The 54,658-nt window shown below is 45.0% G+C and overlaps 1 protein-coding gene across 1 annotated transcript; it reads right to left on the reverse strand.

The window, feature by feature from the left end:
* Positions 1-16,407: 16,407 nt before the first annotated feature.
* GDF6 (growth differentiation factor 6) lies at positions 16,408-47,490 on the reverse strand. The gene is made up of 2 exons (XM_063299518.1): positions 47,046-47,490; positions 16,408-17,576 (listed from the first exon to the last, which is right to left on the reverse strand). Exons 1-2 carry the CDS (start codon positions 47,389-47,391, stop codon positions 16,636-16,638), a joined length of 1,287 nt encoding a protein of 428 aa, XP_063155588.1. The 5' UTR covers positions 47,392-47,490; the 3' UTR covers positions 16,408-16,635.
* Between the last annotated feature and the right edge of the window lie 7,168 nt (positions 47,491-54,658).

Below are 54,658 nucleotides of genomic sequence, written 5' to 3' on the forward strand. Positions count from 1 at the left end.
AGGAAAAACCTGCCTGAGCCCGAAAAAACTGCCACGATGTCAGTTCTGCCCGCTGAGCCCACGGGCATAGCTGTTCAGTCTGCCATGTCCCCACCGGAAGTCAAGGATTGGAGATGACTCTTGAGAATGCTGTGGTAGCCAAGAAAACAAACAAATGGGTCATAGAACAAATCAATCCAGAGTTCTCACTTGTCAGCCATTTGAGGTAGGCCAGGTCAAGAAACAGAAGGGATCCAGGAATGCTACTTTATTGGTGTAAGGCATAATATCAGTCTCGAAAGCCTCTCCAGGGTTCTCTGTCCCATCTTATACACTACCAAACAAAATCAAGAAAGGTTTATGTTTAGTTTATTTCTCCCACTTCCTTCAACCTCTGAACTGTGTAATATCTTCTCCAAGTCCCTCCTTAATGGCTCTTTCATACCTTGCCCAAGGTCAGCACTAAATTCCTTTATATCACTCAAGGTATGAATGATCAGGCTCAAATTATCCTATTTTGGATGCATTATGCAAAGACTCAGCTCCCTTGCGAAGTCCCTTGCAGAAGACCCAGCTCCCTTGGGAAGGGAAGGGAAGGGAAGGGAAGGGAAGGGAAGGGAAGGGAAGGGAAGGGAAGCTGACCAGTTCCAGAAGAGTAACTAAATTAATTATCTAGCTGGGCCAAGGAATAAAAAATGAAATCAAATCAGAACCAAACAATGGGAAGAACAGACTTTAACAGCCTCCATCTTAATTGCACAGCAGCTCCGGAGATGACGAATTGTTGTAAATTTTTTCACACCCTGCTTCAAAGTGCAACTCAGTGGCCTCTTCTAGTTAGCAGCATTCCTAGGAGTGATTCCATGCTGGGTGAGGGAACTGGTTCGAAGCATTTCTTTCCTCTTCATTTACTGGTCATTAATTTCCAGCCTTAGGGAAATATGCACAGTGATCAGCAAGATTCAGGTTTTATTTGTATCCTGCCATAACGTGAAACACATTTGCTCATTTAATGAAGTCCCAAACTGGTTTGTCTTTGACAGGAGCCACGGGAGTGACAGAGTAGTTCAGACCTCATTTGGAAGAGAAGAACAGATGCCAGGTGTTAAAATAAGCAAACAGAAAATGCAGAATATATGGGTATCAGCCACTGATTCCACCTACTCCAGCACAAGCCTACAGCAGACTAGCTGAATTGCTCTAGATAAACCAGTGCAACCTGCCTGTTCTTCAAAAACTTTCTTTGTATTAGTTTGCCTAATAAAAGTGCATTTAAAAAAAACCTAAGTCTATCAGAAAAATCAATCGCTGAATGCATGCAAGTATCACAATGAAGCAGTACATGGTATTGCTTGCACGTTTTTCCTGCTTGTGGCTCCTTTTTCCATAAGCTGGAATTGCTCTCTAAAGTCTGTTTCATGTAAAACCCCACCGGTTATTGTTGATTTAGTACATGCAGGTAGGATCTGTAATAAAAGGTTGCAGCATAATATAACTCTTTAAAGGTGTTAGACCATCCGTCACTTTGCTCTAGGACAGTTTTCTCAACCTTGGCAAATTTAAGATGTGTGGACTTCAACTCCCAGCAGTCCCCAGTCCTGGTTCCTGATTTAAGGGACCTGCTGGAGGTAACTTTCCCATGCCAGCCACCAACCTCCTAAGCTTGTAGAAGAGTGAGCACCCACTTCAGTATTCTACCATACATGAAAGTGGGGCATGATGGGGAATTTTAATGGCATTTCCTCCAGTTTCAGCACTGGTGGGCCCTACTGGATTGTTGGGTTCCAGCGTTCTCAGAGGCTGGTCAATGGCTGGTCAATGGCTGGTCAATACCCCTCTTTTTATAGTGCTATTGGGGCCAATTCTTGTCTGAAAATAGAAAAACATGAGAAAATAGAGCAGGGACTTTGGAGGGGGTCATCAGTAACCAGCATCTGTACAAAGGACTTGGCAGGCACATGGCCCTTTGTCACAGCTTTTTCTACTACAGTGAGATAGTAGTCACTTAGAGACCAAGTTGCTTATCCCAACTGTGGTCACTGAACAAGGACTACCTATAATTTCAATACCAGTTGTAGGTAATAACAGGAGAAAAGGGCTACCACCCTCCTATCCATGCTTTCGAGCTTCCCAAACACACCTCATTGTCCAAAAACTGTTGAACTAGAGACCCCTTTGGTCTGATTGAAAGGGTTCTTATTGTCTTATCAAAATGTGGCTTTTTGATGCAAATTGGTGCCTTCTTTATTGTGACAGCACATGACAAACTACTTCAGTAAGGGGGAAAAACATGGGCATGTCCAGGTGATCAGGATTTTAGGGAGATCTTTGTCTGTCTGTCTGTCTGTCTATCTATCTCAAAACTCAGTTCTTTGTGGACCTCTGTGAAGATAGCATCCAAGCGTAGAGCATTTCAGTTGGGATATGGTTCTCTTCAGTAGACTGCGAGGAAAGAGATATACAGGTAGTCCTCATTTAACAACCACAATTGGGACTGGCAATTCAGTTGTTAAGCAAAGTGGTCGCTAAATGAAACCACAACACTGCTTATGGTCTTACTTCAGCTTTCCTTTGCTTTACAACCTGCAAAGGTTGTAAATGTGAGGATTGGTCACAAAGTTACTTTTTCATCACCATCGTAACTCCGGTGGTCTCTGTATGAGGCAGTCACTAAACAAGGACTACCTGAATGTCATCCTACTGCTTTTGGGGAGACTCACACAGCAGAACCTCCCAATCCATTTTGCCTTAAGATTTTTCAATTGTTTCGAAGGATGATCCATTCAGAGGTGCTGTCTAATGTCCTAGGAATGGCATCAACCCAATCCCAAAAGGGATGGTGAAAAAACAAACATGGGAGGAATGATCAGAACTGAAAGGGAGGAAATTTCAACTGTTCTCTCTCTCTCTCTCTCTCTCTCTCTCTGTGCAAGCACTTTAGTCGTTCTTGGTCTTTTTCTTGTTTCATTGTTTGGATATCCAGAGCTCGCTCCAAGACATACAAGAACTAATATTTCAAAAGGAAAATGGATTGGGCTGTTATTGCAGATTTCTTTTAAAAGTATGCTGTCACACATTTGAAAGCTTGGCCAAGAAGAAAAGGATATTGCTGCTTCCTTTCTAATCATATCCCTCGCCTTCGTTTTTCTAACACATTTTTTCCCGGCACTCGTTCATTTTGATTTGTAGCAGTTGCTCTGAATACTTTAAAAAAAAAACCCACAAAGCATTTTGTTATTCTGGAACATTTCACTAAAATGGTATCATCCTGTTTTAAAAATGTTGCAGGGTTAAATAAACTTGACCCAAGGCATGAAAGCTTTTGTTCAGTCGTATCTCAACAAACGCATAGGTGTGTATGTGTGTTCAAAGATGTATATCCCATTCCTCACTAAAAGCCAAATGCAAAGGATTTTAAAAAATAATTAGGCCATTTGGCCTTGCCTCTTGCATACCTGAATAAAACTGAGGTTGAAACAGCAAGAAGAACAATTTTAATTGCCTTGAAGAAATGAGATTGCATTTGAGAGCTGGATGAAATTTTAAAACCATTGTGATAGTATCTGTGAAGAGGAATCCAAACTACGTGTGTTAAGATTATATTTAACCAGCTCCTATTTTCTGGCCCACAGCCCTGAGAAATCACTGTTCCCCACTCTTTTACTTTGCTTTTGTCATTTTAAAGAATTTGTTAACCCCTTGTTAGTGGGAATTAATATATTAAGTTGTGTTTGACTTCATAGAAATGCCTCAAATTGTAATATGAATCCATGACTGTAGGATTAATGATTAAAGGTGTTGGAATTTATGCCCACAGGGAATCCAAGCAAAATTTCTAGCCGACTTAGAATTGATACATGTGCATGCAGCATCATACAAAAACCAAGCTTGTCAGATACAGGAAGTCCTCACTTAATGACCATTTGTTTAGTGATGGTTCAGACTTACAATGGTGCTGAAAAAACTGACTTACAATCAATGCTCACACTTACAACCATCACAGCATCCCTGCAGTCATGTGATCACGATTTGGGTGCTTGGCAACCGGTTTGCATTTATGATCATCACAGCATCCTGTGGTCATGTGATTGCCATTTTTGACCTTCCCAGCCAGTGTCTGGCAAGCAAAATCAATGGGGAACCGTGTGATTTGCTTAACAACCATGTGGTTTGCTTAACGACTGGTGATTCGCTTAATGACCACCACAAAAAAGGTCATAAAATCAGGTCAGATTTACTTAATGACCACTTCACTTAGCAACTGAAATTCCGGTCTCAATTGTGGTCATTAAACGATGACTACCTGTATGGGCAACTTTTTGGTCCACAGGATCCTGTCTGACTATGATTACTGAAAATTGAAAACATCATTTCCCCATATTTTGAGACACAAATATAAATATAAATCAGCCTTCTTGAGACTTCAAATCCCAGAATTCTTAGCAATAGCCATGCTGGCTGGGGAATTCTGGGAGCTGACATCCATACATCTGCAGGGTGACCAGGTGGAGAAGGCTTGCTAGAATAGGCAAAACAAAACAAAACAAAACAAAACAACTCCACACCATCCACAACTCCCCTCCAAAAGCAAGAAAAATGGAAAACCAAAACCGGTCTACATGTTTAGGTCACCCCACCCACTTTGCATCATCTCAGTACAGCAATCAAGTACATACAAAAAAATATTAAATGCAGGTCTTAGTCAATACAAGACTGCTTACTCCTGCTCTAAATTTTTAGGGTAAGCAATGGAGGTCACTCTAAAGCAGCCTCCCCCCAAATGATGGTCTCTGGAATGCTCAACTTTACCTCCCAGGCTGCTGGATGGGAATTCTGGGAATTACAGTTCAGTAGAGGAGGACAGCTTCAGGTTGCAGAGGGTTGTTTTAAACATCGGGGCAATGTCCCAGTGTATCTCAACGATTCAGACAAGTAACCAGGGAAGGAAACCTCCAAGTGGTTACACAACAGCAGCGGCTGTGTTGCAAGGATCAAAAAGAAAAAAAGAAAGAAAGAAAGAAATCCCCCACACACCATCAATCCAACCCCCAAAAAACTATTAGCTGCTGGCAGAGAGCCAATAATCCATTAATGACAGCCTGGTATCTCTCCAGGAATGCAAAATGTTTAACTGAATAAACATTGAAGCAGGAAGCATTCGACTTCTGTCACCAGGCAAAAATGTCAGCGTGGTCCTGCCTCGAAAGAGCTCTGAAGCGGGCACACAAACTCTGTGAAGCTGATAAAAGAGTTATTTGGTACCAGGAGAAGCCAGAGAGAAGTGGTCTTGCTCTGCCTTACAGGGCATGATGTATGAGGTATGATACTTTTATTGGATCAAGTCCCTGGTGATACGTAAAAGAGAGCAGAAAGAAGGGTATCAGCAGGGAATTCGCCAGAGATAATGCTTCAAAATTAAATCACAAAATTCCTGTACACTTTCAGGAGGAGCAAAGGGAGGAAGCAGAAAGTGAAAACCTACGTGGAGTAGATTCCTTCTGTGTGGAAAACAATACAAAAGCACAATGAGATCAAACTCAGGGCTGTGTCGAGAATCTTTGGGTTGACTGCATAATGTAATATTTTAATTACAATCAGTTATCCAAATGATTATATCTGAATAAATGTTTTTGAAATCATAAAGGGTGACTTAAATCTTCCAATTAAAATGTACCCTTAATTATAGAGAGCATTTTCTGTCAGGGTAAGCCTACAGAGAAGTGCATCCTCACAATTAATACTCAGAAAGTTGGTAAAAATGTATTTAAGCAGGCATTTGGGGATTAAGGAAATGATAAGTAGATACTTAGGATGTATATGACACTATTATATATTACAGAGTTATGAAAATTAGAATGGAATTTATGACCATAGCACGTCATGTTATTTACTGTATTACACATCAAGTTCTGTTTTACTTCTTAGCCACTGCAGGTCACTTGAAGTGGCATAAAAGTACCTGTAGTAAATAAAATAAATAATAAATTTAGAACCTATCTATTAATCAAGGAACATGTGAATTAATTGATTAAAGGACCAATTAGAGGCTAAAGCTATAATATTTCCTTGGAAGAAAGTACACCATAGTTTTTGCTCAAATTTTGCACTTCCTATAGATTATACCTTCGTATAGATTATACCTTCTTATAGATTTTAAGAGGAAAATATTATTACACTAAAGATGTAAAAAGAATTTATCCTAAACCTTGTTATCAAATATTTATGAATACAGGACTCTGCCACCATCCCCCAGGTAAGTTATTTGAGTAGCACAGACTACTAGAGGCCTCTAACTGGATTCAGACCTTATATTAAACTACTATTTGCTGAACAGCTGGATGAATTCACACATCTGCTAAATGATAAGGTATAGTTTATAAATTATAATAGGTGGATTGAGACAACACACTAATACAAATACAAACAACCCTCAATTGTGGCCTAAACACAATCTATGAACAAAGACCAAGGTGTTATCAACTAGAAAGAACTCTACTTGTCAGCATCTGGTAATAATGGATTAAATCACTCCCTTAGATTTTAAGGCTTAGAGACAGAATCCAATATAATATTGGCCCTAATAGATCATTCAGTCAAACCCAAGGGAATCCTACCTAGAAAAGAAAAGAAACATTTTTATTAGTGCATCCAAATATTGAATTCAACGTATCAACCAAGAATCTTTCAGCAAAATTCATTAATTTGTTTGCATTTATATACTCAATTCTCTTTTAATTTCTTTAGTGTTCAGCAACTCAAGCAATTAATTCACTTGAGTACTTTTTAAAAAAATCATCTGTATTGGTATTCTATTTCATTTTTCAAATTTGGGGAGCATATTGAAGAAGATAGAAATGATTTTCTGAAAATACATTGAATTATCAATCACCAAGGCCAGACAAAGTGTTATCTTCTTCCTAGACTGAACTGTACTGTTTTAAAATTTCACAGAGCTAAAATGGCAGTGATTTTTCTTTTATCACTGGGCACAGGATTAAAAATTAATTTCCCATCTAATGGCTCTCTACTGGGAACAACATTTCTAAGTCATCTGTCTTCATGTGAGAGTTAGAAGAAAGGAATGGAAAGAGGGGTTTCTCTACTCCATGCTGGAGTCTTTTCAGTTTCGTACATTTCACGCAGCATGGCTCACACCCTTTCAAGTCTATTTTGGCTAATGTAAGGACTAGAAACTTGTTTTAAAAAATCAAATCAAAAAGTCAACACTCCTGTTTAAGATGGTACCTGAAGCCTCCACCCCACCCTGCATCAAAGGAGATTTCCTGTTGTGCAAACAACGTTGATGGTGTTTATGTGAGGATGAAAGCTTTTCAAATATTCATTATGTTGCCTGGTTTCCACTGGACTACATGGCGTTCTGTCACACACACAGAGATATGCCGAAGATCATACAATGTGGAGCCACCTGTCTCTTCCCTCAGGTTACACACATATTTCTGAAACCCTTGCTTTCGACTGCCTTAAAAGGGAGAATCTCTTTGATTTGGAGAAAAGAGAGCAAGTGGACAATTATGTTATGCATGCTGTGTCAAGCTAGGTTAGATAATAGCTCTTCTGGTATGTTTGAAAAACTCCCAGTTCAATACACTGCCCCATGTCTTCGGCTGATCTTTAGAAATAACATTCTGCTATCCACTTCTTTAAAACCAATCTCACATACAACCACCCCGGTTTTCAAGAATTTCAGAAACAATTTCATTTCTGAATTTGGCCCAGCCATCTCAGATGTGTTTGGTTTGATTTGGTATGGTAGTGGGTACAGTTGCTTTTCTCCTGGAATATTTGAGGACCTTTCTGCAAATTTTCATCGAAGAAGGTATGATTCTCATTCTCATACTTACGGAGAAAGAAATATTCTTTATTTCTGAAAATAATTCAGCAGCACACGTTACTGAGACATTGCAATGTATAATAATTGTTGAGTAAATCAGGCCTTCTCTTTCTTGGAGTCTGGCCACTCAGGATGAATGCATTGATATGACTGGCAAATAAAGTGGTTGTCTACATCATTTCCCCACAGAGCCTGGCCAAGAGATTTGGCTGCTGAGAAGGAACAACCATGGCAGTCTACCTCCCTCCAGCCCATCCATCTCACTCCTACCACCCTGAATAACGTACATAATGTTCAAAGCTGAGCAAATAATTCTGGCATGATGAGACAGAAGATTCCAAAATGTTTCCCCCTGAAAGTAAACACACACCAGCAGTAATTATAATAATAGTAAATTAAATAACTATGACACCACTCTACCTAATGGTAGGGCCAGCCTCATTTCCCTGCTTTATACATACCGAATCCTATGCTCCTGAGTGGCTTTTATTTTAATAGAGCTGCACAGGATAATTTCATCCAGGTTCCTTCTATCTGAAGCACAACTGGGTGTGCCAAAAACTCTCCAGTGCAGCTCAGGTATTCCTCATAACATATGAAAAAGGAATAATCCTTAGATTCAGTGCAAGAATGATGCTGTCATCTTCTTAGAGAAGCCCATCCATAGGATCTGGATGTAACTAAGAATCTATCATCTCTATCTCATTAGAAATTTGTATAAGATGCAAATAGCAGGCTTGCTGGGCTTTGGATGGTCTGTTCTAGAATGGGACTACAGAAGAGTAAAGAGTTAAATCCTCTTCCCAGCTGCTGATTTAAATCCAAATTGTCTACCCAAATGGTGAATTTAGATCCAATAATTTCTAGTTTCTCATCCCATGCAGTATATTCCATTTCATTTGATCTTGGAAGGCATCTTAAATCCATTAAAAAAACTATACTATTGTTGGGAAGCTAGGATTCATAACGTTTCACCTACCTCTATTGTAACAACCAAACCATTTAGTTTCAGCCTTCAAGGTGCCAAGTAGAACATTATGAATACCACATGCATTTGTTATATCTTATGCATGTCAGTAGATACTGACTCACAGGCTCACATCTGAGCGTCCAGAATCAACAGCTGAATGTTTTCTAGGTGTGCCCCCAATATTACATTTGGTTTCAGGAGGGGTTTCAATGGAACATGTTCCTTAAATTTTAGAAATAATTTGACCCTCACGCCATCATCTTACTTTATCAGAATTTGTAACAGAGGGAACTGCTTTCCAAATCAAGAACAGTCATGCAATTTAGAAATGGGAGGACAAATAAAATCGCTTCTGAATCATTCTATAACCTCATCCTGTTTTATCATACAACAATCTAACTGCAAGGAGTGTGTCACTGTCTAAACAAAGGCCAATCTTTATCTTGAATGAAATATTTAAATAGTACCACCTCTTCTCCCACTTACGTGTCTTCTTGAAGTTCAGAGCTTGGCAACTTTTGCTTGGTAATCTAGTTCTGCATCACGAAATCAAGTGTATGCACGTGCATTCCAGATGAATTGCGGAAAATTGGATCAAATACAGGATAAGGACCTTGCTTCATTTTTGTCCTTTAAAACAATTTCTACTGTAACTCTTTTGGATGTACCAATACAAAGAAATGGGGGTAGTCTGCATACATTGACTCTAAAAGGCAAAACAAACTTTTCCGCAATTGTGGAATGAAGCTTCTTCCCATATCTTTATTACTACCAAAACTAGGAGTCACCAAGGGTTGTTTTTTTAAAGAAAAAACCCTACATCCAGGAAAAAAATAAGCAAAATAAGACTCTTCCCAAAATCACACTTGCATAATATATATAAGTAAAATACTGACTTTCCTGCTACTAAACACAGTTTAACTTAGCACAAAACTTAATTTATTGAACTGGATGCTTGCAACCACACATCCTATCTTGATTGCACCTTCTTGAACATCTCAGGAACATAAGCTAAATTCCTAGTTAGCACCCATGGTCTAATATCAGATTCAAAATAAATATGTGCTGATTCTTCTCACATAACAGTTTGAATGTGTTAACAACATAGACAACTACACATCTCCTCTCCCTGCAATAGATTCCTTGTGGGCCATGAGCCCATGACACAAGATGGCTGAGTTTACTACATAGTGGCAAAGAAAACTTCACCTCCCTCTCCACTTCCTGCCCTTGATTTCTTTGCAGAGATATTTTTTTACAGTAGTCACACAATCAGAGTTGGCACTATAGTGCAGTGTTCCTCAACCTTGGCAACTTGAAGATGTGTGGACGTCAACTCCTAGAATTCCCCAGCCAGCAGAATTCTGGGAGTTGAAGTGCGCACATCTTCAAGTTGCCACGGTTGAGGAACACTGCTATAGTGGACAGACTTGGGAAGACAGTTCTGTGGCTCCCACCCACAAGGGTGGCTATAGTAGGATGTGATGAACACCAAGACAGCAACGGAGGTGCCTTCCTTTCACACAGCCTCTCTAGGACATTTGTCTAAGCAGTGAGAAGTCATAGGGCATCTGCAGGGAAGATTGAAAAAAAATCAAGATGGCATCCAAACACGTGATTAGAGCACACAAAAAAGGTGTGGGGACACCCCAAGGGACAATTAACTTCCTGGGGAGTAGTTTGCATAATACAAGCAAAATTAGTTCAGCTTCAAACAAGCTAAAGTAACTCTTTAGATTTATTAAATGGGTCATTTCTGCAGAATATGCCCCTATGACCCTACTAAATATGTTGTACATAGTCTTTGGGTTGCAGGACAGGAAGACTCTATCAACCGCCCAGAGTCCCCTTTTTGGGAGAGATGGGCAGTGATAGAAATTAAAATAAAATAAAATAAACCTAGCATCAATTTGTTACAGGAATTGAACAAAATAATAACTCTGTCAGAGGTAAAGTTGGGGCAGAATGTGAGCAGACCAAGTACTGGAAAATGGTTTGGATTTCTAAAATTATAGATCTGAATCATCCCCAGGGGTGACAGGATAGAGATTTCAAAGGCCATTTAACCGCATGGACAAAACAGAGAAGAATCTCCCAATCAATACCCACATACTTTGGGCTTAAGGGTGTCAGAGTTCTCCAGCAAGGGCTGAAGGAGAGATTGTGGAAGGAATTAACATGGAGAGAGGGTGTTAGTGATAGATTAGGCATCAACATGGTAAAGAAGTGCCTAAATGGCAAATCCAGCAGAAGAGCAGACAAGGCTGAGTTGGTACAGAAATTGGCCAGATCGAAAAGTGTGGTGCTGGAAGGAGGAAAAGTTAATGATTTTGAATCCTGGAAAGTCTAGACTGGAAATCATTGACCAAAAGGGATTATCAGAACTCCTTAGGATTGGTAAATTAAGGGCAACAGCAACATTTCCTTGGAAATGAAATATATTACGGCAATTCTCTCAAAAATATCCAAACCCTTTGTATTATGTTTAGCAATCCACTTCATGTGGAACACAGGTAAGCAATATGTAGCCTTCAAGCCCTTCCCACAGACCTCAGAACTTTCTAAAACTGGTTTTCAGTGCTCGGTCAAGTCTTGCTCCCTCTTCTGGTAATGAGGAAGTACGAAAGCATACTGTATGGCAGTTTCGTTTTCCAGTGCTTGAGTATATCCCAAAATTTGGATGAACAACCTAAAAGGGAAAGTATATTGGTCTGCAGATCAGACAAAGAGGTGGCAATCTCATTTCAGAATCCTTGCATTCAGTATAAGCTTTTTAATTTTTTCTATAAAACATTCTATACAAATAGAGAAGTTAGTTTTGTTAGTGCAAAATTTGGAAGCAATTCCTCATTAGATCCTAGAAGTGTTAATTTTTACATTGGCATCTCTTTTTTGCCCAGCTAGGTGAATTGGTAAGCATTTCTTTAAAAAAAAAAAAAAAGACACAATCCAACAAAAGCAAAGCCTTGTAGGCATGTTTCTCTTTCCTGATTAAAATGTTTATTTCTTCCACAGGAATCAGCTGGCCTTTAAACTACTTAATTTTGAACGGATAGTAACCCATCTTTGGTGCTGGTTACTAAGACCCAGCACCCAAGCCTATGATTGTTTCGTGTTAGCATATGGCAGCCATCCCCAACTTGGGTGCAGTGTAAACAAATGGGTTTCAGCTTCCAGAAGGCGCTGCTGACATGGGCCTCCTACATCTGGAAAGTGCTCAGGGTGGGGAATGCTGGTATATGGGATCAACTTATTTAGCACTGAGCATGGATAGTTCCCTTTAGCTATCATCAATTTGACTTGGGTTGATTCATGCTGTGCTACATAAGCTGCTTTATATTATTCTATCAGGAGATTGATTCACCTAGTCTACCACTGTTTGCTTTAACTGAAGAAAGATCTTCCACAAAAAACTGATATTGGAACATTATACAATGGCCTGTCTCTGTTAAATGGTCTTTTTAATCTACGTGCATACAGTACACAGGATATTTAATGCATTTATATACTAGAAGCTTCATCCTTAAGAATATCTACCACAGAAATAATTTAAAAGGACAGGTTAATCCTATGACCTACTCCTACACAGATGCACAAAAACTTGGTTAAACCTTCTATTAATTTATCAGAATTTAAGTTTCAGGCACATTTCTAAACTGCCAAGAAAGCCAACATAGAAGTGCTTGATGCAATCAGCTCCTAGTATTTCTCATCCTGGATTCCCACATTTGCACCATACAGCTAATACTAAAATCAGCTCAATATCTCAAACAACTAATAGTGGGAAATATGCTTGTGAAGGCATTAAAATGCCTTCAGAAGGAAGTGTAGGCACAGAATGCATCGGTAGAGAAATGATGACAAGTATTTCATGGGCTGGCACAAATAAATGGAATACCTTTATTCTCCTCTGGTTCAAGAATATAAATACACATTACTCACTACCATTCTTTTCAACGGGATGTATTGGCAAAACATCTATTCTTGCTGCAAAAAAAGAACAATGCTCCAATTCTTATATTTCTATGAAATAACATCTTACCACTTTTAATTTCTTTTACATACTGGGCATATTAAAGATGTCTAAATGCCACTGATGTAAATAAGATTTACTTATACTATTTTCACAGGAGGTAGACATGTTCAGCTATCTTCAGGTTGTACCCCATCAATACATATGCAAGCTTTGCTGTGAATCGGCACGAACTGACCTCCAGGGATTCTCCACCTGGTTCAATAAACACACTTCTTCAAATGTCCACTCCGAGGATATTGTAATCTGTAGCCCACAAACTTCCTGTTTTGTACAATTCCCCAAACTCTCCAAGATTGTGTTGCTACAATTTGCTAGTTGCCAAATCAACATAGCTATATTACAGAAACTTCCCCCACAAATTACAAAAAGGGCCAAAATTTCTGTCCCCACCCAGCCAGAGATGTCACAAGCTGCAGGTGGAAGAGGGAATGGCCTTGAGGGACAGGAAGAAGAGACTTTACCAAGGCAATGATCAGATAGAAGGGGCCTGAGCCCTGGCCAAAAATGTGATGTGAGTAAATGTCTCAGACAAGCTCTTCCCTAGTTCACAGGAAAATAAAAGGAGAGAGAGGGAAGCACATTCAAACTTGCAAGCTTCTGTTATTGTAGTCTTGTCCTACGAATTCTGGGTTTTTTAAAACCTGGCATGCTTTGCCAATGAGCACTCAAGGCAGAAATCTCTTTTATAGCTTTATTCTGCAGAAGAAAGGGCACCCATGACTTTAATTCCATAGACACCCTTTCTTCTGTGGAATAAAGCTATAAAAGAGATGCCTGCCCTGTGTGTTCATTGGCAAAGCATGCCAGGTTTTAAAGAAGCCAGAGTTCCTGGGACAACAATTTTGGCAATCCAGATAGGACTGCCTAATGGCCTTGCCTGATTCTGTGGGGGTCTCTCCTTGCCTGATGAGTTTGGGGACAGCTGTGCACACCAGAGTTCCTGGGACAACAATAGCTTAATAATAAAAGTAGCACTAACCTATATGGCATTGGTTTCCTAGTCTGGTCTACCTTGAAGGACCAACACAAGCTCACTTTTCCATTACCAAGAAACTGAAAAATGGGGGTGGGTGGGGGGGAGATGCTGCCTCATTTCAAAGTTGCCCACCCTGTTCTGGCACAACCTTTATGTATAAGAGTTCCATGTTCCAGTACAAGACTATATAATCAAGGCATCTGTGTTTCAGATATGAGCACTTGTTCACATTCACAAAACATCACTGCCATGGACAACGAACCATGAAAACAGTATTGGACATCAATAATGTCTACAGCTTTTCTTTCCCATAATAGAATATTATGTACAAACCTAGATCTAGTAGATCTTTCTCTACATCTTTCTGAATATTGGCATCTCCCAAATAGATGAAAGCGGTCTAAACTTAAATATTAACCACCATTCTTAATTAAAGTAAATCCATAGATATTTTAAAAGTTTTATAAAATACAGAAGGCTGTGTTTTTGGGTGTCAGTTGTTTCAAACTTGCTGACAGCATTTTTAGAAATTATAGCCAACATTCTCGTAAAATAAATATATGTGACTGTTTAACTATAACAGAAAAACAACAACTTTTTATGCAAAAAGTTTAATAATACAGTCATAATTTTAATACCATCCAGTAAAAGTGTACTGTAAAAATGTTCTAGGTATTAATTGATCTCAGAGAACATTACACAGCAATCCCATCCATTCTGACCCAGAGATAAGCCCTAACTGCATTTAAGGGCACTTATTCCTGGGTAAGTATGTAAAAGGATTGTTGTGTTGTAAATATTTGAAATACAACCCAGCAACACGTCCTGCTCAAAGTGTCACTGAAATGAATGGGAAATCAAGAGCCTGATGGGTGAATCCTCCCAGGAAATCAAGCTCTCGCAACGTAGTGAGGTAGACAGTAGAAACAAAGAATTCTTCATTAGCACATAATTTTAAATCTTGCAAGAACATTTTAAAGCGAAAAAAAAATGGTAACATTACAGACATACAAATGCAACATTTGATTAATGCTTAAATCTGTACAGCTCAAATATATTTTAAAAAAATATTAGACACTTGAGTGCATATAATGCTCTGGGCATTAAGGGGAAAAGGGAAATGTACATTGCTCATCTCCATGTTTGTACTCTGCGGTCTGTTTTAAATAAATATTTACAGCTTCAATATGAACAACACTGTTTCCAAACCAAAGTGTGCACTTTCATTTAAATTATTGCTCCTGGTCAAGGCTTTCCTTTATTAGCATTTTATATTATTTATCTATTTATTTATACACTCATACTTCTTTCCTCCATTCTCCCACCCTTTTGGAGTCCTACGAAATCCTGAACCCACAAGAGAAGGAAATGCCTAACGAGTCTTGAGTCTCAGGAATATTTCCAAGTATGTTTCGTTCTGTGTAAAGCCTTATTGGGGAGCAAGGAAGGTCAGCATTTAACAATTCTCTCTCTCAGCGTCACATCTGCATTACTGTAACTATAGAACACCTCTATAGCTTGCCAAAGCACCTGTCTGTCTACCTGCCCTTCCTGGAACTTATGGGGACCTCTTGAAATTAAGGAGCTCTTTCACACCCACCTAAATCTACCTAGTCTGTCCCTACCCCTAGCTCTTTTCTCAGCTTCTAATTAATAGATTTAAAGATCAGCCACCTAACTAATAATTATGGACTGGAGTTGATTTTTTTTTAGGAGGAAGAAGTGTTCCAACCTACAGCAGGATGGAAATACCTGTAAGGGTAAACACACACACACACCCCAAAAAATTTCTGGATTCAAAGACTGTCAAACTAGTCTTCTGCACTTGCTTTTTCTAAGACCTTCTCTTAAAAGAGAGCCTAGAAGATATCTCCAGGATCATATTCTAAGAACAGGATCCTGCATTGGAAGTGAAACATTTTGCCTCATCTATTCCTTCGCCCCCTTCAAGTCGGAAATTAGAAGCCACCGCTTCAATGCAGCTTGTCCGCGTAGGCGAACGGCACTGGGGCAGGATGAAACGTAAAGGAAGTCAGTTTTAAAACCTGAGTGTAAAGCCCAGGTTCTGCCAGCGAGACGAGCGCACTAGGCCAGCGCCACCTACGAAAGTGACCAACGACTTGGGTTGGTCCTGCTTCTCGCAATTCCATTTCTGACCCCAAAACTTGGCCTGTCTTAAGAGACGCGGGGAACTTCCCTGATTCTCCTTTTTTATTTTCTTCCAAGAACTACAAGGGCATATACAAGAAGGAAAAGGGAAGTGAATTATCCCAGAAAAGCTTTCGTTTCAGGATTCAGAACCAAGGCTTAATTTCTGAAAATTGGGTCACTACTCGTTTGGGTAGCTCCAGCCGAGGAGAGACGTCTGCTGCGCCACGATCAGCCGCCCAGCCTTCATTCTCCCCACAGCAACCTTTGCCACTTGTTTTCTGCGCAAAAGCTCCCATTCTACGGACGGCTTTGCTTGAATACAGAAACACCGAGGCTGTTCCGAAAGTGGCGCTGGGCGCGCGCTCTCCCCACTCTTTAGAAGGAGGAACTTGAACCCCTAAAGCAGAGGATGCGCAGACGCGGTCCGGATCGCCCATTCTTCCCTTCCCTCGTGTACAGCGAGGGAGCGCACGCGGAGCGCTTTCAGAAGCGAGTTGCGCCGGGGCAGGCGCTCGCAAAGCTCTCCCGCGAAGCCTCGTAGTAGCTTGCGCCGCGGCCGCCCCCTCGCGCGACGTGCTTCCTTCTGCTTTCCCTCGCGGGTCCCCCGGGTGAACTCGCTCTCTGCCCTGTCAGTTTCCTGACGCTTCCAGGGGAGGCGGAGAGGCGCGCCGCTACCTGCACCCGCAGGACTCGACCACCATGTCTTCGTACTGTTTGTACACGACGTTGTTGCCCGCGTCCGTGTACAGGATGCTGATGGGCGTCAACTTGGCCGGCACGCAGCAACTGGGCGGCGTGGCGACTGGGTCCATGGAGTTCATGAGGGTCTGGATGATGGCGTGGTTCGTGGGCTCCAAGTGCGAGCGCAGCGGGAAGTCGCACACGCCCTCGCAGTGGTAGGCCTCGTACTCGAGCGGAGCGATGATCCAGTCGTCCCACCCCAGCTCCTTGAAGTTCACGTGCAGCGCCTTCTTGGTGCACCGCAGCCGCGCCTTCTTGCCGTGCCGCTTGCCGTGCCGGCTACTATACGCGGCGCGCTTCATCCGGCGGGCCTGGAAGCGCAGCTGGACGGCGCCCGGCGCTTCCCAGGGCAGCGCGGGCGCGTTGTGCGGCGGCGGCCGGGCTCCCAGCTCGTGGCGTAGCTCCGCAAAGAGGTTCTTCCGCCGCGACCTGGTGAAGACCACCAGCAGCGCCTTCTCCTGCTGCGCCCGGGCGCCTCGCCCCAGGCCTAGCGGGCGCAGGTCCAGCAGCTGCGGGTGGGGGTGCGTTCGAGTCCCCCCGACGGCCCGCAGCTCCAGGCAAAGCTGTTGCCGTTTCTTCCAGGGCCCGCGGTGGGGCTGTAAAGCTTGCCCCACATCAAATACCTCCCAGTCGCCACCGGGCCGGGCCGGCGCCGCCTCCTGCAAGTCCAGAGTCCTGGAGTCCAGTCGGCGGCCCGAAAGGCAGGGCGAGACCTGCAGACGGGCCAGGCCTGTCTGAGCCTTGGCGAAGGGATCGCCGTGGGCTTTCCGAAAGAGACGGAGCTCGGCCCCCACCAGCTCCTCTTTGTCTGAGAGAGTCGATACATCAAACAAATATTTTTGTCTCCTTAAAGCGCTGGGCGAAAGATCGTCTGCAAGATAAAAAGACATAATTGCAGTCAGTTTCACCTCTTAAGGGAGAACTCAAACGGCCGGGAGGGGGGGGGGGGAGGCAGACTTGCCCAGGTGCCCCGGACCTTTTCTGGTGCCCTTGCGCAAGAGGGATCAGGGAGGGGTCTCCAGAAATGGAGTGCTCTTCCCCAGCGTCTTACTGAACATGGAGCCTATCAAAATCAGTGGGACTTCCTAGAATAGCAGGCAACGCACAGCTTTCCAAATGGAGAGGTTTGCATCCAACAACTGGTGCTTTTTCAATCCAGGGTACAGAGTAATCCTGAAATAGTCTGACATTATTGTTTTTACTTGCAAGCCAGCTAGAATGTTGGGGACTCTCAACCTGCTTTACATCTGCTGTTCAAATTGGATTACTGTATTTTCTCGCAACTTCCAAGGATATAGGAAGTTAAGGAATGCACCCATTTGTTAACTGTAGTGTGTTTCCAAGCTGAATCATCCCTTCCCCAAATCTTTCCATAAATTGGAATGATGGACAGTTAATGGATACACATATTGACAGCATCTTTTTTTGAGAATGTTATATACTTTTCATTGCTTAAAAATCTGATTTCCTATTTGTGGGTTATGGGAAGGTACTGTAATCATCCTGGAATTAATTTTATTTATTGCTTTGAAACAGTTGTGTACAAAATGCAGGCTACAAAAAGCAAAGCAAATCACCCCCACTTTTCTACTTTCCAATAAAAAGCTTTATAAAATGGCAAATACAATTTCTCCCTGCCCCCTGCCTCTGAGTTTCCCTCAAGAGCTAGTAAAACCTGTATGTGTTTTGGTAGTAAAATATCACCAACAAATACCAAGAGTCTCATGCTGTCTCATGCAAGCTGGAAAAACAAAATAGCTGCAAAAGTCCTGATCATTTATTGATTGCAAAGGTCACCAGTAATATTCATACTCAATATATTTTCTAAGATAAGAGGTCTGGATGAAAGGACTTGGAAAAATGGGACTAGAGTATCAAAAGGATGCTTATGATGGAAACCAAAAGATCTTCAGATATGCCAACAAGAGAGCCTGGTTTCACCATTGTGCTAATCTGTCATTTAGTTTGCTTGGTTCTGACTTTGCAAATGTGAACCCAGACAGTGTTGGCTTCATCAGCAAACTTTGGCTTTAATGCCATGTACAAATTCAGCCAAAGTGCCAGTAACAAATATGTTGGTCACTTAATAGGACTTCTGTTTAAAAACATGGTGGGAATAATAATTCTGCCCTTAAGGACAGCAAAGTGTTCTGCAGCTCATTTCATTGGCTTGTGGATTTTATCCATGATTGCAATTTGATGCTTTGTTTTGAATTCCACAATCAGCACCTTTGTGATAAGCCTTGACGCCTATCCTAAGACAGTGTGTACTTTACATACTTGATACTATGTCTTTTGCTAAGAAATAGGCTCTGCTGAATTCAGGGGCTTTTGCCTGTGGGTATTTGCAGACTAGATTTTTGGCCCTTTGTGCTGATCAGTCAGTACATAACTAAAGGGGCCAATGGCAGCTTCTGTGGTATTGCAGACTTGCATTGTATATAATGCATTGCATTATATACTGTAGTACTTTCCAAACATGCTGGGAATACAGTTCCCAGAATCCCCAGGACTTACCCCTAACTTCTGACAGGCATCACTTTAGAGGAAGTTGTTCTAATCACTATACCATGTAGAGCTACAGAAAAAGTCTTAATAAGGAACTGAAGCATGTTCAGTTCTGCTATTCAAAATAAGCTTTGCATCATCCCCAAAGATAACAGCCTGGTATTTCTCAGTGCCTACTGCATTATTTTCTTGCAAATATATCTATTAAAGAGAGGATCTGTTATGATATATGAATGTAGCAGCTTTATTTATTTTGTCCAGGCAAAAATAATCACTGCTTCAAATCTAATTCCAAATCTTTATCTTAGCATTTTCTAGATTTCAGCACTTGCTTGCTTTGTATGCAGTTTCATTCAGTGAGTGTTGTGAGTGTAGTTAATTTATTCACTGGTAGCTCATCCAAATAAAATTTAAAGAGATCCACCCAAATTACGGGCTCAAATTCTAGAAGTAATCCCATCCTGTCCTTGCAAACATTTGTGCGAAGTAGCATCTGCTGAGTTCAGTCCAACTTACTTCAAGCTGAAAGTGTATGGTAAAATCCTAGACGTATCTACTCAGAAGTAAATTCTATTGAGTTTAAGAGACTATATTTCAGGTGAGCAGACAGAGGATTGCCCCCTAATATGACTCAGATAATATCCCCACTAACACAGTGTCTTCTAGAATCGTCCAACCATCCGTGACAAAACAGCAATAATGAGGACAGGTTGTATTCCCTAGTGGGGAAATAGCCTTAAGGAAAGGAACTGTAAGGCCAGGTCTTAAGACATTTGCTTGGATTGGTGCTGAAATGAGTAGAGATTGCTCAGTCCAAATTGCTAGATATCTGTTCACTGTGTAAATATGAAGTTACTGCTAAATTCTCTTTGAAATCAATAATTGCATTTAAACTGCACTAAAAATGCACTAAAATGTAAAGAAAAGAAAAACTTTAATGCAATTTTGAATGCAGTTATGCTTTTAAATGTTGTCAAAAAGCACCACTGATCTCAGTGAAACTGATTCCTGAGTAAACACATATCCAAGACTCTTACTGGGTTCTGCATGCTCCTTTCTTACTATTGTGGTAGCAGAGGAATTAGTGCCTGAAATATTGATGTGTCTTCAGATCTGAGCACCGGATTTCTGAGATAGAATTATGATCCAAACTAGATCACTTAAGTTTAATGCTGGGCAGAGAAACTGTTTTGCATGTCTTTATATCCTCAGTGATGAAAGACAATTAGCTTTGGAAATTCTTTCCAAGGACAAGAGTATTTTCAAAAAAATGCTCATAGATGGCCAGGAGAATTGTGTTCATTTACACTGCCTTAGCTGTAGCTGTCTGCAATTTCCCTGGCTTCCCACACTTCAATTCATTCCCAAGGGAAGGCATGAGTAAGCCCTCCCAAAGGCCTTTTTCTGAGTGGGATGCATGGAAGTTTCAGAATTACAAAGAGATGCATAACAAGTGGCACCAGTAATGTCACCTCTAACATTATGTTCAAAAATACTACTGAGGAAGAATTTTATTTTGGGTACTGAATTATGTCATATTTGCAGAAGTAAGTTTTAGTTTGTGTAAACTAGAGAAAGACAGAATCCTGCTGAGTTTCTTATCTAATCCTCTTTTAGGTATCCCATACACTACAAAGAGCTCAAGATAATGTAGTGACCAGGCCTTAGCTTAACAAAATCAAGGTGTTAGGTTAGTATTTTCCCAATCTTTGCAACTTTCAGATCAACTGATGTGTGGATCAACTCCCAGAATTCCCCAGCCAGCATAGCCATTACTGGGAATTCTGGGAGTAGAAGTCCACACATCTGGAAGTTGCCAAAGTAACTCTGCTAGGCTAAGAGAGAGTGATTGGCCCTAAGCCATCCAATAAGAACCCATTTATTCCTGCTTTTAACCTCAACTGGCTAGCTCATGCTTTCTCCAACTGAGGCTTTCCAGAAGTGTTGGATTACAGCTCCCATTGTCCCTGGCACTTAATATAGATTGGTATAGACCTTTTTTTCCCCCTCTTTTGCTGCTGTAGAATCAAAACCTATGCTTGGAACTGAGGTTATGAAATTGAAAGATAAAAGTTCTTGTTCTCATAAGCCTGCTGGGTGGGGTGGGGTGGGGTGGGGTGGGGTGGGGTGGGAGGAACCCCAAGACTGTTGTTTGTGTGCTTTCTGCTCAGTTGCTAAAATACACAGCAGTCTGCCAGAAAGAAATGGGTAGCAACCTTATATTTAATCAGCTTGAAGCAGGTGACTTCTAATCTTGGGAGGGCAGGTTGGGTTTTAAAGAAAAGTTTAGATGGCAGATATTTGCCAGAACTCTACCAAGTGAAAGAGTACAAGCTATGTACAAAGAGCTGAAAGTAGTTTTGCACATGTTAAGAATTATTAGCACGCAGCGTTGATAGAGACATGTCTTCCTTGTCTTTCTAAAAGAAATATGAGATTAGGGTAACATTCCCCAATTTAGCACCTTGCAGATGAATTGAGACCATAAATCCCATCATTCCAAATCACCATGGCAAACTCATGCACCCATTGGTACTTCAGCCCCAAGGACTTATTAAGTCAGGCCATCCATTCTCCTGGTCTAGTATTGTTAAGATCAAGTGAAGCAGAAAAACCCTAGAGAGGTTTTTGAAGATGCCAGAACAGAATTTAAATCTTCTGCCTAAACAAAACTCCTTCCCTAAACAAAAGTATGCTCTTCTGAAATCAGAGGTCCTTACAGATAATTATAATTGGAGAAAACTTTGTCTTGTCCATTGTCTCCCAAATACCTTTCTCATGAGCCAGATTTCAGTATGAGTAAGAAGATTGAAATGGATGGTGATCCAGGATACAATCTTACATCTGTTCAACTGGAAGTAAGCCCCACTGGAAGCAAATCAATTCACTTTTGAGTTGATGTGTGTAGTCCTTCTTCTTTAACCACACTTATATAGGATTACTCCACCTATATTTAGTCATGCAATGTTTCCTTAAGAAGAATGACTGATGTAAAATTTAGACAAGTAACTATATAGCTGTAACCATACTTTTATTTTCCTCCTGTTTCATTCTGTTTGTCGAAAGTAAGCAGTGCCTGGTCCAGTGTTTTTCAAACTTGGCAACTTTAAGATGCATGTACTTCAACTCCCCAAATTCCACACATCTTAAAGTTGCCAAGTTTGAAAAACACTGGCCTCTGCAACAAGATTATTGTATGCACAAAGATGGAAAGATTCGGCACTACCCACAATGGAGGAATGGTTGATGAAGATGATGAAACTTGCTGAGATGGCCAAATTGACTCTTTGATCAGAGAAAAGACAATATCTATGTTTATTGCTGACTGGAAACCTCATATGGACTTTTGCATAAAACAGGAAAAAAATGAACCTAAGATTTATGGTTTTGATGATTAGACAGGATAGATTATAGAAAGAAGGGAGTTAAGTTGTAACCATAGAGTAAGAGGTAAATTTATAATTGTACTTATAACTGCTGTAAAGCATATCAGAAGCTACTTCTTTGTATCTTTTTTCTTTCTTTTCTATCTTGCTTTTACTTTTTCCCCCCTTTCTTGCACTTTTAGCTTTCTCTTTCATTTCTTTCTTTTTCTTTTCTTTTTCGTACTTTATATTAGATTGTATTAGTTTTATCTAATTATCTAGTATTAATAAAATCTTTATTAAAAATTATACTAAAAGAAAAGAAAAACACTTGCCTAGCCTTTCTATATAAAATCTTAGAGAAGTATATTCCTTTTTAAAAATCCAAATGTGATGTTCATACTATATGGTTATCTCCACCCAAGCTTGGCACCCATTTCTTTGAAGAACAAATCATTGCTATAATGTATAGAAAATAAAATGTCTATAAAAATATCTCTGTCTCTTTCTCTCTCCATGTAGAGTGTGTGTGTGTGTGTATGTAGGAAGGAAGGCAGGTAGGTATATATCCAATGTTCTTCCAACTGCATCTAAACTATATACAGTATGAAAAATGATGAAAGATGGTAGTTTGTGATTAAATGGTTTTAAGCATCTTTGAATGCTTGAATTCACAGGAAAAATATTTCATTTGTTGAGGTAATTATTTAAAATTTTCTATATCAGTTTAATACTGATTAAATAAGTGATTGAAGATTCTTATGAATTTACAGGGAAGAATAAATGCTCCAATTTTTATGATTCCATGACTGATGGATTGATTGATACTATCTGTGTGTTTGTGTATACACACACAAAGAGAGATCTCAGTGTTACTTCCTTTAGCTATTAAAAATATTGATAATGCTGAAACGGTTTTAGAGGACATGCAGACCCCCAGGATTTTATTATCTAAACTGCCACTTCTATATGAAGGTTCAGGGTTCAATTTTCCTGATTTCCAACTTTTAAATAAGATTTATATTTTAACTTCTTTTTCTTTGTGGAATTCAAGCTGTTATTCTTGAACACCATGATGGGCACAACTAGAAGTTAATATATGACCCTTTTGATATCTTGGTAAGGGCTTGGTTACTCTTTCAGACAGAATTTTGTAGTATTTAGTTTTATAAGGTGATTTGCAATATTTTGGGATGGAAGTTTAAATTTAATCTTTGCTGTCAGACTTCTCCCTTGCAGGTTGGACTTGAAACAAGGCACACAAGAGGCTGGAATGTCTGATCAATAAATGATATTATAGAAAAGCTAAGAAGCTCTTATAAAAGAATCCTAGCAATGGCTAAATATTCAGATGCAAGCTGTATTTATAATAATTGCTATTCACATTTCTTTTTTCTGAACAGTTTCTCTTTTTAAATAGGCCTCTGTGATACAAATGTGTCTGTTCTGTTACTCTGAATTCTAGATAGATAGATAGATAGATAGATAGATAGATGATAGATAGATAGATAGATAGATAGATAGATAGATAGATAGATAGATTACTGTTAAGGTATGTGGTATTATAACTTTCAGTAATCATAGTCACTGGGGATGATTGCCCAACACATCTGAAGATGGGAGAAGACTGTCTTGCTGTATAATCCAGTGTTTCTCAACCTTGGTGACTTTAAGAGGTCTGGACTTCAACTCCCAGAATTCCCCAGACAGCCGTGCTGGCTGGGGAATTCTGGGAGTTGAAGTCCAGACCTCTTAAAGTTGCTAAGGTTGAGAAACACTGGTATAATCTGTTCCATCCTACCCCAACTAAGTGTCCTCCTTTGACCCCGCGATTTTAGATAAATGGAAGTTGCAGGCTAACACACTTGAAAGGTTCCAACTTCAGGAATTATGTTCTGTTCTGTAACACTGCTCAGTTTTCTTAAGATGCTCAGTTTCACCTCTTCCTTAAAGAAAATCCAATGCATATATGTAGGATCTTTCAATGATTATTCCTTGGCCAGGAAATATACTGATTCACTAACTAGCCAGCCACATCTTAGTCTAGTAGGTTGTGCAAACTCAGTCCATACAATTAGTCCTACAAAACAAAGAATGGGATCTACCTTCCTCAGGATTGGTTATTCTAATTGGAGAAAAATCTGTCAGCTGGTTTTCTCAAGTGATGCTGTCAGAGGCTTGCCATGTTTTAACCTGTAGTTAGCTGAGCCATGGTTTACTCAGCCTAATTGACTGTATTTGCATGACATTTTGAACCATGAACTTTAGCAGTCAGAAGTACAGATTAACATGTAGTTGACTACTTTGTAGTTTATGGTTTGTGTGGCACAAACTCAGCCATTGGAAACAGTCTATAAGAATAAGCTGTCACTTGTGGGTTTCCCAGAGCCATCTGAAAGATCTGCATTTGGAAACAGGAGACCAGACTTGATTTATTTTGGTGTTCTTCTGGATAGACAACCATATATTATATTCTGACCTTGCAGGGGGATTATTATATTATTTAAGTTATCCATCAAAGTACTGTTGGTGATAGGAATTGGGATAACTAGAGGAATTGGTGGAGAGGGTTGGAAGGGAGGGGCCAACCTAAAATAAGGAGGAATTTCCTGACTGTGAGAACTATTCAGCAGTGGAACAGCCTGCCTCCTGAAGCTGAGGGTGCTCCATCACTGGAGATTTTCAAGAAAAGATTGGACAGCCATTTGTCTGGAATGATATGAGAGTTCCTGCACTGAGCAAGAAGTTGGACTGCAAGATCCCCAAGGTCCTTTCCAACTCTATGGTTCTGTGTCCTGATCTTACTTCAGAAATCCCAATGAATGCAGGGGAATTTTCTCTCATATAGATGTGCAATCTCTCCATATGCACAATTCTAAATTTCAGTATGCATATGATTTCTACAAAATATTTAACTCAGTATTTGCCAACCATTGTTGTTCTTATCAGGGCTGACTTCTCCTTTTCCCCAGCATACTGACATCCATTTTACCATAAACCTCCCTAACCTCCCCTTTGAAAATTGAACCTTGTATTGATTCCAAATTAACCTGAAACATTTAGTCTGAACCATCTAAATCCTAGCAGAACTTTTGTTTTCTAATCAGATATGAATCTGACAGTTGATTTGATCATTCATATTTTCTTGAAACCATACAAGTTTGGCTTGGAAATAAATGTGGTTGTATCCAGTGGCCTTTGATTTAAAAATAGATTGTTAGGATGGGGCAAGTAGTACTAGTTGTTCCATGAATTGGAAAATCTTACACTGGCTGGGTTTTGAAGAATTAACAGGCTGCTAACTGCTTGCATCTAATTATCAAAGGAAAAACACAAAGCATGTACAATTACATAAGTGTAGGGCATGCTGGCTCTCTCAGAGCAGCCTGGCCCTGGTGCCTGTGAATGATGGAAATCATAGACTACATACCTCTGATGGTTTGGGGAAGGTGGATTCATTCTGGATCTGTAACACCTGTAACAACTCAGTGCCTAACTACACTGTCCTCATTAGCATGAGTGACAATATTTCATGCCTGACATTGGGCAATTGACTCACCAATGTCCTGGCTAGTATATATTAATCTCCCCTCTGATGCTGCCACTCTTCCGCTGAGATGATGTCACCTGTTGGCATCAAAACATGCAATCAGGATCCTACAACAAAGAATGGCAGGGCATTTTGTCTGTCTTGATGCCTGTCAGTCACTTTGCATGCCTGCCATGGAATTGCATGAAGTTTCTGCTTAATGCTACGTGCATCAGATTAACTGCTAAGATCCAGTACATGACAGCCCATCTAGAAGAGGAAGCAGCCGATTGGGCTGTGGATTTATTCAAAGCAGAGGCTCCAGAGCTGAATGACTTTGATGAATTTATGTTTGCACTGCAAACTCAATCTGAAGATCCCCTAATCCCAATGTGGGCCAGAACCAGTCTGCAAACTCTTCAACAAGGGAACCAGTCAGTGTCAGAATAGGCATCTGAGTTTAACAAGTTAGTGGGCAAAATGACTGATTGGCCAGAGTCACTGAAAATTGAGTATTTTAGAGCTGGCTTGAAACCTGAAATCTTGGAATGGTCTTTGGTGCATGACAAACCAACTTCACTGCAAGGTTGGATTTGCCTGGCTGGAGAAGTGGAAGAAACTCGAGCACAAGTACGACTACAGCAATGCATTCATGCAGCTGAGAAGCGCACCCCCACCACTACAGGTAGTGTCAAGTGGAAAGAGACACGATGAGCTTGGGAGAGGGAAAAGGAGCATCGTACCCGAAGTGGAACTTGTTTCAAATGCAGCAAAGAAGGTCATCGCATTGCTGAGTGCCCTCTATCTAACATGGTTCTGTGAAGAAAACATCCCAGCCACAAGCCCAAATCACCAGCTAAACAAGTCTCCAACACCAGTTCCTTCAGCACTGAACTCATGCCAGGTAAAGGGGACACTGAGCTCGTTCCGGCAGAAGTGTCAGAAGGCGAAGGAGACTCAGCAGATGACAAATTTGAGATGCCAGGAAACTGGAATTGCCTGCCCTAAATGGTGCCCAAGGGCAGGCAGCAGCAACCCAACACAATGGGCACCCAGACCCGATGGTGAGTGAACCATGCTCAATTATGCTAGTTGGGACTAAAATCAAATCCCTGTGAACTGGCAGAGGTGAGGATTTAGTTGGACTCTTCGACTCTGGTTGTACTCGCTGTTTAATGCACCCTGCAATAGTAATGGGACTAAGACTGAGGGTTGGCAGATTGAAAAACCCCTTAACTTTCACGCAGCTTGATGGGTTGGACATGCAGGGGGGTCCTGTGCAATTTTACACTGAAACAGTGGAGATGAGAATTGGGACTCATAAAGAGACTTTGATATTCCTAGTGGCCCGTATAGCCCATCACTCTATAATACTTGGGTTAGCATGGCTGAAATGAAGAAATCCCAAGGTGGACTGGGCCATGGGGTAGTTACAGTTCATAGAGGGGGTGTATGGGAGTTGGAAGGAGCGTGAGCTGCCTCCAGACTTAGAAACGATGGCTGCTGTGGCAGAACTCTCAAAGCCCAACCTAGCCCCAGAGGAAACTCAAATCCCATTGCCATATAAAGACCTGGAGGCAGTGTTTGGGGAAGCAAAATCTGATCAGCTTCCTCGCCATCGGAAGTCTGACTGTGCTATTGAGTTGGAACCAGGGGCCTCACTTCCCAAGCCAAAGCTATATCCTATAACTCCTAAAGAGATGACAGCCTTACAGGAGTTCATAGACAAAAATTTTAAGCAAGGCTTCATCTGCCCTGCCACTTCTCCTATGGCCGCTCCCGTTCCGTTTCACACCAAGAAAGATGGATCTCTATGACTATGTACTGACTATAGGGGTCTCAATGCTATTTGTACCTCTAATAAATACCCCCTCCCTCTGATGAAGGACATGTTAGCCCACTTGTCAAAAGGGAAAATCTTCATTAAGATGGACTTATGGGAAGCCTACTTTCGTGTGCACAAAAGGGAGGGGGATGAATGGAAGCCTGTTTTTAATTACCCCTTGGGGACTTTTGAGTACCTCATGATGCTGTTTGGATTGTGGGGGGGGGGGAGGAAGTCTTTATGCACTTAATTAATGAGGTTCTGCATGATTTTCTGTATAAAGACATGCTTATGTATCTCGATGATATCTTAATCTACAGCGACAACATGGCAGACCATGTGAAATTGGTCAGAGAAGTTTTAAAGAGACTGCTAAAAGCTCAGCTGTATGCTAAGCTCTCTAAATGTGAATTCCATAAACAGCAGTTAGACTACTTGTGGTATAGAATTTCCAATAAAGGCTTAGAAATGGATCCTGCCAAGGTACAGGATGTTTTGGTCTGGGAAGCACCTAAAACACAAAGGCAGTTACAAAGTTTCCTCAGGTTCACAAATATCTATCAGCAGTTCCTTCCAAATTTTGCCCAGGTAGCTCTACCCTTGATTGATTTATTAAAAACCACAGGAAAGGGGAAAGAAGAAGAAGAAGAAGAAGAAGAAGAAGAAGAAGAAGAAGAAGAAGAAGAAGAAGAAGAAGAAGAAGAAGAAGAAGAAGAAGAAGAAGAAGAAGAAGAAGGGCAGCAGCAGCTGCTGCCACCGCCGCCGCCGCCACTTGGGGCAGTGCTAAACTGGTCCACTGAATGCCAGCTTTTGACCATCTTAAAGCCCTGTTCATGGCACAGCCTATCTTAAAACATCCCAACCCTTCCTTGCCTCTCATCATGCAAGCTGATGCTTCTGATGTGGCAATTGATTGTGTTTTGCTACAAAAAGACAATAATGGGGCTTTACACCCCTGCAGGTACATTTCACACAAGTTCACTGACACTGAAAGGCACTGGCATGTCTGGGAGAAGGAAGCTTTTGCTGTTCGCTATGCACTGTTAACTTGGCGCCACCTCTTAGAAGGAACTTCTCGCCCATTTGAAGTTTGGACAGATCATAAAAATCTCCAAGTGCTCCAATCTCCCAAAAAATTGAACCCCAAACAAGTCCGCTGGGCGCAGTTTTTCAGACACTTTAATTTTACTTTGAAATATCTCCCAGGGAAAAAAGTTTCTTGGCAGACACCTTATCTTGCCAACCCCAGCACAACGGAGAAATGGGGGAGGTGATGGACTCCATCATTTCCCTCCCTGCTGAGATTGGTTGCTGTAACTAGAAGCACCAAACCTGATTCCACGCCTACTCCACCAGCTGAGTTGCAACAGAAGCTGATTGTTGCCCAGCAACAAGATACATGGCTGGCACAAAACAAAACTACTGTCATGGAGCACAATGGAATTTGGTGGCAGGGAGCCCAAATTTATGTCCCTGACACTTTATGCAAGAAAATTCTGGAGCACTGCCATGATTCCAAGCCTGCTGGCCACTTTGGATTTGTAAAGACTCTACATTTAATTCACAGGCAATTTTGGTAGCCGTCTTGTAGAAAAGATGCGCAGGATTATGTCTCCACCTGTCCTACTTGTGCTACCTCCAAACATAAAGTGGGCAAGCCCACCAGATTATTGCAAAATGTAGCCAATCCCACTTGGCCTTGGGACCAAATTGCCATGGATTTTATTGCAGAACTACCCAAGAGCAAAAAGAAAACTGTTATCTGTGTTGTAACTGATTTATTTTCCAAACAAGCACATTTCATCCCCTGCTTGAGGTTACCCTCTGCACTTCAACTAGTCAGGCTGTTCATCCAACACATCTATTGCCTACATGGTGCCCCATCACATGTCATTTCTGAGTGCAGGACCCAGTTCACCTCTGAATTCTGGAAAGCTTTTCTTAAGCTCATAGGGCCAGAGCAAGCACTAAGCTCTGCCTTCCATCCTCAAATGGATGGAGCGACTGAACATTTGAATGCTGCACTTGAGCAATATCTCAGATGTTATCTCAGTCACCAACAAGATGATTGGGTGGACTTGCTTCCTTTTGCTGAGGTTGCTTATAATAACTCTATTCACCAAAGTATTGGGTTTACCCCATTTCATACTGTACATGGACACGATTTTGTTCCTATTCCTGAATTGCCTCAAATTATGGACATATCCCTCCTGGCCGATGAATGGATCAAACATATTCACAGTAATTGGCCCATTATGCTGCAAACTTTGCAGGATGCTAAAGACACTTATAAAAAGCTTGCAGATCACAAATGTGCTACTGAATGGAATCTATCTGTCAGGCAAAAAGTTTACCTCTCCACAAAACATCTTAAATCTACTCAGCCTTCAAAGAAACGGAGTCCTAAGTTCATTGGTTCCTTTCCTATTACCAGAGTCATCAATCCAGTTATTGTGCAACTGCAGCTCCCTAAAAACATGAAACATATTCATCTTGTTTTCCATTGCAGTTTACTCAAACCCTTTCATGACTCCGATTGTTGGCATCCAACCCCTCTGCCTCCAAACCCTATCATGGTTGACAGGGAACAACATTTTGAAGTTCAAGTGGTTTTGGATTCCCAACAACACTGGGGCCAACTCCAATACCTCATTCAATGGAAGAACTTCCCTAAAAGTGACAGTGAATGGGTGAACAGTCACCATGTTCGTGCACCAGATTTGACCTGTGCCTTTCATGCACACTTCCCTAACAAGCCTAAATACTGTAATTTTCTTTCTATTCTACTTTGCAGGGTCAGCATTCCAATTCTGGGACATAAATTTTTTTCCTAGGGGGGTGGAATGTCAGTCACTTTGCACGCCTGCCATGGAATTGCATGAAGTTGCTGTTTAATGCTACATGCAACAGATTAACTGCTGAGAGCAAACCCATGTCAGCATTCGCAGCTTTGCAGACAGAGAGAATTGTTAAGCACGTTCCTTCACAAGCTGTTGCAGCCAAGGATGGGCTGATAAAACACCTGGACTCTAATTAAGTCTAAGGAAATGGGAGGGGGAAATCAAGAGTGAGAACAGGCTTGTCTGTGAGACAGTGTGAGTCGTGGGGGAGAGACTATGTCAGAGGAAATGCTTTAATTTGAATGCTTGGCACCAAAATGTTATTCAGAGCTTTACAACTGTCCTGTGTAAGCAGATTTTAATAAATGAATTCTTTAAGCTTTGTAATGGACTGTCTAGAGATTTTCTCAAGTTAAGATCCTGGTACTGGGGCCATCACAATGCCACTTCACAGTTGTGTAAACTTCTTCAATTCCCCTATATGAACAGGGCAAGCATCGATGCTTTTTCTCCACTGCTCTGTTTCTATCTGTGACTCTCCCAGATTTCCCAACCTCACACTCTCCAGATACATTGTTCAACTCTCATCAGCCCCAGACAGAAGTGCTGATAGAGTGATGGAGTCACAGTCTAGGATGCTTGGAAAGCAACAGCTGTTTATAAATGTGCTTCAAAATCAGTGATGGCTAAGTATTAATAACAGCAATAAACATGAGTGTCAGGTTGCTCATACAATTCACCCACTGGAAGGCCATTTGTAAGAATGGACCAATAAATAATACACATCAAAATGCTGGAGAACCCTAGAGAAAGAAGATATTAGCAGGATCCGTAGTTAAATCCAGGCCAAATGCTGAGTTGTGGAAATCTGACAGCCAGAGGTAAGGGGACATGACCAAATTTCCCCACATGGAGAAGACACATTTGTGGCAACCCCCAGGAGCAGATCATCTGATCTCACTTCCCAGAAAGGAGTGGTGCTCTGTGGATTTTGCACAGCTTGTAGCTGCAGTGAGACTGTGCCAGCTCAAGCAGGAAAAACTAGTTAAATTGAGAATGTGAAGAAATGGCACAAAACTGCTTAAATTCTTGGCTAAGAGTAAAATAAAGCCAGAGTAATGTGAAGGGTTGCCAGGACAGTCTGATGCCAATGTAAACTGAACATGAAGCAAGGTCCTAACTCTTGAATCTCCTTTGGTTGGCCTCATCTATCCTCATTAATTCACTCCTTTGGCTGCCCAATCAGTGCTTAAGGAAGTTGAATATTTTTAAAGCAGATTATAAAGGCCCATAGGCATCTGCAGCAAACCAAGATTATGTCAAAATGGTGACATGTATGCAGTGTCCTGTCATTTTCTGTCACTTGAACCCCATGCCCCACCCTGTGGTTGCCCATTATATCAGTGGTTAAGTAGCCAGTTTGATTAAAACAATATACCATTCACTAGAAACAAATACTGCAACTTTTTTAGTCTGTACCAAATTCTAATAATGCCAAATTCTAATAATAATTAGTCCAACTGGATGTAAAATAACCTAGCTAAATAGCTAAATCCATAAATGAGATAAGACTTTTAAAGACATAGAGGCAAAGCTTTGAGAAAACAATACAATACAGTAATAAGCTAATTTGTTGCTGGCTTTTGACACAGCTTGCTGATAAAAGGGATAAAGGGAAAGGGGAACAACAGATTCTTAAACCTTTGGAAATGTGGCTTTCTTTCCTACCATATGGCCACAGGACATGAGTAAAATAGCCTTATATTGGAACACAGGCAATTTTGCTTTAGGTTTACTTCAAAAACCTGCTCACAAGTGACGTGTTTGCATTCTGAAGCTGTAATCCCATCACATTTATCTCAGAATAAGCCCCACCCAAAATAATGGGACTTGTTTTTGAATAAAGAGGTTGAGGAACAACACCGAAATGAAGGCCAATATAGATCACCATAGAAAAATCCTATAATTGGACTGGACCATTGCTATTCTCAGAAGATGGTTTTAGATTTTCTTAGGTTTTGTATCTGTAGAGGGACCGATGTCTTGGGTGGGAGGTGGGGGGTGCAACTGCTCAGGCCCCAGACTTGGAAAACAGGGTCATCCAAATTTGGGTTCAGTATTTGAAATGGTCTGATGGATTTAAACTTTTCATTGAGGGCAAGAAAACCAGTAGGGCAAGAAAACCAGTGAGTTAAAATATACCCACTGGAGCAATTTCAGTACTGTGGGATTCCCTTCAAGCTCCCATTTTATTAAATTATTGAGTTCAATGGATAAATTTCATTTAGTCTTTTATTTATTTTCATTTATTCCTTGCCCTCCTGCTCAAACAAGCAGTCAAGGTACCTAACTCAATGCAAATGATTAAAAGCCTGGGGAAAGATGTCAGATTTTGTAAATACTGAGAGAGCCAAACAGCACAAGGTGTAAATGCTTGACCCCAATTCAGGAGAAGCCCCCCCCCCCCCAATAATTGAGCCTCTAATGGAGGAAGGGGGTAGATCTTCAAACGGGTCTCTATGAATGAATTAAATGAAACATATTGTCCAGATAGGTTCATAACAGGACTGCCAGTCCCCCAGCCAGACCTCTAACCCCCTAGAACAGTGTTTCTCAATCTTGGCAACTTTAAGATGTGTGAACTTCAACTCCCAGAATTGCCCAGCCAGCATGAATTCTGGGAGTTGAAGTTCACACATCTTAAAGTTGCCAAGGTTGAGAGACACTGCCCTAAAACTTTAAAGGTTAACACCAACACTTTACACCAGTGTTTTTCGACCTTGGCAACTTTAAGACAACTGGACTTCAACTCCCATGCTGGCTGGACAATTCTGGGAGTTGAAGTCCAGACATCTTAAAGTTGCCAAGGTTGAGAAATACTGCTTTACACTGTGCTGAGGAAGCAGTACAGTTTTTTTAGATAGAGACTTCATAGGATCCCTGTTAGCAAGATGTCAGATTTTGTAAATACTGAGAGAACCAAATAGCACAAGATGTCAACACTTGAGCCCAATGCAGGAAAAGCCTCCGCCCCCATGCCTGATAATTGAGCCTCACTGCAATTTTTGAACCCTTGTGTACACCATGTAGAATTTGTAGAAGCAGTAAAGACAATGGAGAAAAAAAAATGAAGTAGAATGCAAAAGAATAAGAAGGTGGGAAAGACACGATGAACATTCTGTTTCTGGTCTTCTCCAAAACAAAGGGCCCGGATGAGACTGCAACTCCCAGAATTCTCAGCCAGAAAGTCTAGGGGTTGGTAATTCTGGTCCCTGTAGTCCCAACACATCTGGAGGGCATCAACTTGAAAGGAGGCTGGTCTCGCCTCTGTTTTCACTCAGGCGAATTACTGTGATTATTCATACATGGATCTAAGGCTCAGCCCTTGGCTGTAATACCACTCTGCTCCTCCTTTAGAAGTGGGGGGGGGGGGGGGAAGAGAGAGAGAGAGAGAAAGATCTCTACTCCTTTATTCCTAAATCCACTAAGACAGAATTACATTCCATTTATTTCAGTTGACCCTGCTTGCAAGAAAGTAGCTTAAGGGTGGCTGGAAATACATATGATTTATTTAGTGGAGTCCTAGTTAACATGTTAAATGACATCATAGCATAATTCTCGCCTTGGCGAGTCTCTCCCTCCCCGCCCAGCCTGGCTCCCGCTGCACTCCCGCCCTTGTCGGTTCAACTACTTTGGATACTCTGGATTTTTCTGAAGTCATGAAGCAATTCATTCTGGTAAATTTAGAATGGCCTGCTGTCCAAAGGGGAATGAATGGTGGGTGCTGGTTTCTCTTCACCCTTTATAGGTTTAGTCTCAAGTAATTCCTCCTGAATTCAGTGCAGCTCTTCCTACCTACCAGTTTTGTAATCTGATCCTACACAAGGTTGCATCAGCAGTCAGTCCCTGAATTCAACATTGCAATTGATGGATAGATGGATAAATTGAATATGTGCCATCAAGTTGGGGTTCGCCATATAGATCAATACTTCTCAATGCTGGCAACTTTAAGATGTGTGGACTTCAACTCCCAGAATTCCCCAGCCAGCCATGCTGGCTGGGGAATTCTGGGAGTTGAAGTCCACACATCTTAAAGTTGCCAGCATTGAGAAACACTAATATAAATAGACCTTCTCCATGGTGATTTGTCTCCAACCTGGCCTTTCAATTCTTCCAATAGTGCACCCATTTTTGCTGTAATCGAGTCTATCCACTTTGCTGCTGATTATCCTCTTCTCCTTCCTTCCACCTTTCCCAACATTACAGACTCTCCAGAGAGCTAGGTCTTTTCATAATGCGTCCAAAATAAGATAGTTTAAGCCTCAAGTGAGAACTCTGATAGATTTGTATTTTGTTTTTGTTTGTTTGTTTTTTTGACCATTCATGGTATTCTCAGGAGTCTTCTCTACTTCTAAAGTTCAAAAGCACCAATACGCTTTCTATCCTGTTTTTTCAAAGTCCAACTTAAGTTTCATACTGTCACAGTGAAAACCAACATTGCTTACTTCTGCGTAAACCTTCATACCCCTTAATTCAAAGAATGAATATGCACAATTTCTGTGCTTGAGCAGAATATTGTTTTGGGCCAGCATTTTATTTTGCTGCTCACCCACCACCACCACCTTCCACACAGAAATAATTAAGATACAAGTCTGTAAACTAAGCAGAGTTTCAATCTAGGATGACTCAGTAGTAGTGATGAGGCTTAATTTCAGGGAAGTATGTTCCAGACAATTTGCACTTACATTTGTGAACCATCCTTGGAGGATTTGAGGGGAAATGTTCTAAGAAAGTCATAGATACTTAATTTTTCATGAGATACATTTCAGACTTAATGTTCAGACTCTCCTTCTTTCCCCTGCAATATCTGAAGCTCTTCAGATAGATGCCATAAGCAATGACTTGCTAACAACATTTCCTCCTACATATTGTGAGAACAGAGAAAGTCAATCATGCTAAGTTGGATGAAACTTAATTCTGCATAAACTCAATGAAGACTGAACTGCCTTCATTTTTCAATAGATCATAGAACAGAGCTTTTAGTAATAGTTGAGATAGCACCATTAATTACAACTCAAGTTACTCTATGGGTATATCAACTGTAGGCAAATACCTTCCTTCCTTGAACATCTTGAACATCTCAAGGGTGATGCTGGAATGTTTTTCAATTCCCTACTGGAATCCCTTTTGTCTCCTTCCACAATTGTTTCTGCTTTCTGACACAAGGCAAGCCTATGGTTAATGGAAGGGTGGGGCCAAAAATCATATTTCAATAACAGCATTTCCTGAAGAAATTAATCCTCGGCAAAACTTCTCCAAACTGTCTGTTCTCTGAGATGTTCCAGTCCTTCCCTGCATTTTCAGCTATTAAAAGAAAAAGAAAAAGGTCTGTGATCCTGTATACACAGTGGCCTGAGAATAAGCTTTACTAAACTTAGTATTCTTTCTAAGTAGAAATACGCAAGATTCCACCTTCAGTTTTTTGCCTGGTTTTTTCTTTATGGAGGAGGTACTCGCAGGCGGTATTTTGCCCCAGTGCTGCCTTTTAAGTACTAGAATTAAACCATTTAAAATGTATTAGCTGCATTTCTCTGAGTTAATTTGCAGGGTTTCCTTGTATCCTGAGGGGCCTCACCACAACATTTCTGGCTGGGAGCCTACTTGGCAAGCCATCCCACCCCCGACGCTTGCTTTCTTTGCGCAACGAAAGGCAAGGCATGGGATAATTTTATCATTAAATCACTGGATGGCACGGTACTAGCGCTAAAGCTTCCTGCTCCGCTCGCTCGCTCGCTCCTTCCATCCGCAGATTCTTTCTAACCAAAGGCATGCGGGCTACGCGATCCCCACTTAACTCTGGAGATGTTAGTACTGTATGCCAGATCCCCAGGTTTTACTTTCCTTCGATGATCTTTCTCTCCTCCCCGCCCCCAGTACAGGAGAATTCCTGTGATTTGAATTCTCGCCTGCCTTTCCTTGAACCTTCCCTGAAGCTCGAAAAGCGGCGGAAGATCGGCTGCCTTTGGAGGCTGACCGTTCCAAGCCTCGCTTCCCATAAGCGCCTCAAAAGCCCCGTCGGGGCCCTTCTTGGTGACAGGCAGAAGAAACGCCGCGGCCTGCACAGTAACAGCCGTGACAGGGAGTGTGTTTGGACGGCTCGGAGCGGTTTCTTTTCCGGACTGCCGCGACGAAGAGCGCCCGGGTCTGGCTTTCCGCCCTGGGTGGTATTTGCCTTACCAGGGAAAGGGGTATTCTTAATATTAGCATTGGATTTCCTTCCTTCCTTCCTTCCTTCCTTCCTTCCTTCCTTCCTTCCTTCCTTCCTTCCTTCCTTCCTTCCCTTCCGTAGTACTGTAAGTATTTGACAAGGAAAAACCACGTCAAGGAGAGCGCGTTTTCTTCCCCATTTCGAGGCAGCCTAAATCTGCATTCCGATCCAGGAGGGTTTCCCCGCTAGTGGAAAGCTCCCCCGCCCCAAAACGCGTGGTTTAAAATGCCATTTTGAAGGTTGCAGTAAGGAGGCCGGGTCACAGGACAAAGGGGAAAGTGACCTCCTCGGCCTGCAGAGCAGGGAGGGCTTCCTGGCTACGGAGCGACGACAAACCCTCCCGTCTGGGATGGGGCAGAATCCGAGCGGCCTCGGGGGTGAGCGAGGGAGCGCGGGGCATTTATTTTCAATGAGATACACATTGTATCTCCTAAAGGGACCACGAAATATATTTTATCGTCTCTGGTAAAGCTGCAGAAAGTTTGAGACGAATAAAACGGGACGCTTCCACGGAAGAGAAGCTTAGAAGCACCTTCTTTCATCCAAGCATGTTGATAGACAGACAGACATCGCTGCGAATAGGAGGCTGGGTCCCTCTCGGATGTCTTCTCTTTCTAAAAATCTCTCGAAATACACAGTGGTCAACACTGTTTTTCCTTTAGCCTCCCCAGATCCTGTTCAGCTTTGCAGAGAAATAAGACCTCCGTTGTTTTTAGGCTTTTCCTAGATTCGGAGAGAAGGCTGCTGTTGCTGTCCTTATTGTTACTTCTCTGCTGTGTGGAGAACCGCCGTCCTGTTGGAGAGGAATCCTCTCCACTCCCCCGCCCACTCCTCCCAATTCAGGCCCTTCCTGCCAGTAAGTCTTGACGGAGCTAATGAGAGATATTAAAGAGCTGGAGAATTGCCTAGCTGGACAGCTTTAAACTAGGGAAAATCGGATTTTTCAGCACTATTCAAGACCCTATTTCCCGCATGTAGAAGACTAGCAGCTCAGCGATACAATTATGTTCACGTTTTTCTCACAGGCTTGGGTTGTTGTTGTTTTGGCCTGAGGTTGATAAGTCATATGAGAGAGAGAACATGTAGAAAAAGAAATCGTCCCACTCGTGATGTGAGGTGAGGCAGGAATCCTTTGTATCACCGGAGATCACCTGGTGGAAGGTCTTCCCTTTCTTCTGACCCCTGGACTCGTTCCAGCCTCCTTCTCCTCCCTGGGAACCCCGAAATCTGGGCTTCTAGCCAGCTTCTGGGCTGACCTCACTCCGGGCAGAAATCTCAAAACAAGGGACCAGACAAGCGCCGGGAGCTGATTGATTCGAGTCTCCTTCTCTGGTGGGGCTTCGGGGCAAAAGGCTGGGGACCACCCCCCCCCCCCCAGAGAAGGAGAAGGAGGGCCGCCAAAGATAGCAGGCGGCCGGGCCTTTCTCGACGGAAGCAAAGCCCGAGGCTACCGAAAGGTACCGCTGTTCGCTCTCTCCTGCTCGTCTTTTTCCCGGACCACCGCAGCAACCCTGGGCGGCGGCTGAAGCCCCACTGTCACTTGCCAAAGCGGGGGGGGGGGGGAAGGGGGGTGTCGCATGACTTATCCTGGAGAAGCTCCATCAATGAAGAAAAGAGGGAGGGGGACTTGACAAGTCCATTCGCCTTCGGACACCTGAAGCGCCAACAAAAAAACATGCAGCGTTCCTTCATTACAATCCGTTTTACGGCCTTTCTCCTTCTTCCCCTCCTTCTTCCTTCACACTTCCTTTTCTTTTTTCCCAAACCTCCTCATCTTGTGCCCGAATTTGAGGAGCCGAAGGTTAAGGATGGATTAAATAAATCTGCAAAACCCTCCTCGAGTTTCCCCATCGCCAGATCGTGTCTCCCTCTAGCAGGGGATCGGGGACTGAAAGAGGTAGGGGAGTTAAAAACGGTACTTCCTTGATTAAGAGAATCTTTACGGTATCCTCCCGCTAGGCACGTGCGGCCGTAATATCTCCTACAGATACGTATAGCCGTCATGGAATACGGCCAAGCAAGGCCAGTAGAGGCATCAGATAATAAATCCTGGCTAGTTGGATCGATTTAGAAGGAAAGATTTAAAAGACCAGCCTGAGCCAAAGCCTCTGAAATCCCCGCGAAGCCAGCGAGTGTGAGGCAATGAAAGGAGGACAGGCGATGTCGAACGAGTTCGATTTCTCTAACCGGAGCCCTGTTGGCCCATCAAAGGCCATCGGAGCAGCTCCGCATATGTCTACACCTTTGGGAAAGGAAAAGAAATGCGGGGAGAGTATAAGAAGAGGAAGGAACGCGGAGGAATTATGAGTCTGAATTAGGTATTGTTGAGTCAGATGCCTAAGCCGCTTTCAAAAGCAGTTGACAAGCAGTTGTTTTAGAAAGAAATCCCATCGACTTCGGGCGCGCTTACTTTGGGGAACCCAAGAGTAAGATCGCGTCGGAAGGCTGCAGCCCGCGGGACGATCTCCAACAGTTCAAACAGCCTGAACGCAAGGCGGCTTCAGGCGGAGTTAACGTGCGTCCGGACCGAGCGGAGCTACAGCGCGGAGAAGACGGGCGAGGTGTTTCTGAGCAGTCGCCCTCCAGCTTCAGAGAGGCGGGCGGTCTTCCTCGCCATTTCAAGGAGATGCCCCGGTTCCCCAAGAAGAGAGCCACGGGTGCAGCCTTGCCTGGAAGGGAGCTTGCGGGACCGAGACTGGCCCCAAAGCCGAGCGCTTGGTGCGAGCAGGTGCTTCGCCGCCCACCAAGCCCCCGAGAGAACGTCTCTTTCCTCTCCGCCCGGATCGAGAGGGCGCCGACGCCTTTTTCAACTAAGAAACTTTTTCATTTAGGAGTTTTAACAGAGCTATTGTGGTGACCTATTCTGGAAACATAAAACTTTTTTAAAAACCCACAATTCCTTCCTTGTTTTAAAACCGCGGTTCTGTCTCCAAATACAGTGTAACAAAGGATCCCTTCCGGGGATGTGCGATACTCGCAAATCAGGGGACCGGCGGCTGTCGGGAGCGAGCTATCAAGACGAGCGGTGGGTGGGGGCCCCACTGACCTCCTCCTCTAGCGTAGCTACCCCTCGCCCGGCATTTAAGAGAACGGGAGGCGGGAGGGGACCCCAGAAGAGATGAGAGCCTAGATGGGAGCGCTGAGGTGGGGTTGCTCCGCCCAGAGGGAATTCCTTTCTCCGTTCTCAAGGTGGTTTAAAACGGCGCCCTTGCTTTTCGGAGCCAGGGTGATAGATGAGCTTCACCGCGTTGGTCTCTTGATTTAAAAAAGGAATTGAAAGCCAACCTAGCCCGCCAAGGTCTAACAGGAAAACTGTCTTCCCTCTCTCCCTCCCTCCCGCAGTTTGGAGGCTGTTGGCTGGGGCTGATTGGAGTTGTAGTCTAACCCCTGCTTGACCAAGACTGCAGTAAAGGGCTGTGGCGAAAGGGGTTCAAGTTTCCTCTCTCATCCCCGAAGCTCCTTCAGGAGAGTTGAGCATGGGTAGATGGCCTGTAGAAGAGGTGATCGGTCAGCGGAGAAGGTCCCCAACCTGCCTGAGCCGTCTTTTTCCCCGTAGCAGAAAGAGGATCCTTGCGAGGGAAATCCCCAGCTGCAATGAATCCGCCTTCAAGCACGCGAAGGGGCGTCTTCTCCGGCAAGCGACACTCGAACTGCTGCCGACGTCCTGCCTCTTTGCGCTCCTGGACTTGGAAGGAAGCATCCCTGAAAGCCGAGAGAGGATCGGGACTATGGAGGTCCTGGTTCCCCTCGGGGATCTGCGCAGTCTTCTGGACGGATTTCTTGGGTACAGTATCTCGGCCTCCCCGACTTTCGGAAGTGAAGAAGCGGCCAGGAAATCGAAGTGCCCGTGAGCACTGTGCGGCGATACCGCACAGATGACCACAGTGCGCGTTGCACAAACGTCTGGGCTTTGGGAAGGAGTGGGTGCTTCAGCGGCTGGGTCCTCACCACGGCCTACCCCACAAACCAACCAACCATGTTTTAGCCGATCGCTGTGTGCAAACCCAAACCTCTGGGATCACTTTCCTGATACAGAAGGTCCGAGGCCAGAATAATAGTCTGAGTAAAACAAGTTAACCAGAAGTAACTGCGTCCTGACAGCACAGGCAGGCGCTTCACCTTACACTAGTGTCTTTCAAACACGGCAACTTTAAGATGTGCGGACTAAAATGCTGGCTTGGGAATTCTGGGAGTTGAAGTTCACACATCTTAAAGTTGGCAAGTTTGAAAGACACTGCCGTACACGTCTGAGCTCAACATTTCTAGTGGTCGAGACGGCACAGGAAGGAGAGAGAAAGCCCACAAGGAAGGGAAAACTCATGTTGGTGCAAGTCAGTTCTCTCCCCGCCCCCAACCCCCATTCCTGAAGAAATCGCCCTGGAACAAACCCAGGCACCCACAGCACTAATTCCAGGCAAGTCTGAACACGCTGATTGCATAGTACGTTCTTTTCGCCCCCCGCCCCTTAAAAATGTAGGCGGAGTCACACTCACTTGCTCCCAAGGACAGTTGCCTGCAGCCCGCCCCCCCGCCCCCCCGGGAAGGCTATGAGGCCTACCGAATTCAGCTGGGCTTATACCCAAGTATAAACAGGAGTTGCTTCTTTAGGAATAAGACCTACCGAACTCCCAAGCAAGCGAGCTTAAGGTCGGTGCAACAATGCCCACACTACAGACCGGCCAGCGGCCCGATACGGTGCCTAGTCCTGGGCCAAGAAGCGATTGCCGGGGCGTGGGATGGGGGAGAAGGAGGACTCTCCGGTTATGTTCTCTTCTCCCCGATTTTCTGCCCCCTTGCTCTGTTGGGGGGTATCGAACCTTCTGTGCACTCCGGCCCTTTGGTCTGCACTGGCGTTTTTCATAGGTGGTTCCGACCAATAGACGGCAAGTTCACCCAAGAACTATGCGCAACCACTAAGTCTCCCGGAGAGAAGGCGCGGTCCATAGGGCTCCTCGCAGGCGCCCCACCAGCCGGCCGAGGATCCGCTTAGAAATCCGCCAAGTTCTAGAGTTTCAAGCGGGAGTCGCCTCGCCTGTCCCCGGCCGTCAGCCCCGACCGTCTTTGTGGGCTGGAGGGGATGTTTGCCCGCCCTCTCCGCCTCAAAGCGCCCAAGAAAAAGCTACAGGAAAACGCCTCCCAGATCGGGCCCGTTTCGCTCAGGGTGGGCCTTAAGAGAGACTCTTCGGACTGGAGCTAAGCAGTCTTTGCCCTGGTGCCCTCCAGATGCATTCAGTGGGATTCAGTTGGCTGGGAACAATGGGAATTGAAGTCCAACCCAGCCGGTGGATACGCGGTTGGAAAAGGCTGGCCCCGATCAGGTTTGCAGACCGTCAACTCCCATCGCCCGGGAGAACAACAAACCAGCCCCGGGCCCTCTTCAGACGTGACCCTCGGGCTGCAAAAATTCTGCACCAGCTTCCATGGGGGGAGCCAAGTGCTTTACTTTCGAATAACCCCCAACCCCCACCGGCGAAGGAAAGGAGCGCAGGGGTGTTGATTTCTTGCACCGGCCGAGGTAACATCAGGCGAATTGAGGCGTGGCACAGGATTTTCGAGGGACAATGCAAAAAGACGCCTCGACGCCTGACAGGCGACCTTTGCACATACCGCAACTGCCCGGCGGTAAACGGGAGCGGGGGGGGCAACCTTAAAGGAGCCTGTTTAGCATCGGTTGTGAAATCCTTCCCCGATTCCACACATATTTTCCCCCAACACATGCACACACTCGTTTTGGTGTAACCTGCCATCCCCTAACCATCCCACCTCAGGCCCCTTCGGGAGAACGGGCGAAACGGGTTGAAGGCGAGGAGAGACTCGCAGCTGGGGCAGTTCCGGCCAAGGCAGGCTGCCACCCCGCACCTCCTAGGAGGCAGATCCCTTTGGATGGAGCGGGATCAGAGGATCAGGATGCTGCGATCCTTCAGGCCCATTTGGGGAGTAAAAGCTCGGTGAGAACCACCCCCGTTGGCTTCCAAGCAAGCCAGCACTAAAGGCGGGGTATCGATGCAGGAACTGCAGTGATCACGCCGAAGCTCTGTCCTTAGCTCCGCTTCTTTGCAGCTGTCAAGCCGAAGCCGGCCCAGGTTCCTGGGACCGACCTCTTTTTCCTTCTTCCTAGCGCTGCGCCGGACTGCTGTACGTTCCCCAAAGGCCTTGGTGGGGATCCATCCTGACAGACCTCTCCCCTGATCCCGAGCCCCCTAACTTGAAGTGAACTCCCAACCGACAGCCATGGGGCGGAGGGGCGGGACATGTCCCCAACGCGACTCCCAACCATCCGCCTGTCCTGAGGAGCCGTTGCTCAGGTGGTTCTCCCCAGCCCCGAGGGCCACCGGCTAAGTAACCGGCCCACTGACCTGCAGCGCTGCGCTTCCGGCCAGTCCGGCGGTCTCCCAGCGGAGACGAAGGGCGGGGAGGCAACGGACTGACAAGCCAGGGGAGCTCCTGCTGTTTTGATAAACATAAACGACAGTAAGAAGAAGTGTTAAAAAATAAAGGCTTATTTGAGTGGAACTGCCAAATCCGTCTAGTTTTCTTTAGCGCTGCCGTTGTCCAGTGTGTGCAAGCAGCCTTCCCACTCTAGCCAGAGCCCTGGAATTGCTTCGTGGTCTCCTATCCAACTCACAACTAGATCTGTCCCTGTTTAGCTTCCAGGCCCAGGCAACGCCAGCCATGTGCTGCCACCTGCTGAGGCAATAAGCATTATGCGTTTAATCGCGGTACCACTATTTAACCAATATTATTACTCATAAAGCCGCCTTCTACACTCCAGAGCTAGTTTGGGGAAACGCGGAAAGAGGCTGTTGAAAAAACAAGACCCTTCTTGGTTGCCTTTGTTGTTTTCTCCCGGTCGCGCTGGCCAAACGCGGGGCCCGGCGCGGGATCTCGAGCTTGCCTTTCTTCGCCTCTTGCGCCCGGAGAGAGCCAAGAGCGGCGCCCCGGCCGTTCCCCGCACTGCTTTCCGCGCAGGTCCGAAAGAGGCATGGAGGGAGGGGCACCCGAAAGGCCGGCCCGTCTGGTTCCAAACGAACATCCAGGTCCGCAACCGGAGGATTCGCAGGCAGCAGGGAGACCCGACGGGCTGCAAGAAGCGGGCCTTTCGGAGCTGTTTTGTTTAATACCGTGGGCAGTATGCCAACCAGTCTCAGCAATTAACAGATGAAGGGGAGAAGGAGGACAACCGGCCTGGAGAGAGATGGGCTTTAAAAGCAGAACAGAAAAGCAGGGAGGGGGGCGTCTTTCCCTTTGGAGGGACGGGTATCCTCTGGAAGGTCGGACTGGCCCGGGCTCCCCCTTCATTACGGGAGACCAGACAATATTTGATGTGTTATGACAGCAGCGCTCAATTAGATCGCGGAGCTGAACTACTCCAATCAGGGATTTAGTGTTCAGAAGTTCCAGCGCCAGGTCACAGCCTTGACACATCAAATCAAAATCAGGGGGCGGGAGGAGGCCTTTCTCTCCGTCCAACCAGGAGGCTTGGGCGCGACGCCCTCCCTTCCTCCCTGCCTTTTCCTGAGCCCCCCCGCCCCGCCCCTCCCCAAGTCTCCCAGTCCCGAGGATCCCGGGATACCCTGTTGTTTTGCTCACAAGAAGGGGCGTTGGGAACGTTGCGGTTTGTGCAAGCAAGAATGAAAACAAGCGTACAAAAATGAGAGACGTATGTATATTCTAGGGGGAGAGGGCGGGGCAGCTGTTTTTCTTGCTGAGAAGCTTAAGCCTTTGACATGAAATTATCAATAACCAAAGGAAGAGAGCGGGCGAGGTTTTCTCCGGGCCAGGCCCCTGCGAACCCAGAGCGGGGAAGAAGAGCGGGCGCGCTTTCTCTCCCCTGAGAGAGAAAGCTCTTAAGGCCTTCTTATGAAGTCCTGCTCAGAAATGTCCACGTTAAGCCCATTCGTAAAATGCCGCTGATTGGGCACCTCCAAACTCGAGGCCTGCCAGGGAAAATGAGAATGCTGGTGCGCCCGGGGCGCTTAACTCTCCCCAAGAAGGACAACAAAACCAAATCCTCCGAAGTCCCTGTTTTCTTCCCCGGACAAAGTTCCTTCAACGAGACGAAATTCAAGTCCACTACCCGATTCCCTTCGCGGTACGGTGAGGTCCCTGAAGGAAAAGCTAATTTCATTCATTCGCCCCGAAGATCTCCCAGGTTGCTGCAGTCTAATTTTGGAGCTGGATGGGAAGCAATATGGGGACGACGGGGAGGTATAAAAGAAATGATACGGGGAAGCAGGTAGCAACGGCTACTGCTGGTTGACCCCATAAACGACATGGGGTAGCCGGCAGGAACATCCGCGCCTCCTCTCAAAGGAAGAACGACCTTCTCGCTTCCTCCCCATCCTTGCTTTAGGAGTTGCTGCAACGCGCCCACCCCCCATTACAGGATACCTTCTCCTTCTTTAGGCGGAGGCCCAATGACTCACAGAAAGCCAAAGGAGCCGCTATTTTGGAAATGTAGCGCTGGGTTTTCTTTTTTTTATTCTGAAACTCGGTCTCCGGGACAGCTCGTGAATCTGACCCTGGATCTCGCTAGAGGCCCGGAGGACATCGAACCCGGGGAGCGGGGAGAGGTGAAAAAAGAAAAAAGAAAGAAACCAAGGATTTGGGAAATCGCGACTCCGTGGGAGAGCCGTTTAAATAACTGATAATTGATAGTTGGCGCAGCTAAGCGGCGCAGAGTGGAGCCCCGAAGGATCAGAGAATGGAATTGCCCTTCCCTACACAAGAAAGGCCAAACGGTGAAGCGGCTCAGCCACTGAGGAGGAAGAGAAGCCGCAAGCCGAGCGCCCTTCACGCGGTCCCGAAATTTGGTTGGCCCCGCGCAGACTTCCGGCCTTCGGGTTGGAGCCTCGGAAACGGCGTCTGATCTCCGCAAGGAAGAAACCAAGCGCGAAAGGAAAAGAAAGGGAAAGGGGAGTTTTGCCACCCACCTCCCGGGTGAAACCCCATGCAAACGCGTCCGAGAAGAAGCGCGTGTCAGCTCCTTCTTCCCCTGAGCGGAACCTTCCGAGGTCGAGTTGAGTCCGCGGGGCGCAAAGAGAGGCTCGCCTCTTACCGAAGTGTGATAGGTCAGAAAGGGGTGGGCATCAGGATCGGGACCAGAGGACGACGAAAACAGGTCGCGAGCCGGGACCCTTCCGCGGCTTTCACGGTAACTCCGAAGTACCTTGTCCGACTCACGCTCCGCTAGACGGAGCAAGCCGGCGGAAAGAACTGTATTACTCTTGCTACTATTTCTATTATTATTAAATGAATGCGCCACCAGGCTAACAGAGAATAAGGAAGCAGGGGCAGGAAGGAGCGCACCCGAGCCAGAATGAGCCTTAGCGCGCTTGGAGGAAACCTAGCGCTGTTTTTTGCCGTCACCCTGAACCACTCAGCCACCAAGGCGCTGCTCTTGTCAGGACCGATAGCCACAATCCACCACACACATGCTTATTCCGAAGCAAGTATCGCTGTTTATCCGGGAGCCCCATTTCCTGTGCACGATTGCTCCCAAGGAATCCCCCCCAAAAGGGGGGGCTTACTCGAGACACAGCATATAGGAACATTGCACCCACCCACCCCCAACAGAGGTTAGCAGAGGTTTTACCCAATTCGTGCTGGACTATAATTCCCACCGTTTGCAGCCAGCGTAGGCATTGCTGGCTAAGAAGTACGGATGCTGTTGTGCGCCCACCCCATCCCGAAGGGGTCGGAGAAAGCAGCTATGAAAGATGTTGGCGGTGGCACAACCCTGGTGCGGAAAAGAACCTGCCGGGGGGCGGTCTACAGGCCTGTGGTCGGGAAGGGACGTCTCTCTTTCCTCGGAGGGACGTTGGCGGACGCGACGCCGGGAAAGCTCACTCGAGCGCGGCCAGGTACAGTGGTGCCAAGGGAGAGGTGACCGGCGGGAAGAGGGGAGAGATCGCGGATCGATCGATTGATCGGCCAGCCGGCCGGGATGGGCAGGGTCAGGGGCACAGGAGAGAAGAATCCCGGCCGCGGTGCTGAGCCGCTTACCTCGCCCCCTGTCCACAAAGCTGGTGATGGTGTTGGCGGCTTTGGAGGACTGGAAGAAGCTGGCATTGATGCCCAGTTTCTCGGCGATGGAATAGGTCCGGTAGAGGGAGAGCATGTACTCGTGGGGCTCCACGCGCGGCTGGGCTGCAGCGGGTCCCTTTCTGGCCGCGTCTCCAACCGATCGGGACGCTTCGCCTTCCCGGCAGCTCCGCTTGTCCTTGGGGGACTCCCGGAGAGACGGCGCGGCGGTGGCGGCGGGGATGGTGGCCTGCTGGCCACAGGGCAGATCCCCCCAGAAGAAGCCAGCGAGGAACACGGCGGAGAGCAGAGCCCGGGCCGCATTCATAGCGAGCGAGCGGCTGCCCCGGAGCAAAGCGCCCGCCCGCTCCGCCCAGCCTCCCCGCTCGGCGCCCACGGCCAGCACCAACGCGTCCAGCCCAGCCCAGCCCAGCCCAGCCCGGCGCAGCTCCCTCTGGCCGTCTGCAGCGCGGCGCCCCCAGCGCGAGAGGCCAGAGCCCGGCCGGGACACGCCCCCGCTCCTCGCCGCGCCCCCGACACACCCCTTCCTTGGTTGCCGGCCACGCCTCCCGGCCAGGGGAAGGGGAACAGTTGGCGTTAGGCAGAGCTGGACGCTGGTTCTCGAAACCAGCTAGAGCGCCAGCAAGAGTGCCAACCAGTACGGTAGAGAAAGCTTTCCCTCCCATTTACAAACTTTTCTCCCAGCCCACGCATTCTCTTGCGAGAACCAGAGCTACACCCGTCTGCACAAGCCAGATCAGAGGGGGCAGTGCTAGCACATTTGGTTGTGGAAACGCAACAGGCGGGTCAGTTTTGGGAATGGGCTTGAGTCTATTTTAAACGGAGAACCAGCCAGGAACACTCCAAGCCCTCAGAAAACACCAGCTTTTTTATCTGTTCCAGCCCATTACCTTATCATGGCATCTTGCAGAATTAATCTGCATCTCTTACCCTACCCTATGCTCCAGCTGAAGAGTTGCACCAGCCAAGTTGCCTGTGATTTCACTCTGGTTTCATTGTAATTGCCAGCAAGGTATCTCTGCTTTAATATTTCTAAAGGTATTTAGAATCCTCTTTGGATTTGAACTGCTGTGGCCCACAGCGAACCACTAGGACATGGCTGGCTGGGGAATTCTGGGAGTGGAAGTCCACCCATCTTAAAATTGCCATGGTCGAAAACCCCTGCTCTAGGATGATGGGTACTTAAACCTTAAAAAAAAACACTACTGTGATCTTCCTGGGAGACAGGACACTAGGCCAAAAGAGAAAACAGCTGGTCAAGGTTGAGGCTAATGCACATGTAAGTACCCTGAGCTACGTTTGTTCTTTTAAAATCTATAAACTCAACCCTAAGGGAAGCCTGCACATGGAGGTATCACCAAAATGGTGGTGACCAAGTGCTTGAGGTTGCCAAGTTAACTTAATGAATATGGAGAACAGAATGAAGGCAGATGAGGAGTATCCAGTTAGGCCAACACTTTTTTAATTACTTTCTCAGCATACAGTAATCTATTCCATATTCTTAAGTTATCCTCAAATATACTGCTGGTGACCATTACTTTGTACAACTGTAATGGCTGTTGCACATAAAAACGGCTTTCATGGCAGCATATGAGATGGCATGAGATCTGCATATAGTTTGCCATTAATTCTTACTGCACAATTATGGAGTGCCTTCAGATATTGAGGCTTCCCGTAGCCTGTGGATAGAATGATAGCAATGCATATCCTTATACTTAATTTAGTTTCATATGGGGAAGGTATTCTTAAATCCCATATTATGATCATTAGATTTGAAATGTCTCTGTAATGTGGCACACCATCCCTGTGCACCTTGTTCCATTTATCTGCCATACATTTATAGGCAGCAAAGCATCTACTACTCATTCAAATACTTTCACACATGGGGAAAGTAATATTAGAAAAAAAAAAGTCATATATTATAAACTAAGGGTGTATGTTCCATTCAACACTACCAAGCTATTCTACCACCACCTTTACCCTATGTACCCTAATCGATAGGGTTTCCCCTCTTGAATACAGGGTGCTGTCATACTAAATCAGGCCAGTCATCAATTTTGCTCAGTATTGTGCATAGCAGCCTTCCAAAACCTGATGCACTCCCATAATTTCCAGATGGAAATTGTTGCAGCTGAAATCCAGTATACAACACTGGAGATACTAAGAATTAACCCAGGAATCCTCTCCATGTAAAACATGTGTCTGCCATTGATCTGTGGTCCATCTGTCAGCTTCATTCATCTCCAGCCATGGAAACCTTCACCTTTCCACAGCTCAGTGCAGTAGCTAAATCAGTCCGTTTCTCTTTTGCTTTCATTCCTGAGCTCTACACTGTTTCATTATTTGGTTCATATCTTATTCATATGTTTAATCTATAAGTGGATAAGCTCAGGATATTTGGGCACCAATGGTAAGACTGGCAGTATCTAACAACAAAGACTCAAGCCCTAGTTCAGCCACCACCAGCCCTGATGAGGATTGACATGCTGGCCTATGATCTCCCATCATTGCCAGCCACCATGGAAAAAAGCTCCTGTATATCTTGATAGGGAAACGTTATCCAATACCTCAGATTTGGTATTGTTGGACAAATCAAACCATATCTGAGATAGTCATCCTTGTAACGCTGAGCTGAAAAGAGAAGCTGATTTTGGTTGTGAACCTTTTTGACACCACTGAAAATTCCCCATTTTGGGGTGAAGACAAAAGAGCTTATTCCTGGAAAGTGCCGAGGAAAATTTCTTTGCTTGCAAGCAGTGGTGACAAATTTGTTTAACTTGTTATTAATGATGTCAGCAACACATAAGTGATGTCAAATGATCATACAGCATCGCAACATCCTGTTCGTGATATGATCCCTGATTTACTGCACATTTTGTTATTTCTGTAAAGAAACGACCCAGGATATCTCTGTGCATTTAAAATGAAAGCTAAGGAGAATCATAGAAAGAATGTCAGTAAATGGTAGTAAACAAGAAGGATATTTGCATAACTGGACTGGGGATCAGGAAATTATTCTGTTCCTGACCACCACCACCTTTTTCAACTCGAGTCAAAACAAATGAATAATCTTTTGATTGCAAGAAGCAGAACATTGTAATCTGTTCCAACAGGCCTTTTTGATATCTCTTCTTTAGACATATACTATAACCATCCTTTTTAGCAATCAGTGTAGCAAAAAAAATATCTTTTTTACAATTGAAAGAAGATAGTACTGAGTTCCAACATTTGAAAGGAATAAGACAAAAAATAGCCAGTATTTGTATTTATCTGGAACAGTTTTAATTTGTTTTACTTCTTAAAGAAAAGGTTTGTTGTCGTTGTCGTTGTTGTTAGTTGCCCATTGAGTCGTTTACGACTCATGGAGACCCTGTGTCTAACAAAAGGTTGTGTAACCCTAAAAGGATACAAACCATTTTTTGAAGTCTTATTTGGCTAGACTTTCTGCACTGTATTGCGTGGCTGATTAAAAAAAATATTAATGCAGATTTATATATTGAATGACAGAGCAGGAGGGAGGGAGGATGTTGAAATGAGGCCCTTTTATAGCACCAATAGTTTTCTTCCTTGTAAATTGAGAAGGGGAGATATTAAGCCTACCACTGCTCCCCCTGCCCAAATCATTCATCTATACCTGCCTTTCACGAATGTGTATGTGTTATTAATGAGGAAAATTCTGAATATTTGTCTTCCGCATATTTCTTTCATTCAGTTAACTCAGAAGATTGTTATGTAAAGCTCCAGAGACAGCAAAAGAGTGACAAGAATTTTAACTGGCAGCGATCTTTTATCATGTGAACTAACAACATTCATGACTCCGCCCAGCAAATTTAGTCTGCTTCTGAACTCAATCTCAGGATTTCATTGTCTGGATTTATCAGCACTTTACTTCCCAAGGGGAGGTACAAAGTGACAGATCTACTCAGGCCCCAGCATAGGATAGTAAAATAGTTGGAACAGTTCTTGAAGGCAATTTTTGGACATGATGGTTAGCTCAGCTCATGGTTTAGTTAAGACAGAGCTAATCTATTAGCCACAGACTGGACTTGGACTGAAAAACAATTCTTATTTATGGATCCTTATTATCTGCATATAGTATGTATTATCCATTTATATATATTGTAACTATACTGTATACCTGGGGATGAATGTTTGGAACCATAATTTTCCATGAAATCTAATATAGAAATGTCATTTATTAAAAAAAAATAACATCAACTTATCAGTGGAGTTGGAAGGTTATCTACTTTGTAAGCTTTAAAGAAGCAATACAAACAGGAAATGTTACACAGGGGATCTACAAACTGGAAAATTATAAGCATGTGGTTACTTTGCACAAGATCTCCCGTATACTCTTATTTATTAGTACTTTGGGGAAAGAGAGCGTCTCAGATTCAGAGTTTATTTACAAGAGCAGAAAATGTCACAGTTCCCATTAATTTGTCATAATTTGTATTTCTGCTTAGAGACTCCGGCTATGTAAACTCAACCCCTGGTTTTACTATCATTTGTGACTTACCCAGCTGTTCAGCTAACTCTACAGGCAGTGTGCCTGTTCTGCTTTCAATTCCCCAAATAAGGCATTATCTGTAAAATTATGGGGTAATCTCTTCTCCTGAATTTGTTTCTGAGGCCATAATTCTTAATTTGTTGGGGATTACAGCTTCAGGCCCTAGACTTACAACCACCTCCACATTTTTGCTGAAAAAAAGAAAGAAAGAAAGAAAGAAAGAAAGAAAGAAAGAAAGAAAGACTCTATGTCTGAAACTAGAGGCACTTTTTGTTACTGTTGTCATCAAGGGTCATCTACTGTAAGGGGCTAAACGAGTCCCTTACTGGGCTGCTGAAGTGTGGTTCATTAATGCATACTTCTGTGCATCTCCCCTTCTTTCTCTCTGTATTTTATAAGTCTTATCAAAATGTACAGAATTACAGAGTTGGAAATTACTGAACCTCCAAGGTAATAATTTCCTAACCCTCTGCTTGGCACAGGAAATCCAGTATTACAGTATCCCTAGGAAATGGTTATCCAGACTCTGTTTATTAAGTCACATACCATTAAAAATAGAGGACCCTAGTGGGCCCCAGGCAGGTAGCCACCTTTTCACAGTGCATGCCCAGTGGTGGCCATCTGCTTAGCTGTCATGACCTCGTTGCAAGGCACAAAGAGCCTCACAACGTGGATCATGATCATTAAGGAAAAGGGGGAAGAAGATAATCCAATCAGGGATTAAAACAAGCACCCAAAGACACCCACACCCATGATCCCATCAACACCTGAAAAGAGGGACGTCAGAAGGGTGAAGATAAGGAGCACATGGTGCCCCGGAGAACTCAACCGTTGCAGGAAGACAAAGAGGACACCGGGGAAAACGCCCACGCAGCCATCAAGGATCCCATCAAGAGGGATCGGGGCATTGAGGGGTGGGGGAGCCCGGGGCAATACAGGAGGGTATAAAAGGGGCACCCCCACACTACCTAACCCGTTCCCGTTTTTCGATCTGTCAGCTATCATTCCAATAAACCAGAAATCCTTAATCCCCATTAAGTGAGTCTGTGTCTTATTGCGAAGAGAGGCTGGCCCTGACATAAAAACGGGAACCGCAAAAAATTTTTTTCCACCTGGTACCTATCCAACACGTTTGTGAGGGACCCAGCCAGGCATGGAGAACCAGGAACCGAGGACGCGCAACCCTTCGGCGCCCGGCGACGAAGCCCCGCTCTCGCAGGGCGGGATGCAGCTGAGGTCCGGGCGATGCAACGCCCCGGTAAGTATGGGACCCAGCTGGGGGGAAGCAGCAGGGGAGGGACCCACCCCGGCGCCCCGGAGCCCGCGAGGCACCGGGGGCGAGACGAGGGGACCCTCTCCAAGCCTACAGGCAACCCCGGAGGAAGCGCGAGACGAACCGCCACCCTGGGCGCTCGAAGGCGAGGGCGCGCCTGGCACCGCGGCGGGATCGAGGGACGATCCGTCCTCTACCACGGCCAACGGCGAGGGCGAGCGGAGCGGCGAAAACCTCGGCGGGAAGCCGGGGACGGCGGAGAGGCTCGACGCGTTGGAGGAAGGGATGCAGGCGGTGCGGCAGATGCTCCAACAGCTGACGGCGGCACAGGGACTCTGCGACGGAGGCGGCGCAGAGGCACCCCCGGTCGAAAGGAGGCAGGGCGAGCGGGGCGGCGGTGACGGCGGAACCCGACCCAAGGAGCCCAACCGACGACCTGAGGCGCACCGGGAGGCGAGACGGGGCGGAGACCCAGCGGACGGCGGCGACCACGGCGGGACCCGACCCCAGGAGGCCACCCAACGAGCGGAGGCGCGCCCGGACGTGAGACGGCGGGACAACCTCGGCGGCGGCGGCGTCCGGCCCCAGGAGGCCACCCCACGACGGGAGATGCGCCAGGCTGAGAGGCGGAGGGACGACCCGGCGGGCGGCGACGGCGACGGCGGAGCCTGGATCCAGGAGCCCGACCGAGGGAGAACACCCCGCCCTCCCCCCCGAGCGATGGGACGACGACCTTGCGAGGAGCCCCAGAGAGAGGCACCAATGCCGCAAGAGAACCGGAGACACCCCGACCCGCAGCAGCTCCTGCAGAGCCCGAGGCACGACGCAGAGGGGGCCAGGAGCCAGACCAGGACACCCGCCAAAGACTTTGGCATAAAGTTCGATGGGGACCCCTCGAAACTCTCCTTCTTTTTGACTAACGCGAGGTACTACCTCGAAGAATGGGGTCCCTGCTTCAGAACTGAGCGGGGCAAAATCAATGCCCTGGCCATAAAATTAAAAGGACGGGCCGCCGATTGGTACGTCCAATTGTGCCAATCAGGCGCCCGGGCGCTGCAGGACAGCACTGAATTCCTGCAGGCACTAGAAAGGCACTTCAGGGACCCCCTGGAGCAAGAAAAGGCAAAAAGGGCGCTAGAGACACTTAAACAAAGCCCGCGCTCCGTGGCTGAGTATGCCATGGAGTTCCAAGCCCTAGCCGGAAAAGTGGACACTTGGTCTCAATCGACACTGATTGAGAAGTTCAAACATGGACTCAACTTAAATGTCCTCCGGTGGGCACTTGGCCGCGACAACCCCAGCTCCCTCACGGGGTGGATCCAGCTGGCAGCGGAAGCGGAGAACGCCCACGACACGTTCCTCCACGCAAGGAGGGAAACGCAACAGATGGAGACGGTGAGACCCCCACGCACCAACGCAAGGCAGGTGAGGGCGAGACCCCAACCTTGGAAGGAGGAACGGGACAGACGCTTCGCAAAAGGGCAATGCTTCACGTGCGGCAGGGAAGATCACAAAGCAGCCGCATGCCCCAAAACGACGCCCAGAGAGAGCCCAAGGAGGGCACAAACAGCACCAACCCCAGCGCCAAGAAAGCGACCAGCAGCAAAGGGGGAGTACCGACGCAGACACGGCCCCTACAGTTCAGAGGAGGAGGAAAGCAACCCCGATGAGGCGGCGGGAAACGACAACCGCCTGGCCTAAGGGGCGCCGAAGGACAGGTGGAGGACACCGACAGGCGCTTCGACAAAGGGGTGAGTGAGGAATGCCCCACCCTCTACGTCCGTGTCACCC

Source organism: Candoia aspera, chromosome 3 (genome assembly GCF_035149785.1).
Source record: "Candoia aspera isolate rCanAsp1 chromosome 3, rCanAsp1.hap2, whole genome shotgun sequence".
Classification (NCBI taxonomy): Eukaryota; Metazoa; Chordata; class Lepidosauria; order Squamata; family Boidae; genus Candoia; species Candoia aspera.

What these genes read in the sequence shown, in the direction of transcription:
- GDF6 (XM_063299518.1), bottom strand. Translation starts at nt 47,391, where the DNA reads ATGAATGCGGCCCGGGCTCTGCTCTCCGCCGTGTTCCTCGCTGGCTTC. An exon ending in CTTTGTGGACAGGGGGCGAG is followed by an intron (nt 17,577 to 47,045) that starts GTAAGCGGCTCA and finishes TTTATCTTGCAG; the next exon opens with ACGATCTTTCGCCCAGCGCT.